This window comes from Trematomus bernacchii, unplaced genomic scaffold (genome assembly GCF_902827165.1).
Source record: "Trematomus bernacchii unplaced genomic scaffold, fTreBer1.1, whole genome shotgun sequence".
NCBI lineage: Eukaryota > Metazoa > Chordata > Actinopteri > Perciformes > Nototheniidae > Trematomus > Trematomus bernacchii.
In genome coordinates this window covers 363,627-435,715 of record NW_022987784.1, presented here as the reverse complement: position 1 = coordinate 435,715, position 72,089 = coordinate 363,627, and the positions used below count along the sequence as shown (strand labels likewise).

General features: G+C 40.8%; 4 protein-coding genes across 7 annotated transcripts; all 4 read right to left on the bottom strand.

Annotated features, from left to right (window-relative positions):
• Positions 1–25,883: 25,883 nt before the first annotated feature.
• On the bottom strand, positions 25,884–37,455 carry LOC117497434. The gene is made up of 3 exons (XM_034149418.1): positions 37,416–37,455; positions 36,277–36,628; positions 25,884–26,994 (listed from the first exon to the last, which is right to left on the bottom strand). Exons 2-3 carry the CDS (start codon positions 36,623–36,625, stop codon positions 26,105–26,107), a joined length of 1,239 nt encoding a protein of 412 aa, XP_034005309.1. The 5' UTR covers positions 36,626–36,628; positions 37,416–37,455; the 3' UTR covers positions 25,884–26,104.
• Positions 29,841–32,689, bottom strand: LOC117497432. Of its 3 annotated transcripts, none has more exons than XM_034149415.1 (2): positions 32,496–32,689; positions 29,841–31,406 (listed from the first exon to the last, which is right to left on the bottom strand). In XM_034149415.1, the coding sequence occupies exon 2, from the start codon at positions 31,386–31,388 to the stop codon at positions 30,129–30,131; it is 1,260 nt and encodes a 419-aa protein (XP_034005306.1). In that variant the 5' UTR covers positions 31,389–31,406; positions 32,496–32,689; the 3' UTR covers positions 29,841–30,128. The 3 variants fall into 3 exon arrangements, with proteins under 3 accessions (XP_034005306.1, XP_034005305.1, XP_034005304.1); XM_034149414.1 differs by having other exon boundaries at positions 32,172–32,688; XM_034149413.1 differs by having other exon boundaries at positions 29,841–31,391; positions 32,172–32,688.
• Positions 37,456–44,585: 7,130 nt separating the features above from the next.
• LOC117497433 lies at positions 44,586–51,229 on the bottom strand. 2 transcript variants are annotated; one of them, XM_034149416.1, is made up of 3 exons: positions 51,110–51,229; positions 46,596–50,024; positions 44,586–45,963 (listed from the first exon to the last, which is right to left on the bottom strand). In XM_034149416.1, the coding sequence occupies exon 3, from the start codon at positions 45,958–45,960 to the stop codon at positions 44,710–44,712; it is 1,251 nt and encodes a 416-aa protein (XP_034005307.1). In that variant the 5' UTR covers positions 45,961–45,963; positions 46,596–50,024; positions 51,110–51,229; the 3' UTR covers positions 44,586–44,709. The 2 variants fall into 2 exon arrangements, 1 of the variants encoding a protein (XP_034005307.1); XR_004557380.1 differs by having other exon boundaries at positions 45,253–45,963; positions 46,597–50,024.
• Positions 51,230–66,807: 15,578 nt separating this feature from the next.
• LOC117497435 lies at positions 66,808–71,021 on the bottom strand. Its single transcript, XM_034149419.1, has 4 exons — positions 70,982–71,021; positions 69,477–70,194; positions 68,329–68,380; positions 66,808–67,558 (listed from the first exon to the last, which is right to left on the bottom strand). Exons 2-3 carry the CDS (start codon positions 70,189–70,191, stop codon positions 68,376–68,378), a joined length of 720 nt encoding a protein of 239 aa, XP_034005310.1. The 5' UTR covers positions 70,192–70,194; positions 70,982–71,021; the 3' UTR covers positions 66,808–67,558; positions 68,329–68,375.
• Positions 71,022–72,089: the final 1,068 nt, after the last annotated feature.

Sequence of the window (72,089 nt, the reverse complement as noted above, 5' to 3'; positions counted from 1 at the left end):
CTACTTAGATTTGATTCTAACAACGACAAAACCAGAAATTATCTCTGTTATCACATTATTGTGAAAGGAAATATTATTACTTTGATATGAAATCACTCCTTTACCCATAGAAATTGATATCATAGGAGAGTTTTTCAATTTCTTCGTAAATAAAACAGTGCCGTAGATGATTTGTTCAAACAAACACAGCCCGGCTGAACCCAATGGGTCTGACTTTCTCGATGAGTCATAGAGATGTTCGAGACTATTTCCTCAGAGGACAGATCCACTTGTCCTGATGTTGGATGCTGTTCTGAGAGAAGGAAAGTCTGATCCTCTTGGGCTTTAATTATCACATTTACAGATTTCTCTTCACCTTAGATCACGTTCTGGTTTCTCATTAATACCTTTTCTCAATGAGTGTTTTTTATACACAATACACAATATTTATGAACTGTATTTTTGTATCCTTCTTTTCCTTTTATAAATACTGCATCCTAACAGTAACGCTTTTTCATTGAAAAAATCTAAATCAGAGTAGTTTATTTAACTATTTGTAAATTGGGTTACATTTAAGGATGACGTAAGATGAAATAAAAAGGAAAAAGATAGAATAAAAAAAGTGTATAAATTCACATTTTTTAAAAGAAAAACGATAAGTAGATCAAATAAAATGAAACACAACATAATACAAGATAAGATACAAATATTTATATAAACATAAAATGTTAGAGTATATTGTGCACCTTATATTACAATGTGAAACATGTCATTTACAATACCGTGTTGTTTTAGATTTAATAAGATATTAGTGCTGAATTGTACAGTTGAACAGTTTCTTAGCTGCTGATGGTGAAGTAAGTCGAAGTGATTTTAAAAGTATGAACAATTCCCTCAGTAAATTGGACGGCAAAGAGCATAAGTCATAATTACAACAAATGCCTCAACTTATTTCACACTCCCACATAATTTACTGTACTTAGAGCTCCATTAAGAAATATATTTTTAGCAATGATTGCAGTGTGACTCGGTCTGAAATGTCAACCTGTTAGTCGCTCTATCTGTCGGTCCTCCACTTTGGTTCAGACGGAAATATCTCAACAACTGTTTGACAGATTGTCATGACATTTTAAAGGACTCCAATGGATGGTCATCACGCCCTGACATAGCATTTTGGTTGAAGTTGGTGCAGAAATTATTGTCCGTTCCAATTATGTTACGCCCAGATCTAGGGGAACCATAGGCGCAGCACAATGTTGCACTCTCCCCACTTTTCCCACTCCCAAGAACATGGACGCCAAGACAGAGAAAGCGTTTGGTAAATTTAATTACCCAAAATTATACACACACAGGAGTAACAAAACCACAAAACAAAGAAACCTTTTATCACAAAAATCTTACCTACTGTAACGAATGAGAAAAATAAACGTACAGGCTTCTTACCTACTCTAACATTAAACAGGAGAAAACAAATTAACCAAAGAAAAAGGGTTTTTCACTCCAGTTTACTGCAATAAATGTGAGGCGCACAATCTCACAGAAGAATACAATTTGTCCAAAGTGACCTGGGGCCTCATTTATAAAGGGATATACGCTCAAAAAATGGCGTACGCCAGTTTCTACGCAATGTTTGCGATTTATAAAATACTAACTTGACGGGAAAATGTGCGGTCCTCCACGCAAACTCTAACCCATGCGTACGCACTAAGCACACAAACGGGAGAGACGAGAAACTGCGACACCGTTGGCAGAAGGAAGAATGGAGAGAAATATGTGGAAATAATACCATAAATAAAATGTTACCTCTCATTTATCAAATATGAAGAATTCATTTTCAAACATTGATTAAAGCCAATCTTTAAATGATTAAACAAACGCCTGTTTGCGACTCCTCAGTGCACACAAAAACATAACTTGGAGAAATAAATAAATACGGATATGTTATTTAAAACCACCTCGAATATGTTGTGTTAATGTTATGAAATGTTTTCTCATAAATGATGCGGTAAGCAGGAGGACAGAATTACGTCTAAACTGACGCCGTTTTGCATTTCTATAGGTTGTAGATACGAGCATGGTTTTATATACTATCATGTTTAATCGTGTTTTATGCCGTTTGCCAAGACTTGATAAGTCGCTCGTAAAACACAGGAGGTATGGAAACTAAGAACACCATATGTGGTAAATTGTACAGCTAATATAACACAATCCATTAGTTGTATTTCCTTTAACTGGTGGATTATGGATATATAGTTGCTGATCGACAGCTGGAACACAAACCACCAAATACAACAAAAATAATTCAGATCCAGTCGTCATGACTCCACTCCGGAGGGATTCCCCGATCATTTCTTACAGTTTCTCATCAAGGGGGGGTCTCCTGTCCCCGGGACAAACACACTGCCTGAGGTTATGTGTATTTGTTTTGTCATTAACTTTTTTCGGACCACTTATTTATTTATTTTGGTGACGATCCGACCTCCATGCTGCTACTCTGGTTCAAACTGCATCCACTAAACAATATGATTTATCTCGACCTCCCCACAATAACCAAAATCTGACACGGTGTGAGATGTCTTTTTTAGCTGTTCTATCGTAATTTCCTGCGATCTTCTTCATGCAGTCAGTCAAAATGAATGAATGAATGGGCGTTTCTTTGACTATGTATAGGCAAATATGGGCGTTACGAGTCGATTGTGATTTATCAAGGGAAACAGGCGTAGGGAGTGCCGTACGCACTTCCCTCGCCGGTACGCAACGTTTTGTGAATCGGAAAATGGCGGAAAATGTATGTACCTATTTTTGTGCTTTGTACTACGTAAGCAACCTTCCTACGTCAATCCTACGCAAGGCGTTATAAATGAGGCCCCTGGTCTTGACTTAGTAGTCTAGCAGGAAGGGCCCTCAGATTTTGAGATACCCCTACCCGAGGTAGAACAAAACACAACAATGATTTTTCTTATCTTTAGGGTCTCCCCATTAATGAAATTGATTGTTGTCAAATTTTATTTTGGGGAAGAACATTTTTTTTTGGTTGTTCTTTAGAACTACGCCAATCCCTGAAAAAGAGCCAAATTAGACCAGGCCGAATATGGGAAAGGTGACAAAAAAGCCCATAACTTGAGAATGATCACTCACTCCTCTTCAGATTTGCTGAGGTATGAACCAGGTGGCTGTCCTACATCACCAAATAGTCAAACAATTATTTACCTAAAAAAATACTGAATTATAGTCCTGTAAACTTAGCTTTAGTTTAGACGGAAATTGTACTTTTTGGTGATAGGAACATAGGACTCCATCACTTTTATCTAATTTATCAGAAAAACAGAAATCCCTAAAAGATACTACTACTACTAGGGTGCTATTGAACACTAACCACTAGTTGTATGGAAATATCTGGTATACAGTTCTATTGCAAATTAGATTTCTTTAGACATAGGCCTACTTCTTCTCTGATACAGTCCAATTCCGAATGGGGGAGAAGTGGCATAATAGCCTATAAGTTAAGAATGCTCACTCTGATGTTCATCATATTTGGAGAGGGAAATACCAGGTGGCTGAAATACATCACCAAATAGTCAGAATAAGAGTAACCCAATAAAATAAAGTGTATTAGTTCTAAATTGCAAGCCACTAAAACATAGGTGTAAATAGCACAGGTTGTATTGAAACTGGAACATTAATTCAAAGTACAGTATACAAATCATCATATCATTCTGTGAGAGGTCAAGTATATAGATACTAGAATAGAATGTTAAATGTCAGGTTCCTCAGAAACGTTAGGGGACACATTTTGACATTCTGCACGGCAGGTGCAGAACTCCGTACAGGGAAGGCCATCAGAGAGGCACTGGCACTGTCCACTCTCTCCACACTTTGCATCTTTGCAATACAAGTGAGTAATGTCTCTCACTTCTGTAGGTGCTGGGGGTTTTGTAAATACTGGTTGAATGGCCCCATCTCTGACAATCCACCCCTTGCCAATAGGACTCCATAACAAGGGTTTGGGTTCGGGCTGTGACACCATATCACTGTCTGAAACATTGCTCTTTGTACATGTGGTTGAAATGCATCCTCTGTTGGCGGCAGATTTTCCGAGGCTGCATCTGTTGTTGATGCAATTATGAACCTCAGTTCCTCCAAGTTTGTGCACATCAGTCCATTTTCCTTTTTCTTTTTTCCATATAGCAGAAGTGCAAATTCTCTTGCGACTGGCAAAGACTCTTCCAAGCTGGCAGAGAGTCCAAAATGGGCCAGATCTTTGAGCTCGCTGAGATGGGTCTTGAGTTTGGTGAATGCTGTTGTCTTTCCTATTCTGTACAAACTACTTGTTGTGCCAGTGAGTGAATGACATGCTGGTAGACAGTCAGACATGTCTTTTCCAATTTTCTCACATATGGTGTTGATGGGGACATATCTCTCTCTCATTCCATGGCCTGCATGCATGTACACTAGAGATGAACCAAACATGTATTTGCTTGCATAATATATGAGCAGTACTTCCACATCTGTGTCATCAGACCTCACAATGATGCGAGACATTACTCACTTGTATTGCAAAGATGCAAAGTGTGGAGAGAGTGGAAAGTGCCAGTGCCTCTCTGTTGGCCTTCCCTGTACGGAGTTCTGCACCTGCCGTGCAGAATGTCAAAATGTGTCCCCTAACGTTTCTGAGGAACCTGACATTTAACATTCTATTCCAGTATCTATATACTTGACCTCTCACATAATTATTTGATGATTTGTATACTGTAATTTGAATTAAGGTTCCAGTTTCAATAAAACCTGTACTATTTACACCTATGTTTTAGAGGCTTGCAATTTAGAACTAATACACTTTATTTTATTGGGTTACTCTTATTCTGACTCTATTTGGTGATGTATTTCAGCCACCTGGTATTTCCCTCTCCAAATATGATGACCATCAGAGTGAGCATTATTAACTTATAGGCTATTATGCCACTTCTCCCCCATTCGGAATTTGACTGTATCAGAGAAGAAGTAGGCCTGTGTCTAAAGAAATCTAATTTGCAATAGAACTGTACCAGATATTTCCATACAACTAGTGGTTAGTGTTCAATAGCACCCTAGATATTCAGTAATGGTATATGTTTTAGGGATTTCTGTTTTTCTGATAAATTAGATAAAAGTGTCCTATGTTCCTATCACCAAAAAGTACAATTTCCGTCTAAACTAAAGCTAAGTTTACGGGACTATAATTCAGTATTTTTTTAGGTAAATAATTGTCTGACTATTTGGTGATGTAGGACAGCCACCTGGTTCATACCTCAGCAAATCTGAAGAGGAAAAGAGTGATCATGGGCTTTTTTGTCACCTTTCCCCTATTCGGCCTGGTCTAAATTGGCTCTTTTTCAGGGATTGGGGTAGTTCTAACCCAAACATTTTCTTGCCCCCAAAATAAAATTTGACAACAATCAATTTCATTAATGGGAGACCCTAAAGATTAGAAAAATCATTGTTGTGTTTTGTTCTACCTCGGGTAGGGGTATCTCGAAAACTAAAGCCTTTGTTGAGGACTTGCTGCTAGACTTAAGGTCCTTACACACCAAACTGACGCCAAAGAACACCAAAGAACACGTCCAGACGGAACGTCGCTTCACGTCTCCTCACGTCTCCTCACGTCACGTCTCCTCACGTCGCCTCATGTCTCCTCACGTCGCTTCACGTCTCCTCACGTCTCCTCACGTCACGTCTCCTCACGTCGCCTCATGTCTCCTCACGTCTCCTGCGTCTTGGCCATGTGTCGCACTGGAACACACCGCAAAGACTTCAGCCGACGGCAATAACTCTCCTTACCAGCAGGCGGCGGTAGTGTGTATTCGTCATTCAAAAGAGGCAACAACCGGAAGACAGACTGCGTGATACACCGAGAGAAGAAGAACAGACTGCGTGATATAAACAAACAACAAATAGCGCGTGCGTTCCATGTTCACTCTACAGCGAGAAGCTCACGGGGCTTTCCCGAACCTGTGTCGAGAGCTGGAGTTAAATGAAATCTCAGATTTGCCTTCTTAATAGTTTGTTTGGGTCCCTCACTTCTGTTTCGCTTCTCATGCACTGATTCGCTAAGCTGAACAGCCAATCAGAGTGATTTCTTTGGCCGACAGCCTTTAGCCGACAGCCTGTTGAATCGGCGGCGGAAGGTGTCGGCACGGCCGAAAAGACACGACGGTGTGGGACACACCAAGACACACCAATCTGAGTAGGGCGACACAACGCTCATCGACGGCCCGACATCTATCGACATCTATCGACGGCCTAAATTGGCTTGGTGTGTAAGGGACTTTAAATGTATAAGACATTTTCTTGTGTAGCCATCCTTTAAGTGCTTCGAAAGAAAAATAACAAACAGATGCTTCCCTATGGGATACAGGGGCTCACTTGATTGATTACAAAGGCTCTTCAAAACCACCATTTTAACACCAAACAACATATTATATTTTGTCATCCCTTCAGTAGACTTTAGATGTCAAGTTGCTGGAAATTAAAGCCAATGCGTAATGCCTTAAACTCTATAGAAGTCTATGAGAAAATTACACTATTTCTAACTTGATTTATTACCTCAGTAAACATTGTAAACAGGATTTTATGTTTTTAAACGATCATTTAAAATATTCTTTAATACAGCATTATGTTCCTTTTGTAAAATATTGCCCCATTTATAGTAACCCTAACCCTAACCCTATGCTGCCAATGTTGTCCCATCTGGGTGTTTTCTTTTTTCTTGTCTTAAAACTTTAACCCTTTCATAGTGTTTTTTTTGTCTCCTAAAAATAACTGCTACTGTAGGTCAGACAATTTGGTATTTGTCAAAAACCTAGGTTTTAACAAAAGTGCCCAGACATCAAAAACAGCAGTTCACAAACCAATGTGTGACATTACAATGACTACGTCTATTTCTTATAGCCTATGCTCAGTAAAACAATCCAAAAGCACGACTCAGAGACCAGGCAGGTAAAATATCAAAACATTTCACTTAAGGCCAAAAGTCCGAACTAGGCAGAAAATGTATCCAATATGGGATTAGGCAAGCCAGTGAATGTGAGTCCAAAAGACATACAGGGGGTCATGGGAGGTAAAACTCAGGCAGGAAGAGGAAATGAGTGGAGCACAAAGGCCAATCATCAAAAGGCAAGGAATGAATGGAAGTGGGATGTATATGCGATTTATTTGATTAGGTACAGGTGTGCTTGTGAACGGGGGCACGTCAGGGGATGAGGAATGGCTGAAATACAGGTGTTACTGTTAGTAGAAAATCAACCCTTTAAACATTAACAACTGATTCCTGCAACTGTACACAACAAGATGAGACTGACATGACAACTGACTTATTCTAACTTGGGAACTTTGATATTTTAGCCTTTGCAGACCATTTACATGCGCAAAAACCTGTATTATACACTGCAGGAAATGTAAACCCCCACAAATAACAGGGCCTGTTAAAATTACTTCGGAAACAAAGATCAATTTAACAACGCAATATTACCAAACTGTACATTGTGTACAGTATATCAAATGTATATATTTCAGCCATCTCTCTGAAAGGTTTATCTAATGTCAGATGGGCTGTTGATCACAAACATACAGTAAATACTTAATCTGATTTACTGTTACAAGAAATATACCTAAATAGATTGACTGGACTTTCATGTGTCTAATAAATTGCACTTGACCCACTGCCACAGCTTAAACATCAGACAAGAAAGCGATATCCTTTTCTTAGTAGCTGTAGCTGGTCAAGTTAGTTGTGCTTTTATAGTTTATTGATCTGTTTTGAGGTATGATTAAGTGGTTCTCTGTGTAAATTGAAATGCAATATTATATCCCTGGAAAGGGCTTTGAAACCACTTTGAGTCAAGAAGTCAAGGCTGTTTGAAGATTGAGAGGTTTTTTGACGCACAAAGCCAGTCTTGCATTATCCAAAGAAGAATAGACCGAACCTTTTGTATTTTCTCACACATACAAGCCATGCTAGAAAATCCTGCATCAAAGAGTCAATGTGAGACATTTGAAAAGGATATAGATGCAGCACTGAAGAGTTACATCCAATACAAACAGTGATATTTAGTTATTTACATGAGGATCGATCATCTGAGAGGACATTTTAAAGCCATGGGTTATTTGTACGTGCAGATGTGACTGCATGGTGGTTCCTGTGTGTGCATGTGTGTCCTACAATCAGAGCTTATGGGAAACTCAGAGGCAACGACACGACTTGTCATCCGGCAGGAGAGTATGCAATGTTCTTTCTTTGAATCCACATATGACCGAATAACATCAACCCTCTGGGGGAGCATCTTGGCCTCACTCTGACCTCTTCTATTCATTTGGTGTGGAGGCAACTGGACCGTTGAATAGATTTATGTATTTAAAAAAAAAAGGCCTTACAACAAAGTGCTTTGTTTGACTACTTGAATATTCTACAGTAGTTGTTTCCTTCTTTATTTTTTCCTCTCTACCCTCTTATTTGTGTGCTTTTCTGAGACTCAGTCAAATGTTGGTGGGGGGACTGCAGTCTGTGATTATGTAAATGTATTGAGCATACATTTTTGGCCACTCTTTTACAATTCCTGAATAAAAGGTAGATAAATCATCCATATTACATATGGGTGTATGTTTGATACTCAAAAATAGACTTTAAATGGAGCAGTGCTAAACATTCCTGTCTTTGTTTACATTCTCACAATCACAAGGGAAACAGATGGGTACAGACACACACACACACACACACACACACACACACACACACACACACACACACACACACACACACACACACACACACACACACACACACACACACACACACACACACACACACACACACACACTATCATGTGCATAGACCAATCAGGATTCCAATTCATTTTTAGTTCAACAGATGGATGCCAGAAGGGACGTCCTGTAACATGGGAAAATGTAAATTAATTAGGAATGCAAGTTCCTGTTATCCTGTCTTTATTTTGGCCAGCCTCCACAGGAACAACAGATGTTGTCATCAAGTGAATTTCAGCTTTAATTTACATTTTCAGCTGATAGGTATAAACCGGATATTGTGTCCCATCTCTCTGTGGAGAAATAAAGTAGCTTCTTGTCATGAACCATGAAAAATAACACTGGCAAAGGTAAGGATGAAACAAACAGTTGAATTAATTTTTTTCTATATAATAATTTTTAAGGTAATGTTACTCTTAATACATTTGGGTATTTAAATTAGCAAATAAACCTTTATTTTAGAAAATGATAAAAAAGAAACATACATAGAGCAAAAAACTTGAATTTTTCCTGTAAATCTAAAACAAAGGCTGTTTTTGTGTCTACAATGAGTAAGTGACAATGAACAGGTTAACGATAGTTGAACATGTACAGTACTTACATAATGTTCATACTTTAAATTCCTGCCTCATTTTTCATTGGTTGGTTTCCTTGCTTGTCAAGAGAGTTGAAGGGCAAACAGAAATAGATGTGTCTGAGTTTGGGGCCACCTTGCTGATAATGGCACCAGAGCACTCTAGCTTGGCCTTTTACCCAATTACAGTCCTCCTTCTCTTTCCATCTACTCTTATTCTGTGGGATTGACTCACTTTGTTGTCTCCTTCTACAAGCCATCAACGCTAGCTGAAGTAAATATTGGACCTGCTTGGCGTACCAACAGAAAGTCTCAGCGTTTATTCCCAACGTACATATGTGAGCATTTATATAAATGAGGTTCAGAACCGTTCAGCTCATATGGAAACGATCCAGATTGGGATACAGTGAAGGATGTTGTCAGAAGCTTGAGATCTATATGGAGATGTAGACGTTTAGAAATGTTTACTGGACTGTTGTACCAGTCAGGTCTTCAGGCATGATTGTGTCATTGTGGTCAGAGAGGTAACCACAGAGAAGACATCAAATGAGAACATAAATATTGAATGAGTTCGCAAAGCCTCAGAATAATAAAAATGCTTTTTGACGTCCCATGCAAATATTTTATAAATTCACAAACTTGGTCAAATTGGTTGCTTTTTTTGTAAGTGCTAAAAGTCAAAGTCAACTTTGTTGTCAATAATAATTGTGTGTACAGAGAGATCGGAATACCCACAATCTAGAATACAAAAATAAAAATATGTATAAAATATGTATATCACAATTAGGGATGCTCTGATCGCCGGAATCAGTATCGGCCGATACCGATCGCCGATCCGATCGAGTGGGCAGGGCCTATGGGGATCTTCCATTTAAAGTGATGTTTAAAACTCAGTTAATGGGGCTCATTCACTGGCGCTTCCACAAACAACAACCAACATAATTATTACATTCAAATGAAGTACATTATTCAAGTTTACATTAACTTTGGATAATAACACGGGAGAAATGAGCGGAAGCGCTCTCTTTTCCTCTCTCTCTCTCTCTCCTGACAGCCTGTCAGTATCGTCTCATGCAGCTCACTGATCCAGTAATGAGTGACCCGACAGTGAAGAATAAATATATTTATAACTAGTTTAGCTTGTTCCAGAGGTAGATAAAATAGCTAAGTGTGTTAGGTCTAACTCTTAGTGTGTGTTTTGATTCCGCTCACCGGTCCATCACAGCAGTGTTAATTTCGTCAACGAAAACTATGACGAAAAATGTTCGTCAACGACCTTTTTTACATGACTAAAGACGAGACGATAACGAGCTAAAAATAGATTCTTGATAACGAAAATTTGACGAAATGTATATTTAGTTTTCGTTGACGAGACGAGACGGGACTAAGGTGTTAATGGTGGACTAGCGGACATTCAAAATGCAGCATATTTTCCCCCAATTGCCCGTCTTGTCTGTCAAAATGCATCTTACATTTCTAACTTGCAATATCATTATTTCCGCTCTCTTCACTCCAGAAGAGCGATCTCCCTCTCTCTCTCTGTGTGTGTGGGGGGCGGGGCCTAACAGACACGCTGCAGCGGCACACAGAGATCTGCCGGGGACGGAGCGTTCAGAAGTATAGAGTGGCGAAGTCCCTCCCCTTCCGGTTGAGCCCCATGGGACCTTATTTCGGAAAAGTTATGCATTGAAGTCAATGGAGAGAGAAAGATTATCTTTCGATCCCGTTTGAATTGTGCCACGAATTACACATATGATGTTTGTCAATTTAAAAGATAATTTTGCAAGTAAAAAAAAAAAAAATGTGTCGTAAAACTGTGAAGTAACACATTTGTTTGTGTGAAACGCTAAATGAACTACATCTCTGGTCAACCACACACGTCACCAAGATGGCCGTCACTACTGTCTTGTCAACAAACGATTGACTATCACCACAATGAAACACGTCCTGAAGAATGTCATGCAAAGCTGCCTGCCTGCCTTCCTTTGATTCTCTCTGAACTGCCTGGTCGTTTTAATGTTTAATGTCAACCATTTGTGCAGATAGCATGAAGTAGAGAAGATCGCCGATGCTAACGTTAGCGTTAGCATTTCTCCCCCGGAATTAAATGGTGTATTATAGAATGATCACACCGGTGACAGTACTATTCAAAAGGTTCACGAAATATGACTACTACTCTTACTGTTTAACATTTTGGGTTACTTAATGTTACTTCATGTTAAGGCTAATAAAAATGACAAGGCTGTAATGCTAACTAACGTGCTATCTACTAGCTAGGTAGCTAACTTGATCAAGCCACTCCTGGTCGTTTCATCAGACGGGAAGCAAAAGAACGAGCAAGACCCATTGCTGGTATAATAACAACCTGGTACTAAGCACACAGGCATCTTGTTAAAGTTATCTTATCTTAGCCAGCGCCATATAGATAGATTATATCTATATTGCGCTGATCTTAGGTATCTGAATGGTGGAGGTAAACAATTGTGACATCACTTACGCGACTCTGGGATTTGTAGTCTTTCTAGTTACGTATTTTTCATAGTCTTATATTTCAACAGTTTTACGACAAACTGTGACCTTTTTGACATGGAAATGATTTTTTAAGATTGACAAACATCATATGTGTAATTCATGGCACAATTCAAACGGGATCGAAAGATAAGTTTTCTCTCCCCATTGACTTCAATGCATAATTTTTCCGAAATAAGGTCCCATACCCCGGAAGTAAGTGGGAGGGACTTCGCCACTCTATAGAGACACTACAAGGCTCGATGTGGACAAAGCTCGTTTGCCATGTTTTCGCGTTAGCGCGTTGACACGAGTAGAGTAGTCTGTCCAAACAGCCGGCCAAAAGGCGTCATATTCAGTCGGAGAAATGCACAATTTTCGACTTCCTTAACTCGTAGCTCTGTTGCCCCAATTACGAGTAACGTTATCACATCAGGTGTGCAGAGGTGGGAGAAGTACTCAGATCTTGTCGTTAAGTAAAAAAATACCATAGTGTAGGAAGAGTTCCTCAAGTCAAAGTATGATCATCAAAATATATTTAAAGTAGCGACAGTACAAGTAGTGATTGTGCAGATTGTTCCATTTCAGAATAATATATATGATATGTTTTATAATGATTGATCATTAAAGTGTTCTCAAAGCTGGTAAAGGTGCAGCTAGTTTGAATGATATATGATATATCTGTATACTGCAGGGTAGCTTGTGAATTTACTAAAGTCTGAGTTAACACTTGATTATATTTCACATCATTCATCCACATCTGTAAAGTAACTAAAGGTATTAAATACATGTAGTGGAGTAGAAGTACACCATTTAACTATGAACTGTAGTGGAGTAGAAGTACACAGTAGCAAAACATTTAAATACTCCAGTAAAGTACAAGTACCTCAACATTTTACTCAAGTACAGTACAATATTTTAACATAATTATATATATTTAATTTATTTCACATTTTAAATAAAGCAATTAATTCGGTTAACAATTTGTTAGTTTTTTCCTTTAAAAAATAACAAAAAGTAAATACAAGAATACCGTTAAAGTACCGGATCGATAAGCAGTATTGATAAGACTAGCAGTACCGTAGAAAACCTTAATGATACCCATCCCTAGATATTACACAAGTAAAGTGTTAAGAGAGTGAAATGTTGCTTTACGAATTTCAACACTTGATGCTGTCACCTTGATTACAATTTCAGATACCTGTATTTGCCTAACTGAATTGGTTTAAAGAGAGAAAACATTTTGACTAAAAGTTGACTAAAATGTAATTTTTCATCGACTAAAAGTAGACTAAAACGTTTTGAGTTTTCGTCGACTAAAACTAGACTAACACGTTTTGAGTTTTCGTCGACTAAAACTAGACTAAAACTATGAAGGATAGAAATGACTAAAATGTGACTAAAACTAATTACCATTTTCGTCTAAAGACTAAGACTAAGACTAAATCAAAAACAGCTGCCAAAATTAACACTGCATCACAGCGGGCGGAGCTGCAGGATTTCTGCTTCACACATGTTGCATACCGCTAATTTATTGTCATTTTCGGACACCTTAAAATACTGCCAGACTGGTGAAGCCATTTTGGCGAGCTTGTTTTGCCGCAGAGAGAAAAGTGTCATGTATTTTACGTCATAATTTTACGTCATGCGATCGGCTCTCGCGATCGGCATTTTTAGAGAGCGCCGATCGATCGGCAGAGAGTGAGTATCGGCCGATATCGATCGGCGGTCGATCGATCGGAGCATCCTTAATCACAATCAACAGACACTTTTATACATATGCACACATTAAGACATAAATAAAAGCACAACAATCAATATATACAAAATAACAGTCACTTCAATATCTTTGGGAAATGTACATTAGTGCAAGATTGCTGTGTGCTGAAGTGTGTTGTCAAGTTGGTCAAGATGTTTTGTCTTTTGAATTGTTGTCTTTTGGCACATTTGTGTATTTTATTTCACTGTATTTCACTGTTTCTGAAGTTACAACCCTATTGAAAATGTTTTGGGCGGTTACAGTGCGTTTGCACCTGTCAGCCACTGTATTATTGCCATATGCACAATAGCTACTGCGTAATTCTTGCCAGTGAAATTCTTAGGTCCCAGGGTCATTTACCAACCCAAAATACTGTATACTGTTTAAGACATGAATAAATAAATAAAATAAAAATGCAGCACAATAATCAATAATGTATGTCAAATATGGTAATTGAGGTCAAGGATTGATTGTAGTTTAATCAAATCGATTATATTTTTGGTTTCGTCAAAAACGTTGTTAAGTCAGTGGAAATAATTTGCTATAGGAGTGGATGTAAATGTGAGCATGGACTGAGGGTCCGTCCGTGCATGAGGTGACGTCAGTTGCCATATGAAAGCCAGATGGACTCAACCTCCTCATACAACACCACCATATAAGACACTTTATATAAAACACTTTGCCTCCCGGATGGTTGGTGATGGAAATAAATTGTGAGGTACAGATTGCAAGGTGCAAGGACACCAGGCTGAAAAGGTCTCATACTGTAGAAAGGCTCCGTCCCTTCAACCAGTTTTAATGTGTTCACTTACAAACGACAGTCTTGCTAAAAAATGTCACCTCCCTTCAAAGCACCTCCACTATATGCAGGTGTCTCTCCATATGTCTAAAGTTGGATTTTTATATAGTGACTACTTCAATTTAACAAAGTTGTTTGCCAACTGTTTCAAAGTCTCACTTTTTGAATCCTGCTGTACGGTGGCACAAAACACTTCCATGAGGAGAAACACGCTGCAGCTCCACAAACAATGCTAATATAAAAAAAAACATGCCAACACATGCACAGCATTTAGAAAACATTCTCCAACTTGACAAAACATGCATATCATTTACAAAAATCACTGCGTAAAGGAAACACTGCAAACACAAAACGCTGCAAATAAAAAACGCTGCAAGAAGCTCAAAACACAACGGGAACGGAGACACTAAAAAGTGATGCACACAGCTGGGACCGAAGAGCTTGTTGACGTTTGGGGATTATAAAGTTGGCCAACTGTTGCTGTTGATATACAGTTAGCCCGTAATAATGGTGTTTTGTCAGTATATTTGAAATGAATCGGTTTGTAGATTACAGCAGATCTGCAATAATGTCGAAAGGAATCATGTGATCACATTGTTAAACTAAGCCAATAAATCTTACACTTACGGTAAGTTTCCAGTGACAGTTGACCAATTTTATTATTCCCAACGTCAACAAGCCCACAGATCCCAGCTGTGTGCATCACTGTTTTGAGCTTCTTGCAGTGATTTGTGTTGGCAGTGTTTCGTTTATGCAGCGCTTTCAGTAAGCAATACACACGTGTTGTCAAGTTGGTAAAGAGGTTTCTTCATTTGCATGTGTTTTGGCACATTTGTGCTTTTTTATTTGCACCGTTTTTGAAACTGCAGCTTCTCCTAATGTAAACGTTTTGTGCAGTTGTAATGCGTTTGCACCTGTCGACCACCGTACTGCATGTGTTGTTGACCGAGAAAGTGTTTATGTTTTACCAGAGTCCTTGGTGTTTCTCTCTAACCCTCCTATTGTCTTCATTTCCCCCCCCTTACTTTGGTGTTCGTGGTCAAATTTGACCGGTCCTGTTTTAAATGCTATTACATTAACACAAAAAACATTAATCATCACCAAATTTAATGTAACACCCTTTCAAACTGTAAATATTGTATCAGACTACTGGTATACATGAAAAACTGCAGTAAATATACAAAGAATAGACACTGGACATGTATTGCGTGTGCCAGGTGTGATCCATGTGGGGGGATGGGCACATAAGAGCGAGAAATGTGTCAAATTGTTCTGTGTGTGTTTGTGAGTGCCAGGTGTGATTCACATGGGGGGATTGGGCACATAAGGGGGGGGGGGGACACATCTAGAGTATGTGTGTGTGTGTGTGTGTGTGTGTGTGTGTGTGTGTGTGTGTGTGTGTGTGTGTGTGTGTGTGGTGTGTGTGTGTGTGTGTGTGTGTGTGTGTGTGTGTGTGTGTGTGTGTGTGTGTGTGTGTGTGTGTGTGTGTGTGTGTGTGTGTGTGTGTGTGTGTGTGTGTGTGTGTGTGTGTGTGTTTTATCTGATCCGGATGGTAACTAATTCCTTTTCTTTATGGTGGTCATTTTTGACCGGGAACACCATGGGTGTTACAAAGTTGACTAAATCATCTAAAATTCAATGAACGTGGTGATCAGCAATTGTATATGTTCAAATGTCTACTGTGAAGGATATCATAAAGCCTTAATGTAATCAAATGTAAAACAAAAAAGTTATGATTGATGAAAGTAGTAAATCGGTCAGATTTGACCCGAAGACAACAGGGGGGTTAAGGCAAAAATAAAAACACCCAGAGAGGAAGTGGGTTTCTTTGTACATCTGTTAAACATGTGTGACAAGTCATAAAGCATTCAGTGGACCTTTGGTGACTTTGTTAGAGTGTTTTTAAATCACCAGATTAACTGTTAACCTATTTTCTTTCCCCCAATTTGCTGTTTTTCCATGAGTGTCACAGGATCTTTCCCTTATTGACCTCGCTGCATTTTCCACTGTCCCATAATAATCGTGTCCCTGACCATCTTCAGCGATTAATGTTCCGGACCTACCACTTTATCACGGCATCCCTTTTCTACTGCCAGTGAACACAAGACTAATCAATGTAAAACACTACTGATTAATGTACGGACATGCTTTCTAATACATAAATCAGAGCAGAGCAGGGGTTTGTGTGAAATTGTAAACATGCTGGTCAGAGGTTTATTGCACCCAGGCTGGTCACAGTGAATGGAAAAGCAGACTCTGCTTTCCGTCCAGGATGACCCAGAGGTCCGGTTCACAGGAAACTGATTCACACCCAACATTGTCCTCAGAGTAGAATAACCCCCTTTTTAAATAGGATTTAGCTATGGGAAACATGTCTGCAGTCACGCTAGCCCCTCTTTGAGACTGTACTTCAGCACATCCGTGATATTTTGGTGGAAAAAAAACACTTGGAAGAACATAATATTTTGACCTGATGATAAAGCTACAATAGGATCACAAGCTGGACATGAATATCTGACATTTCCTTGCAATCCATCCAATAGTTTTTACATATACTGTATTGCCTACAGTCACCTGATCAATAGTTTTGCATTAAACATACTAAACCTTTCTTTGGTGTCATTATTTAAAGTAAATAAAACCATTCGAGGCAGCTAATTCAAACTAAACTCTTTGTGAACAACTCAAATTGATATCTCTCCAAAGCAAGAGTACAGAATGATCCCAAAAGTGTTACATCCAATCTGATTGGTTTGTTAAAAAACAAATGCATGTTTATTTTTAGAACTTTCACATCCTTATTTTCTGCCAGCAGCAGGCACGGCTTGCCACAGTCAGATGAAAAGCAAGAAGTGCATTTTTTTCTGTTTCCACCGCAGCTCTTTCATTTCTCCACCCAAGTGTTTTCTACAATATTTGTTCAGTTGCACAGTGTTGAAATGAAATATGAGGCACATTTTAGCTCTCTGAGTCTGGATGGAAAATTGTGATTTTCCCGGTAACCACACAAAAGACCTGCCTTGAGCAGACACGACAGCCCAGCAGCTCCACCATTATAGCTTTGTCTCACACTACAAGACTCGGCTATCACCAAGCGGGATATGTGATCACTGATCAAGATGTTCCTTTGTAGTGTCTGCCATTAAGGTCTGCAGCAGATTGGCTCGCTCCTGGATCAGAAGCCATTTCAGAGATAGCCAGGCCAGTTTGACAATTTTTCTTTCACTCTGTCAAACCACATCGATTTGGACTGTAATCATAGTCAAAACGATTCCTGCAGAATGTAGCTTGTGAGCCATGGCGGCCATTCAGTCTCTTGATATTGCATGCCTGTATAGTTCCCCCCAAAAAATAATGAAAACCATGATGAGATGCATGTCATGCCAAGCTAGTCTGTGGGATCGTGCAAAGACTTGATATTGTGCGAGCGCTCCCTAACCAAAAATATACCAAAGGAAAAACAAGCTCCAATGAATTTTTGATTAATTCATGTCTGGAGTACTTTTTAAAATAATGGATAATTATTATTGCTCTGACCTTATCTTTCCATCTGGCTTCTGTTCTTCCTGATTTATTTCTTTGAGTGGCAGACATTTCTATATCTGTGAATAAGCCCTCTTAAGACTCTTCTCTGAGGGCACGTTAAACAGACCCATATCCTCTGAAATAATAAAACCTGAGATTCTGTGGGATTTACTCGGTTTATTTCAGGACTGCCAGATTAGATGCTGATAAATCTACGTGACCGATAAAAACTGAATTGTTAGGACTCATATACTGTCAACTGATATACTGTCAGCTTACATAACAAGTGTCTGTAAGTGGTTTAAGAGTTGAAAATGGTGTGCCTTTCATCTCAGCGTCTATACAATTCAATCAGTGCATTAAGGAGTTTCACATTTTTAAACAATGGTTAATTCATTTGAAACACTTTGAGATAGAAGAAGTGATGTTATTATTATTATCTCATGTAATCATGAATGTTTATATAATCTCTCTTAAAGTATCTTACTTTCGAATTTGTCGATTATTTTTCTATTTTATGCAATCAACGTCTATTTTTCACATAAAAAAACAGAGTCTGTTTTCGTTTTTTTGCGCCAACTGAGCTGGCAACATGTTCTTTTTCTGGCTTGGGTGTTTGGCACGTGCAACATCGATAACTGGCAAGTGCTTCAAGGCTTTTCTTTCAGATAAAAGTCCCACTATCTGAGCGCTGCAGAGAGAGAGGCCCCTAAGGTCACTGCCAGCGTGGAATAGATCTGTCACTGCAGGGACTGAAGTGTTAACTGAAGGGGACTGGACTCAGAGCTGCCGTCCTTCTCTTTCTCTTTTATCTGTGGTTTTCTTCCAGGGTCTTGCAGACAGTGTCACAAGGTTTTCTGCTGATAAGAGATTTATTTTTTTAATGGGGGTTGCGTTTGCCCAGTAAGATTGTATCTGCGAAAACCTCTGCTCAGTGATATATGATGTTGGTTTAACCTCAGCTTATTGACCCAAGTGTCACAGTACACGTTATATATGATAATGAAGATGTATGTAATGCAGATAGCCATGCTATAGATACATTTAAGCATACAAAGCACACAGCCTGAACTGAGAACCTTCACACATGGATGCACACACTTTGTCAATACGCTACCCTCAGTGGCCTCTTTACACCCAGGCAAGATCGTGAGCATTGATGAAGCGTGTAAAATGTTCCTTACAGCTTTAATAAAAAGTCTGGTTAACTTATTCCACTATTAGTAGTTCAATACGAGCATGCCAAATTAAAATTCATAAAATCAAGACAAACACTGTTGGCGTTAATCCCCCTCCCCTTTCATGTCAACACAGGCGGCTGAAGACAACAGAGAGGCTCCTATTCTTGTCTCAGCTGAAGGGACGTGTTTCCTCAGGAGGACATTTATCATGTTTGCCATGACATTTCAGACACAAACAATATGGCAGGGAGGAAGGAATAAGCACGTTGTAGGGAAGTGTGTCGCTGCACCTGTATTTACTGGCAGATATGATGATTTAACATAAAGTGTTGATTTGATTTATTTGAAAACCTGGCTTAAAGGTTTGCTTTATTAAAGACTCAAATAAAAAAATATATTAAATGTCCTTCTTTCTACATTTCTTTTTTTAATTCCAATTGTATGGCACATTTATCATTATTTTGTTATTTATTTTATGAATAAATCTCAAGCCTTGCTGAGTATTTTGGCCAAGGATATATTTTAAAATGAATAATTAATCTAAAAAAGTAGAAAAGTACAACTAAAGTATATCACACATTATATTTATTCTTGTCAGGCTGTGATGGTGTTTGGACTTATTATTCTAGCAGCTTGCACGGCTCATTACAAAGTTAATAAAACATCTGCCTTCTGGCACTAGAAAATCCACTAAATAACTCATTATGTTTTAGTTCTACCATTAAAAAAAAGTTTTGATTATTTAAAGGGGACCTATCATGCAAAATGCACTTTTGTACGTCTTTTATACATGAATATGTGTCCCCGGTGTTCCAGGGAACTCACCAAGTGTCAGAAAACACAACCCTCTCTATTTTCCTCCATACCCAAATCTCTAAAAAAGGGGCTGCAACGGATCTGATAAAAACTGATCCAGATTTGAACACTGTCCTGACGTCAGGACAGTGGCGCTACGGCTATTGGGCCAACTCCACCAATCAGGAGGAGACAGCCACGGCCATTGCCGTTCGAAAGCGCTGGAGACGCTGTAGTACATATGCCAGGCCTGTAGGTGGTGCTGTTCTCACTGAATCTGCCCTTACAAACACAGAGCTAAAAAATGTCAAATTGAGCAAAATGAGGCATGGCTAAAATGCATTATCTGTTTGGTATTTTGAAAAAAAAAAAGTATAAATATGCCTTATATATGTATGGTCCTACACTATATTATTCAAATATAGCATGATAGGTCCAGGAAGTGACTCTCTTTCTCTGTATACCTGTATACTCTCATGTCCCAAATCCGCACACTTTACTTCTTCCTTGACGGCACCCGGAGGATTGTTGACATCCACCTGGATCCATCTTCATCTTCTTCTTATATACAGTATAGACACATTATCTTTTCTAGCATTTTGACTGTCTATGTTATAAATACATTATATTTTAATTTACACACAACATCTATTGCACTTCTGTCCGTCCTGGGAGAGGGATCCGTCCTCTGTGGTTCTCCCCGAGGTTTATCCGTTTTCCCCCATTAATCGTGGGGAGTTTTTCCTTGACGGACATGAGGGTCTAAGGGCTGAGGGTGTTGTGTTCTCTGAATTAATTGATTTACTTTTTCTCAGCTTGGAGCAGTGACCTTCTTCTTCCTTTTAACACTCATCTGCCCCTCATTTTAAAAAGTGTTATCATTCGTAAAACTCCATTTAGATGATTTTGATGTCAAAGACTGAAAATCGTATCTATCTTTTGAACGTTCTGTTCACCATTTCTTGTCAGTGGCCAATTTAATAGAGTGAAACACAATGAAGACTTGAGATAGCACCCAGACGGCATTATGCTTCAGTGGATGAGAGTGTGGCGATCACACCTCCATGCAGCGAGCCAGAGCAGCTCCATCGCAAATAAGGTTTAAGTGCCTTTTTAAAGGGCATGCCAGTGATTCATCACAACTCTAAAGGCTGTGGATGAACTGACTTCAAGCTGAGCACAGCTTCTGTTCTCTGTGGGGGAGGAATCTGTTGATGTTTAGATCCTACATTCAAACAATTCATTTAAACCTAATTGGATTAAGTATTACTCTAAGAATTAAAGCTGACTGTTCTCTTTGAAGGAGGGAAATGCAAGCCTTCACTAGCAGTCTTTCTAATCCACACTTAAGACAATATTTGATAGTAAAAAGAATATCAACACAATAATAACAAACCAAGTAATTTGCTCATGTCAATCATTCCTATGTTCAACATTTTCATTTCCCATCTGCTGTTTTTCTATCATCTCTCCATACCACACCTCGCAGCAGAGGAATATTTTTAATTAACTCCATTGAAATTCAAAACATGCCATAGTGTAACAGAAGCTTGTGTCAGGCGGTTTTGAGAACTCATTTAGAAAACTATACAATTTTCAGTAGCCAGGGCTTGAGAACAGAAGCATTTACATTGACAGCAATTTGAATACAGAAATAGCTGTTGTGGATCAGAAAATAACTCATAGGAACAAGCACACCTGTACATGTACATACACATGGGCGCATATACACACTGTTTCGTGGAAGAAAAAAAAGGTTCAACAGATGAGACAGAAGCGGAGATGATTGAGCTTAATCAGCATGAAAGTCATTGCTGAGGATGAGATTGTTCTCGTCATGAGCGCCGCTTCGGAGAGCAATTATCCTGCCACACCACACTTTCAACATGCGTGCACAACATGATAACATGGCAGCAAGGCAATTTGTTTTAAAGCTGAGGCATGTACAGGTTATTTATCATGATTCAGTTTTAATTGAACTGCAGCAGTAAGAGGACATGTCTCATCAGGCACAGTGGGTATTGAACGTACTCACTGTGACCCAGGCATCACCCCGCTGACATGCAATCCTTGTGTCTTTTTACTGCTTGTTAGGATTTGTTGCTACAGACCCCTCAAACATCAGTGTCATCTATCTTGTCTCATATCCTGAATCCCGTCACCGAATGTCATAAAGGACAACAAATATTGATCCTTCTTCGTTGTTATATGGCGGCGCTCACATCTCAAACAAGTCTTCGCTTCTGATAAGGTGGCATCACTTGGAAAGGTCAACAATATTTCGTCAAAAGAATAACAGATAAGAGCATCTTTTACCTCAGGCTGTCTTAAGCCCCATACATGACTTATATTAAAACATTATATAACTAGTTTGATTTATGATGCTTTTGACGCAGTAAAGAAAACTGTTTTTAATGAGGACTATGCACTCATCCACTCTTTCTTGCTGAAAGTAAAGCCAGAGGCAACTGAGTGAATTATGTTAATAAACTTTAAAAATTAATTCAATTTGGCACCTTTCATTTCTCTAAAAGGTTTTAAAATTCCTAAAAGACAATTAAAAAAGGTTTGATGATTCTCTGTGTGACAAATGATGGCAACCCTTTATAATAAACATATGATTAAGTTATGCATAATGATTTAATCACAAGCCATTATCCACTGCGTTATTATATCTGTTTAACATACAGTAATCATTTTCAAATGAGAATCACGACTTACTTAACTAGTTTGATTTATGATGCTTTTGACGCAGTAAAGAAAACTGTTTTTAATGAGGACTATGCACTTATCCACTCTTTCTTGCTGAAAGTAAAGCCAGAGGCAACTGAGTGAATTATGTTAATAAACTTTAAAAATTAATTCAATTTGGCACCTTTCATTTCTCTAAAAGGTTTTAAAATTCCTAAAAGACAATTAAAAAAGGTTTGATGATTCTCTGTTGCCCCTTTCACACCGGCGCTTTTTCCTGTTCACACCGCAGCGGCGACGCGTCATAGCTCCGGAATGCGGTTCACTTCCAGCTCCAAAAAATTGTCGGTCCAGAGGCAAGAGCTTCGGAGCTATGACGCGGCGTCGCTTACGTCTCTTACGTCGAGGCGTGCAGGAAACCTTACTTTGACCATCCGTTCGCTGTTATTGATCATTGTGGAGATACATGGGCTGTACAGGTTGTCATGTCCGACTATCACAAGTAGAATCATAATGAAAAATACGCCGGTAAAATGTGCCTGTAGAAAACGGCTTAGCAAGTAGTCAGTTTAGCTTCGGTTGCTATGCTAACATCACCCATGTTATACCAGAGAAACTTTCATAACAGCGTTGTGATGCCAAACAGCGTCAATTCAGACTGACACACATTCACTTAAGGGGAACTGGGGATATGTATCAGCTGCTTGTGTGACAGTCAGACAGTGAATACTTTAGAGCCGTGTGAGCTAACCCGGAGCTAACGGGAGAATAAACTCCCGTGGAAGAGCAGCCAGCACTGCAGCGGTCGGTACATGCCGCTGAAACACATTAATAAACAATGAACCACGGCACTCTGGAGAAAAGTATAAGGTTGGAGAAGTCGTTATTTAATTTAATCTGGCTTCGTATGATTAAAAGCAACACGATCATCGAACCAACGCAGTCCCCGGCCCGTTGTTGTTGTGGGAGAAAATCAGCGACGTAAACTGTGACGTCATGACGCAGCAGCGGCAGCTCTGGGCAGTGTGAACAGAGCGGGAGCTGAAAAGGGAAACCGGAGCTGAACCAGAAAAGCTCTCGCTAGGAGCTAGAAAGGGAAAAGCGCTGGTGTGAAAGCCGCATGTGTGACAAATGATGGCAACCCTTTATAATAAACATATGATTAAGTTATGCATAATGATTTAATCACAAGCCATTATCCACTGCGTTATTATATCTGTTTAACATACAGTAATCATTTTCAAATGAGAAATACGACTTACTTGAGGGGACATAAATCAAGTAAGTATAACTTATGTAGAGTAATGATTAAAGGGGCCCTACTATGTTCATTTTCATGTTCATATTTGTATCTTACTGCTTTTACTGTGACATGTTTACATGCTTTAATGTTCAAGATGGTCTTTATTTCTTTGGTTTGGGAGAGAAACTCCCGCTGAGGGGACATTTTGGAGTTTAGCCTTTGCAGACCATTTACATGCACACAAATAATACACTACTACAGAAACTACTACCCCAAAAAGAAGGATAGGGCCGATTAAAGTTGTGATGAACACTTGATGCATCTTACAATCATTTTACATTTACATATCACATCATACATAAACATATCTGACATTCTGTACATACAGTATACAAAGAATGGGTGCTTCTATTCAGCATACACCTGATATTCTCATGCAATTCTCATCTGCTGGATGATTTTGGTTTTCGTGCACCATGTTTGATTTACTCCTGCTTCTTTTTTTAAATAGCACAAAACAAGTTTGAGAAAAAAAACAAGTGATATCTTGTTGTGCATCGGCAACTGTGTTAAATGTTTTTTGTTAGTTTAGTTATTTATGTTCCACTTCCTGTTTTATTTTGTATTCACCTTGTCTCGTTCCAGGTTCCTTTACTTCCTGCCTTGGTTGTTTTCCCGCCATCGTTAGTGGGTGTTTCTCAATCGCGAGTAAAGCTGCTCCAGAGCCACTATTTCAAGCATACTACGTCATCGAGTGCCGCCGAAGTACTGTTCCAATCTCCAGCATACTTGGAAATCTACCGAGCCCGGCGTACTCCGTTTGGAGAAATATCGAGGCTGCACATGAGTAGACTCCGCGGTCTTAAAATCCCCACAATGCTTTGCGCACGGACCAATTTCCCCAAATCTGTGGCGGAAGATGTAAGGCGGGGCCTCTCATATGACGCACACCTGCACACTTGCTAGCCTGTTCCACTCTTTGTTTTCCGAATGCCAGGAAGTATTCTTGCCTCGCTTCTGAAGCAAGATGCTCGGCAGACATGTGCTACCAAGCAAGCGTACTCGCGATTGAGAAACACCCCTTGTCTTGTTCCAGGTTCCTTTACTTCCTGCCTTGGTTGTTTTCCCGCCATCGTCAGTGTCTGCCTCGCCCCTGATTGTTTCCACCTGTGCCCACTTACCTCTTGTATATATTGTCCTGTCTCCCCTTGTCTCCCCTTGTCTGTTGCCAGATTGTCTTGTGTCTTATGCCGAGCGCTCCAACGGTTTCCTATTGCATCTAGTTATCGTTACAGTCATTGTCCGCTTCTATAGTTATAGTATAAGGTAAGATCAGGTAGTAGTATTTTTCTAGTATTTTGTTAGGTAAGCATTAGTGTAGATTATTTATTGTATGTATTTTTCTGGATCTGCTGATCCTGTGAATTTGGTATTCTTCATATTTTTGTACTGAAACTGCTTTTCAAGTAAAGACTATTTGTGTACTTGAATCCTGTGTCTGCCTTCATGCTTTTGGGTCCACTCCTTGTACACCCGTGACATATCTGAAGATTTGTTGTTGTTTGGTCATGCAAGAACATGTAGATGTTTGTATATGACGACCAGTTAAGTTTTCATTCATTTATTATTAAGAGCTTATTCTCATTCTGAACAGTACCTATTTTCATAGAAGTTGACAAATGCATGAGCCTGAAATCAACTTTACCTTACATTTGACTTAATATTCTTAATGAATAAACATTGAGTCATATAGTGACTTGATTATTAATTGATGATGATCAACAGAAATTAATGGTATATTCTGCATTTATGAGTGATTCAATAATTAACATATTTTAAGTTTATTTTTTGAACCACCATCATGTGTGTTTTTGCTTTAGAAAATATTATATGTTATGGATCAGGTGTTTATTTTCTTGATATAATAATGAGTGCTCTCCAACCGTGACCTTGCACCCTCAATTATTCTGTGTTTTTAGCAACTTTTCTTTCAAAATAGTATAGAATTAAGGAAATAATCACTGTGCTTTTGATATAAAACATTTATTGAATTAATTAACACTTGAAATGTGAAATGATAAAACAAAAAATATGAAGCTGTTGCAAAATCAGTCAATATACACGTGTGTCACCTACATATATAGCGTTGTATTGCATTTAATATGAAAGGGAACTAAATGATAACACATTTTGCAACAAAAAGGGAATGTTATGCTTTGTAATCTCTATAACATGTTGGGATCTGTGGACACTGCTACTCCCATTGGTCCACACTCAGCTGCTGGGACACATACTGACAGAAACACACCCCTCCCTCCAGGTGACCGGTGGAGCTGGGCTGAGGAAAGGGGAAGTGTCTTTGAGCAAGGCAGCAGGCGTAACCTGATGAGAAGTACAGCAGAGCTCTTTGAAACAAATCTTCAGCACAAACCTGATCAGAAAACGTTTCTGCAAACTCATGTTTGCAGCGGTCCAGAGAAACATACACCAGAGAGATTTTTGAGTTGGAACGACGACCCATTAACACTTTCTCCTCAGAGAGGATGATGTTTACCTGGCCAATAGCTTTTTTCATTTGCCTCACTATGTACTTTTCATCATCATTCTTCCAGAGACAGATATGAATCAACAATCCCAATGTAACCAAGGAAAAGCTAGCAATTAAGAGCACATTTGCTACCTTTGAAAGGTCTCCAAATATAATAATTGAAAATACATTTAATGCAACCACCAATAAAAGCAATAGTATGCCAATAATGTGAATTAATACTCTAACCCAAACGGGGCGGAACCAAACTTTATTTTCCGACACACTGTTGATCATCCTCACAGCCATTCTGTACTTCTCTTGGTCCTCAATGATCAGGCGCAGTTGGTCTGGTACCTCCATGTCACTGAACCGACCACAATCCCATTTACTGAGACTGTCTTCATTTACAGCATCCAGCGGCTGCAGGGCCTTCCCGTTGTAGATGGAGGGAGGATGGAAGGGCAGCACAGTGGACCCTTGAAGCTGCTGGTTGGGGGTGCAGAGCACCTTGAGCAGCTTATTCTTGAAGTCGGGGTCGTTGGCCTCGAGGTAGGTGAGGTGGCAGAGGTGGAGAGGAACAGAGACTCCTGGCTCCAGCAGCACTGGGACGATGGGTTTCCTCTCCAGGCAGTCTCTGAACAAAGACATGTTGGCCTCCAGGAGACACCAGCGGCTCCTCACAAACTCTGGGCTGAGAACCAGCAGGACCTTCTGGCTCTCCTGGATGCAGTCGGACATGTTTTCCAACACGGTGCGGCCGGGAGTGAAGTCTCGCTCATGGTAGCAGATCTGCAGGCCGCAGGCCTCCAGTTGGTCGATGAGGCAGTGGGTCCACTGGTAGTCAGTGCTGCTGTAGCTAATGAAGACATGGTAACACTCTCCATCTCTCAGGGTGGGAGGAACAGGAACAGAGGGAGACAGTGGCTGAATGTCGGCAGTCTCAAGTGAATTAATTGGCTCCATTATCTAAAGAGAAGGCAGAGGTGAGAATATCGCCAGAATTATTAATGCCCTACAAGGATACTCTTCGAGGTTATTGTAAAGCTGCAAAACGAAGTATACACAGATACAGCTTTGCACGAAAATATAGTTATTAGCAACATTGTAAAAGAGACGGGGTCTCCAGAAAATTGGGTTTAGAGATGGCACGGTGTGGATGGGTGTGTCCCAGTAAAAGAACACGGAGAACAGACTTTCCCAGTTTAGTGGTCTTTAATTATACTTGTTCTTGCTGTTAGCCATGTGTGTGTGTGTGTGTGTGTGTGTGTGTGTGTGTGTGTGTGTGTGTGTGTGTGTGTGTGGTCTGTAACGATAATACAAACAAGGAATAGCATTAATAATTATCACAATATATCTATAATAAACAACTATAGAATCAATACAACTGAACCACACAAGCGAGTGAAACACACAAATACAAAGAAGTTAGCAACTAAGCTACCACTAGCATCCAGCACCACTAACAAACTAGAGACATTACTGTATTACTGCCTACTAAGATATCAACATACATGACTATTTACCACATATAAACACAGACAAGTTCACATTGCACAAACAGATACTCAACTCTATGCATTTACGCACGACACCCAACAGCACAAAAGCAAAGACAATGCCGAGGAAAAAACGGGAGGAAAAGATACTGTCGTCTCAGAAACGAAACCGAAAGTAAACATCACCGGCACACAGGCACGGCAACTCCGATGACGCCACACGCATGCAACAGCTCAACACACCGGGAACACCAAAGGAAAGACACCCACAACATAACATCAAACAAACCCACCATATACATAACATGTGTGGGCTTTCTTACAAACATGGTTTGGTTCTCATTTCCCATCATTTCCAGTTTGTTAACTACACATAAATATGAATAAGCACAAGGTCTTGCAAACAGACCTACTTTCCTCAAGGTTATAATGTTCAGTTTGTTTAGGGTTTAACCATATTGCTGTGACGGCTGCCTCAGTTGTTTAAATAAACTAAATTAATTCAGTTGAACTCTTCTGTCCCTTTCTCAAGCCACTTTTCACTTCCTCCATCCAAATGCATTGTACCTGTATGGAACTCTCCATACTTGTCTATCCATCCATCAGATCCCCCCAGAAATAAACACCGGTCCCTGTGATCTGACCAAGGACTATTCCACCTACTCACAGTTTCTTAACTGTTACTGGTGTCCACATAAATAATAACTTATAGTTAATACATTTCAGTTGTCATAAAGCATTTATAACTACCAATGTAACATCATTTTGACAAATGTCCCTTTCTCAGAGCTGGATTAGACTCAGTCAAATGAAAAGTCAATTATTAATTTGTAAATCCACAGTGAAAGCAAAAAATAACTTGCACATGTTTTCAACCTTGAGTAGTACAACTGTATTTGGGTTGGATTCCTCATTTGCAAATAAAGACAATTTCAATACATATATACCACGATCAACCATAACATTATCACCACTGACAGGTGAAGTGAAGAACATTGATTATCTCTTTACAATGGCACCTGTCAGTGGGTGGGATATGTGAAGCAGCAAGGGAACGCTTCGTCCTCAAAGTTGATGTGTTGGAAGTAGGGAAAATGGGCAAGCAAAAAATGTTGAGCGACTTTGACAAGAGCCAAATTGTGATGACGAGGCGTCTCGGTCAGAGCATCTCCAAAACTGCAGCTCTTGTGGGGTGTTCCCGTTCTGAAGTGGTCAGTAGCTATCAAAAGTGGTCCAAGGAAGGAAAACCGGTGAGGCAGCAACTTGCAGGACTTAAAGGATCTACTGCAAACGTCTTGGTGCCAGATACCACAGCACACCTTCAGAGGTCTAGTAGAGGCCATGCCCCGACGGGTAGGAGCTGTTTTGGCTGCAAAAGGGGGACCTACACAATATTAGGCAGGTGATCATAATGTTATGGATGATCTGTGTACATTTCTCCAAGTCATCCTGATACTCACATGTAATATAAAACAAAAGATTCGTAAACAAATGTAGGTTTGTGGAAAACTTGAGATATGTTATTCAAATAAGGATTAAATAAAATAACACAATACACTGTAAAATGAAGAAGGCAAGGATTTTCAGTTGATTTTCAGTAAAACTAAATCCAAGTCTAAACATGTTGATCTACCTTCACTCACTGCATAATAATCAGTATTCAATAAGCTTTCTGCTGCATCAAAATAAATCGTAATTAGACTACAGTATGTGTAAATAAGTAATTAAACAAGCTTAAGTAAAGAGTTTCTTAGAGTTGTAAACCTTTAAGATATAAAGAAACAATACAATCGTAAATTACAGAAGAAAATGTTAATCAGGAAGGTGATTCATGAATAAAATAGCTTGTAGACACAGAAGCTTTCATACCTCGATTGATGTTTCTAAAAACAAAGAAATGATGAAGTTCAATTTAAGTATCTAAACTAAATTCACACAATAACAACAACATTCACAAAACAATGCATGTTCGTACCTGATTTAGACAACATTAAATCCAACAAATACAATGAAGAGTGATCGATGAACTGAAAATAAAGTCAGGAAGTAAGAGATGAGAAAAATCTTCCTCACAGTTCATGCTTTTGTGAAGCAGAAGGTGAAGGTTTGTGAAAGAGACTCATTCTGATATCTGAGGGCTAACATGAATAAAGTCGCTGTGCCTTCAGTGGAACTAAGTGTCTTATAATAATGCAGACATTTCATGATGATCCAGTTATTATTAAATAGTTAGGTCACACATGTGGACACTGCTACTCCCATTGGTCCACACTCAGCTGCTGGGACACATACTGACAGAAACACACCCCTCCCTCCAGGTGACCGGTGGAGCTGGGCTGAGGAAAGGGGAAGTGTCTTTGAGCAAGGCAGCAGGCGTAACCTGATGAGAAGTACAGCAGAGCTTTTTGAAACATTTCTTCAGCACAAACCTGATCGGAAAACGTTTCTGAAAACTCATGTTTGCAACCGTTCAGAGAAACATACACCAGAGAGATTTTTGAGTTGGACCGACGGCCCATTAACACTTTCTCCTCAGAGAGGATGATGTTTGCTTGGCCAATAGCTTTTTTCATTTCCCTCACTATGTACTTTTCATCATCATTCTTCCAGAGACAGATATGAATAAACAATCCCAATGGAACCAAGAAAAAGCTCAAAAGAAAAAGCACAGATGCTACAACAGAGTCTCTGAATACCTTTGAAACGACTTGGAAAAATATAGCCGTTGAAAATGTATTGAATGAAGCCATCAGGAAAATAAATATTAGGCCAAAAAGGTAAATTAAAACTCTAACCCAGACGGGGCGGAACCAAACTTTATTTTGAGACACACTGTTGACCATCCTCACAGCCTTTCTGTACTTCTCTTGGTCCTCAATGATCAGGCGCAGCTGGTCTGGTACCTCCATGTCACTGAACTGACCACAATCCCATTTACTGAGACTGTCTTCATTTACAGCATCCAACGGCTGCAAGGCCTTCCCGTTGTAGATGGAGGGAGGATGAAAGGGCAGCACAGTGGACCCTTGAAGCTGCTGGTTGGGTGTGCAGAGCACCTTGAGCAGCTTATTCTTGAAGTCGGGGTCGTTGGCCTCGAGGTAGGTGAGGTGGCAGAGGTGGAGAGGAACGGAGACTCCTGGCTCCAGCAGCACTGGGACGATGGGCTTCCTCTCCAGGCAGTCTCTGAACAAAGACATGTTGGCCTCCAGGAGACACCAGCGGCTCCTCACAAACTCTGGGCTGAGAACCAGCAGGACCTTCTGGCTCTCCTGGATGCAGTCGGACATGTTTTCCAACACGGTGCGGCCGGGAGTGAAGTCTCGCTCATGGTAGCAGACCTGCAGGCCGCAGGCCTCCAGCTGGTCGATGAGGCAGTGGGTCCACTGGTAGTCAGTGCTGCTGTAGCTAATGAAGACATGGTAACTCTCTCCATCTCTCAGGGTGGGAGGAACAGGAACAGAGGGAGAGAGTGGCTGAATGTCGGCAGTCTCAAGTGAATTAATTGGCTCCATTATCTATACAAAAAAAAACTAAAGTAAAAAGAAAATATGATTTAGAGATATACTGTAGGCATGATTTTTTCAACAATTCTAGGCATTTGTTTTTTATGATAATATATCTCCACCTTTTAAACCACCTTTGAAAGTCCCACTGAGACTCAGTGAATGAAGTTCAGTGATTTAAGTTGTCTTTAAATAATTGTATTGTTGTTTTCCGAACTCTGTGTTTTGGAGTGTGATATTGGCAGAACATAGATGCCACACATTTACAGTACTTACTAATAATACCTTCAGAAGAAATAAAACACATATTTTATTTTGTATCAACAAGGCTAACGAGATGCTCTGTCAGCATACTTCTAGAAAAGGAATTTTTTTTTAAGTTTTCAATCACCCAAAAGCGGCCATCTTAGAAAAGCACATCATTCTCATTAGACTCAGAATAATGAAAAGTAAATATATTTTTTTTTTATCCACAGTGAAAGCAAACGATAATATGTTCATTTTTTTCAACCTTGAGTATTACATTTGTATTTGGTTCGGATCCAATGTTTGAAAATAAAGTCATTATCAATACACGTAGAAGTTCCTCCAAGTCATCATGATACTCCCACGTGTAATATAAAATAAAAGGCTCTCAAACAAGTTTAGGTTTGCAGAAAAGTTCAGTTCTGTTAGTAATATTATGATTACAAATTACACAATACACTGTAAAAAGTAGAAGGCAAGGATTTTCAGTTGATTATAAGTAATACAAAATCACACATTTTAAAGCTTTCTTCTACAGTCACTCACTGCATAACAATCCGTATTCAAGAAGCTCTCTGCTGCTTCCATCATAATTAGCCTATTTGTATAAAAAACATTAATTAAACAAGATTACTTACAGAGTTTGTCAGAGTTTTAAACATTCAAGATATAAAGAAACATACACATTGGAAATAACAGAAGAACAAGTCAATCAGGAAGGTGATTCACCCAAAAGATAGCTTGAGGACACAGAAGCTTTCATACCTCGATTGATGTTTCTAAAAACAACAGAATGATGAAGCTCAGTTTACGTATCAAAACTAAATTCACACAAAACTAAAATATTCGCAAAACAATGCATGTTCGTACCTGATTTAGACAACATTAATTCCAGTAATTACAATGAAGAGTGATCGCATGGTGCGGATGGAAAGGAACTGAAAGTAAAGTCAGGAAGTAAGAGTTGAGAAACATCCTCCTCACAGTTCTGCTTTTGTGAAGCAGGTGAAGATTTGTGAAAGAGACTCATTAGGGGCGTTCACACCAAGTACTTTTCCCACAGTAATTCATGAGAACTTTAGTTCATGAGAGCTCTTTAGTTCTGATGAACTAAAGCAGATCGCGTTCACACCAAAATGAGTTCCTGGGGGTGGATTAGGCAAATGAGCCGCTGACGTCACTTCTTTTTCTTCTGCTTTGGGTTTCCTGGCAGGCCGCAAACAACTTCACGGCGAGTACAGTAGGTGGCGGTATGCACCTTAAAGTTGCAATTCGCCAAAAAACCGAGAGAAGAAGAAGAAAAAAAACTTCCGCTTCCGCTGTATGCTTCTGTTTACCTTCCGACCTCAGGCACGGTATGGAGTTGACGTTTTGGTGGTCGTGTTATACAGCTTCGTAACTGAGTTATTTAAGCCAATAACCACAAATACAAATAGACCATTCAAATGCAATAGAAATGCTGAGTCGGAGGCGGTTAAGAAGCCTTAATAAAAGGATTGGACCACGAAAAGCACACGCTATGGACATGTTTCGCCGTAGGAGAGCTGAGCATGATGATCGTTATCACGCCCAAAGAACAGCAATGGTACGTTCATTAAATTACATTAATACTATCTAATGTTGGATTTATGGAGTTATGTAGGGCTAATTTGTGTCTTTGTATGTGTTTCCAGATATGCGAATACTACGGAACGCGTCGTGTCCCGCGCTCTCTCTGGGTGAACAATAGAACATCGGCTTGGTGGGAGGTGGTGCCAACGTGCAGTGGATCTAAGATTTCCGAATGTCCAAGGGCTCTTTTCAACTCCAGCATGGAAATTGTAAATTGACAATAAAGCTGATCTTTTGTAGTGCATTTGGTTCTCTCTTTTATTTACCAGTCAACAGACACAATTACAATAGTGCAGACACACCTTAGTGCAAAGATTAAATGTCAGTATCAAAACAGTACTCATACTGTATATTTGTATATTAATGAGTATATTATTATGTTAAATGTGTGTTAAAGACAATGGGATGAGGTTAAAAACTGTTGTATACCATCTTTACTGTGATAAATACATACATGTTAAGCATACACACCTGAAAAACTACGTTACACACACACAGGTTAGTCTGTGCACTGCTGCTGGTTTAAACAAAGACAGTCATGATGCTAGTGCTGTGCATGTAGGTTCTCTTTTATTTATCAGCAGCAGATCAATAAGTGTCAGTAGTATCAACACAATATAATAACAGTGGCAATATATATATATATATATAATAACAATAGGTAGGCTCAGCAGCAGACACACCTTAGTGCAAAGTTAGGTGTCAGTATTAATAACAGTGGCATATATATATATATATATATATATATAATCACAATAATACAAAATTAACTGTCCCAGGTGTAGGCAATTTGGGGTGAAGTGTCTTGCCCAGGGACACAACGACATCCTGACTGCAGTGGGGTTTGAACCTGTGCTCCCCTGATCCGAACACCAACGCACCAGACCACTGCACCACACGCCTCCCAACAAGTCATTGTACAGTTTATCAACGACAAGTTTTTCTTAATTTTTGTATTGAAGGCCTGTTGGATTTAATCAGCTCGCTTAGCACTGCCAGAAGCCCAGCCTGAAAGGTATTTTGTTGCTCCACCTCGATTCCTGGGCCTTGTGTGAATGCAGCAGCCGTTCGTCGTGCATCTCCTTGGCACGCAGGTCCTCATTCTCCTTGCTGACCATGGCACGGCGGTCCATCGCCATGATGGTGTCAAGGAAGCTGTCATCGTGTGCCCACTTTCCTAAGGTGAAATATGCAAGATACAAGATCAGTTTAATAGCAACAACGAGACAACATTGTCCAAATACCGGAAGGGGAGCAGCCCATAACAGAGAGCCCCCCCACGTCAGAGTCATCACTGTGGGCGATCTCCACCTCTGAGTCTGTCTCTGCAGGCACACAACAGGAGGAACACGGGGAACACCTTTGATTTGACTATTAACATTGTAAATGGTGAAGGCACTAACAATTGGGGGATGGAGGGCTCTCAGGACATGATAGGGAGGCGTGTGGCGCAGTGGATAAGTGCATTGGTGTTCGGATCAGGGGAGCACAGGTTCAAACCCCACTGCAGTCAGCATGTTGTTGTGTCCCTGAGACACTTCACCCCAAAGTGCTCCTGTGGGGATTGCCCACAGTATTGAGTATGTAAGCTTTGGATAAAAGCGTCTAACAAGTGACATGTAATGATTCAAAAAGCTTTTGAATATTGAATAACAAACCAATGTGGTTTACTTGTTATCCACAGTTTAGCTGCTAAATGTTTTTTAGCAATGCTTTTCTTTGTGCTCCACATATCTAAATGTATAAAGTGTGTTTTCACCTCCGTTCCCTCCTGTTTGCTGCAGTATGGCAGCAGCGGTCAGGATGGGATCCTCTGTGATCAGATAGTAGTCCTGATGGTGTCCGCTGACCGGGCGCAGGGTGTGGAGCTGCCTACTCTCAGCGGGGGGGAACTGAACGTGGAAACTGTGTTTCTCTGAGGGATCCTCCATGTAGTCTGAGAAGCCTTCTGAGGAAACAAGGTCAAACTATTTAGGATAATACTATGACAAGGAACAATGTTTAGGCAGTAAATAGAATTTCAATTACATTTCTACTTAAATGTGCAAAAATATTAGAACATCAGTCTTTGTGGCATGCAGGTAATCAACTGTTTAAGCTTTTACCATTAACATGTAGAATGAATGTTGCAAACTACTTGAAATTATAGCAACTACAATGTATTGTTAGAGGTAACAATACAGAGGTAGCATTATGTCCAGCTATCATGCTAATTGCTAACGTTATATTATCGTTTTATCCCGGAGGGGAAAACTAGTTTCTAATCCTGAGAGAAACACCTCGCCTGAAACACACGATTAGTGCCATGAGTTAGTGAAGCAAATTACAGAACATTGCACACTTATTCACAAGTCAAAACGTGTTCATAGCAGGCACGGCTGAGAATAGCTAGCTAGCTAGATGTTGTTAGCCACTTGGACCTAACGTTAGCAAGTTCTAGCATGGCTAGCTCGATCTACTGAGCAAATAAAAGTACATCTAAGACCAGTATTGTGCAGATTAAAACAGTGCAGTGCATGTATTTTATTTTACCTTCGTAGTCGTCACGACATGACTTTGCCAGGTCTGCTAACTTTGCTGATCCACAGAAACTGCATTCAGTAGAAGCTTCTGAATGCCGCACTTCGCGTCCTCCGAGTAAATCGCCAGAAGCGCCGAGACATCCTCATCAATTCCACCGCTCCGATGATTTATTTAGTGTTGCTATAATAACTGCTTTCACAAAAGTAATCTCTTCGGGTAAGCGAGCAAATACAATGGCCGCTTCCAAAAAAAAATTCAGAGTCAAACGGGCGTGGTTTGCATTCCGCACAGCCAATCAGACGTACAAACTATTTTCTCCCACAACAGTCCCTGCTCTCTAGCAGGGACTGAAAAGCGGGTCGGACGAACTCATTTGAGCTACTTTAGTTCCTGGGGCTTTTTGGTGTGAACGCAAATATATCGTAGTTCTGATGAACTATTGTGGGAAAAGTACACCAAAGTACTCCGGTGTGGAGAGGAACAGAGACTCCTGGCTCCAGCAGCACTGGGACGATGGGCTTCCTCTCCAGGCAGTCTCTGAACAAGGACATGTTGGCCTCCAGGAGACACCAGCGGCTCCTCACAAACTCTGGGCTGAGAACCAGCAGGACCTTCTGGCTCTCCTGGATGCAGTCGGACATGTTTTCCAACACGGTGCGGCCGGGAGTGAAGTCTCGCTCATGGTAGCAGACCTGCAGGCCGCAGGCCTCCAGCTGGTCGATGAGGCAGTGGGTCCACTGGCAGTCAGTGCTGCTGTAGCTAATGAAGACATGGTAACACTCTCCATCTCTCAGGGTGGGAGGAACAGGAACAGAGGGAGAGAGTGGCTGAATGTCTGCAGTTTCAGGTGATTGAATCGGCTCCATTATCTAAAGAGAAGGCAGAGGTGAGAATATCGCCAGAATTATTAATGCCCTTCAAGGATACTCTTCGAGGGTACCTATAGCTTTGAACAGTGTGCAAGTAATACAGTTTTTAGCAACATTGTTTTATTAGATATTTATCCCCTAAAAGTATTGAACAGACATTCATTTGAAATCGTAATCACATGGGTTGGACGCAACATCACCACTCGTAAATGATATCTGAACATGTGTCAGAAAGTGTATAATTCGACCTAAAGATATTTTTAAGTGTTTCGAGTTTTGTAGTGAAAAACTATTCAGTAAATTACTTTAGTTTTTTCTTTGATAAACAGGATCACAGAAAATGCTTTTACATGTTATGAGTGTTTGTATTGGTCTGACACATTATAGATCACAAGTACTGACCAGCCATTTCTAATTTTCCAGTATGTCCAGTTTGAAACATCCTGAAAACAATCCTACCACTACAAATACCCCCTTTGTCTATAATCCATTGTTTGAGTTTACCATAAGATTACTTAAACTGATCATGACTGTCTCGTCCATGCACCTTGTGACACAAGTCACAAAGTCAACGAGGGAAGACAAACACAAACACAGTTAAATTCAGTAGTACCATCAACAGCCTCAAAAACGGCATATATGAAACTATGCCTATTTAAAACAGTTTCAACAACATTTTAATATCAGGATTTAGACATGAATTTACTCTTCTTTCTTAATGTTGCATTCTATCAGAACAGCGCTGGTTTCACTAAGGAGAGCTTAAAAAACTAAAGTATTCTCTTACCTGTAGATGACAAACTCCTAAAGCACGGCAGCAATGAGTCACCAACTCCTACTGGATGAGGAAGTTGCGTGACAAAAATACAATGCTCTGTTATTAAAGGCATTTACTATATCTTCAGGTAGCAATGGCTTTATAACATGGTTGCTGTTGGGTCAGTTACTGTACCTTTAATTCAAATCAAACCCATGTGTTTACGTCACCCTCACACTGCATGCTTCAACAGGATTGGTTGGCAATGTTTTACTCAGCTGCCTGAAGTACACAATACAACACACTGGTGGTAAGGCTTTCTGATATGCACATTCGTTTTCAATCTTATATTGGTTACATTTGTTCACTTTAAATGGAAAAAAAGTGATTTAGCTCTCTGCAGATATTAGGCTTGTTTGAGACAAGCGAGACCTGCGCAGACTTGCGCAATTGCGATCAACGTCTTGCTAGTGCGTTGCATGATGGTTAGTCATTTTGTCCGACTTGCTCTGGAGGCTCGCCTACATGAGACGTTGAAATCTCGCGGGACAAAGACGCCCGCAGACTTGAGAGCGAGGCGCGGCGAGGCGGCGCAGTTTCTCTCCCCGGGCTGCGGAAGCAAAATGCTTGATGGGAAACGACTTGCTGGTATCTCGAGCTGAGCGCTCATTGGAGGTTTTTACCCCGTGCTGGTGATGAAACTCTCCATTGGCTCGGCAAAAGTGTGTTGTTGTTTTGTGTCAGTTTTACGTCGCCACTTCCATTCACATTTTTCATCATCATCAATGTTTGTCATCATGAAATTAATATCTATATATTTGTATACTATACTTGCACTGCTTACCGTTGTCATACTTTATATATCTTAGCATATTCATACAACACACTGTTAATACTAGGCTAGGCTACTGTGTATATAGTGTATTCATCATACCACTCACTGTTTATTCATCATTCAATTCATTCTATATTTTATTCTGTAGATTGTGTACATTACTTTTCACTTTACTGCTTTATGCACTCCTGGTTAGAAGCTAAACTGCATTTCGTTGTCTTAGGCCCCGGCTCCACGAGGACAAATACGGCAAAACGCATCGGAGTAACGCAAACGCAACCGCAAAAAACCTTCCGACCACACGCAATATACACCGGATTGTGTCAAGCTCCACGAGACGGCTCCGTTTACATCCAACCGCTGGAAAAGCTGCAGTACATATGCCGAACCTGTACGTGGCGCTGTAACTTCCTCCACAAAAGCAGCAACTTCCTCCACAAAAGCAGCGAAGAAGAATGGTTGTCATGGCTGCACTTCTGTTTATTCTCCGCGGTGGGGGCGGAGGGAACCGCGCAGAGTTTTTCGCCGGTCAATGTGTGTTAAAGTTTAAATCTTCATGCTTCCTCATGCAGCAGCTGATCCAGTAAGTAAACCCGACAGTAAAAATAAACATATTTATAACTAGTTTAGGTAGTTTGAGAGGTAATTAAAATAGCTAAGGGTGGTGATCTGACTTGAAGTGTGTGGCTGCTTCACAGCCGGAGGAGCTGCGTGTCTCCGTCCTGTCAGATTAGACTTCACTCGCGTTTATGTTCATATCGAGATAAAGATAAATAATCTGAATTCAGTGTGCAGTGTACTTTTGCGGGGGTGAGCAGCAGAGGTGGGGAGAGGCGGGGAGAGGCGGGGCTATGAAACGCATGACCGTATAGGCGACCCCACGGCCCCGTTGGACCCCCCAGAGCGCTCCGTTCCCAGATCTATCCACCTTTGGACCCGTTGTCGTTTGCGGGGTCTGTTTCTACGTTTCTGTTACGGCGTCGTCGAGCTTAAAGGGCTATACGCATGAGAAATATGCGGATTCAACCCGTTTTCGTCCTCGTGGAGCCTACGCCTCAGTACCTGTAATCTGTGCAATAACAATAAAGTTGAATCTAATCTTGAGCAGGAACAAATGTATTTACTTAGTACATATCTGACATTAACGATTAAACACATTTGTCCATTCTTTATCAATCAATCAATCAATGTTTATTTATATAGCCCAATATCACAAATGTTACATTTGTCTCAGTGGACTTCACAGTTTGTACAGAATATCAGTATGACAATACGACACCCTCTGTCCTTACGTTTCACATCATACAAGGAAAAACTTCCAGAGAAAAACCGACAGTTTAAAGGGGAAATGGGAGAAACCTCAGGGAGAGCAACAGAGGAGGGATCCCTCTCCCAGGACGGACAGACGTGCAATAGATGCCGTGTGCATTTATAAATGCAAACCGAGTCAAGCCGACTCCGGAGGTGGCGGTATGCACCTTAAAGTTGTTTAAAATCCGCCAAAAAACCGAGAGAAGAAGAAGAAGAAGAAGAAGCCGACTCCGAGCTGTCCGACTTCAGGCGAGTTTTTTGAGACCTCCCCCGGCTGCGATCGGCTATTCTCGTCTACTTTCGAGGCGAGCCGCAGCTCGTCTCAAACAAGCCTTGTGTAGTGATCACTGATTCATACACTGGGGTTACATAATTCAATCCGGGAACTACAGGTTGGGGGTATTGTTTCCGCCCGGACATATATGTTGACGGTACCTCCGGGGTACCTACAGTGTGTGTGTCCCTTTCACTTTCTCTTCTCTTCTGCGGCTTCGACCCGATAGCATGTCAGTTTCTGCTCCCCAATAAAGAGAGATTTGCACCTCCGATACACCGCCTCCGTCTCCCTTCTCTCGGCACTACATTGGTGACCCTGACATAAGTCTCGCGAAGGATCCGGGACTGACTCGAACACGGCAAAAAGACTCTTGTTTTTTCTCGAAATGCCGGGGATTTTTGGAGACCTCCGTAGCTGCCACGTGCGCTCGGACTGTGGCTCGGTGCGCCCCACGGAATGGACGCGGACGACGCTCGCCATTTCCACGGCTTTTCGGCTCTGGGGGACGGCAAGCCTTCCATGGGGCCGGTACGCGACCGTGCCGGGTTGGTTCGGGACATGCGGCTGCATGTCCGGCCAGAGACTAACGGCCGCCGAGATCAGCTAGCCATGACTGCTATCGGCTAGCAGCTGGCAACAGCTAACAACGGCTAGCCACAGCAGCTAGCGGCTGACATCCGACTGTTTTTTTTATTTTTATTTTAGTTTTTTTTGTGGTGCCGGAGAGGAGGTTCGATCAAGTCTGGTCGGCCTCGCGTGGATCCTCTCGCTATTTCGCCCACCTGTTTTTGTTCGTGGACGGGACGACCATTTTTGAGCTTTTTCTGGTGTCTGAGAGGAGGTTCGACCATGTCTGGTCGGCCTCGTGTGGACCCTCTCGCTATTATCACCACCTCGACGGCGGTTTCGGACGTCACACGCGGCTGCTTCGGCCCGTGGGTGACGCGCTTCTGGACCCCGTCTCACCTCTTCCCTCGCCTCGGCGGTTTCGAACGTCACCCGTGCCTTCATCGGCCCGCGGGTGGCGCGCTTCGGGACCCTGCCTGGCCTCTCCTCTAACCGCGGCTCACGGTTCGCCTCGACGGCGCCCCGTCTGGCCTCTCCCCTGTCCACGTCTCCCTCCTCCCGGGGACACGGCTCCTTCCTCCCGAGGACTTCGTGCCCGCCGCCGCTGTGCCTTCGCCTGCGGCCGGGCAGCGCTCCTCCCTGCTGGGGACCTCCGGGTGTTTCACGCCTGTCCCCACGACGCGACCCTCTCCTGCGGCCCCCCTGACGACGGCCCGTTCCATGGCCCGCCCTCCTCGGCCCCTGTGGTGCTTCCTCCCGGACGCGAGGATTGTGTCCATGGTTGAATTCTGGGGGGGCTTGTGTAGTGATCACTGATTCATACACTGGGGTTACATAATTCAATCCGGGAACTACAGGTTGGGGGTATTGTTTCCGCCCGGACATATATGTTGACGGTACCTCCGGGGTACCTACAGTGTGTGTGTCCCTTTCACTTTCTCTTCTCTTCTGCGGCTTCGACCCGATAGCATGTCAGTTTCTGCTCCTCAATAAAGAGAGATTTGCACCTCCGATACACCGCCTCCGTCTCCCTTCTCTCGGCACTACACTATTTTGTTTTAAGGCCGCATTAAAGGAAGACAGCACAACACAGTTTACCTCAACTTTGCAAGTGATGGACTTTCATTCCATTTCATTGTGTCGAAATGTTGTTAATCATCACTTATTTTGTTTTAAGAACTAGGCTAATTTGTCATTTGAGCTAATGATACACCTGTACATGTATACGTAATCATGCAGTATATGTCACAATCGGTCAGTGTTTTCTGTTTCATTTTGAAAAGTGTTCACCCCTGTGTTATGTCTGTTTTCACTTCCTGTCTCTGTGTTTTCCTTCCTGTTCCATTACCTGATTCTTTTCACCTGGTGCCCTTGTGATTTTCCAGCCCTGCCCAGCTGTGTCTTGTCCTTGAGATAGTTCTGCATGTATTTAAGTTCTGGTTTTCTTTTGGTGTTTCTCAATCATGTAAGAGTTCTGTTCAGTAAATACTGTTATATTTTTACTATAGTTGTTATTATTTTAAATATTTTTCTAGTTCTCTATCTGTGTTTTACATTTTTGTTTTACTTTTATGTATGCACCACGACATCAAGTCAAATTCCTCGTACGTGTAAACCTACCTGGTAATAAACCTGTTTCTGCTTCTGTTTTTGCCTTGCCCTGCCCTGTTCTGTCTGAATTGTCTAGGAGGTATTTGTGTGTCCTGCATTTGTGTCCTCCCTGCTCCCTGTGTCTGTACCTGAAAGAATATTTAATATAAAATATTTAGTTTATTTATATAATGTGTTGTATATGACCCACTCTACCCTCTGAGGCATAATATAGTTGGCATGTCACAGTGTGTTGTTTTCTTTCAGAGTGCTCCAGCTAGCATATGTTGGTTTCTCAAAACCAAGATAAGGACTTCCTCATGTTTCTCTAACCAGTTACTGAGGGTTACATGCACAAGCAATAACCAGAGAAACTCATGTTTCTTAACTGTTACTGGTGTCCACATACATAATAACTTATAGTTAATACATTTCAGTTGCCATAAAGCATTTATAACTACCAATGTAACATCATTTTGACAAATGTCCCTTCCTCAGAGCTGGATTAGACTCAGTCAAATGAAAAGTCAATCATTAGTTTGTAAATCCACAGTGAAAGCAAAAAATAACTTGCACATGTTTTCAACCTTGAGTAGTACAACTGTATTTGGGTTGGATTCCTCATTTGCAAATAAACACAATTTCAATACATATATAAACCGATCAACCATAACACTATGACCACTGACAGGTGAAGTGAAGAACATTGATTATCTCTTTACAATGGCACCTGTCAGTGGGTGGGATATGTGAAGCAGCAAGGGAACGCTTCGTCCTCAAAGTTGATGTGTTGGAAGTAGGGAAAATGGGCAAGTGAAAGGTTTTGAGCGACTTTGACAAGAGCCAAATTGTGATGACGAGGCGACTCGGTCAGAGCATCTCCAAAACTGCAGCTCTTGTGGGGTGTTCCCGTTCTGAAGTGGTCAGTTCCTATCAAAAGTGGTCCAAGGAAGGAAAACCGGTGAACCAGCAACTTGCAGGACAGAAAGGATCTACTGCAAACGTCTTGGTGCCAGATACCACAGCACACCTTCAGAGGTCTAGTAGAGGCCATGCCCCGACGGGTAGGAGCTGTTTTGGCTGCAAAAGGGGGACCTACACAATATTAGGCAGGTGGTCATAATGTTATGGATGATCTGTGTACATTTCTCCAAGTCATCCTGATACTCCCACATGTAATATAAAACAAAAGGTTCGTAAACGAATGTAGGTTTGTGGAAAACTTGAGATATGTTATTCAAATTAGGATTACATAAAATAACACAATACACTGTAAAATGAAGAAGGCAAGGATTTTCAGTTGATTTTATGTAAAACTAAATCCAAGTCTAAAAATGTTGATCTACCTTCACTCACTGCATAATAATCAGTATTCAATAAGCTTTCTGCTGCATCAAAATAAATCGTAATTAGACTACAGTATGTGTAAATAAGTAATTAAACAAGCTTAAGTAAAGAGTTTCTTAGAGTTGTAAACCTTTAAGATATAAAGAAACAATACAATCGTAAATTACAGAAGAAAATGTTAATCAGGAAGGTGATTCATGAATAAAATAGCTTGTAGACACAGAAGCTTTCATACCTCGATTGATGTTTCTAAAAACAAAGGAATGATGAAGTTCAGTTTAAGTATCTAAACTAAATTCACACAATAACAACATCATTCACAAAACAATGCATGTTCGTACCTGATTTAGACAACCTTAAATCCAACAAATACAATGAAGAGTGATCGATGGTGCGGATGGCAAAGAACTGAGTCAAGTCAGGAAGTAAGAGATGATAAACATCCTGCTCACCGTTCATGCTTTTGTGAAGCAGAAGGTGAAGGTTTGTGAAAGAGACTCAATCTGATATCTGAGGGCTAACATGAATAAAGTCGCTGTGCCTTCAGTGGGACTAATGGCGCGTTTCCACTACAGCCCGCAGCCCGGTTTAAGAGGGCTGTGACGTCAGCGGCCCGTCTTTGGTTGCGTTTCCACTTGGCCTAGTACCGGCCGGCGGGTCCTAATTCACAGTTTTTCTGGCCTCATAAAATCGTGGGGCCAGGGCCAGAGACAACGAGGCTGAGTCGGGCTGAGTATGCTAAACTAGAGAGAGCGTCGCTGGCAAGGGGGCAACAACTACAACAAGATGGACATATTTGACCGTGATTTAATTGTAATACACGTTTCAAAATGATGCCGAAGTAACAACATACTGATACCGATTAGTAAAAACCATGAATTAATGCTTTGTCAAGTCTGCAGACAGACGGCAGGGGAAAAACCTTTTAAAATGCTTGTTTTCTAAATGGAGATTGGCTAAGCTAACGCAGTATATGCCCCGACCGTCCATACTCACAACAACGGCCTATACAGACATAAATAAAGCAGCGACTGTATTCACCATGACACAGGCAGTCTGTGGTTTGTACTTGTTTAACTTTTGTCTAGTTTCTGAACATATATGAGGAGCTGTGAGCTCTGAGTGCTAACAGCTAACGGCTGTGTTGTTTTTCTGGGGTCCTCTGAAGATCACGTCACGGCTCCGCCTACACTGCGTTACTATAGATACTGCCCCAGTTCCTAAACTGTAATGGAAATGCGCCATAAAGTGAGCCAGTCCTAACGAGGCCCAGCCATACCGAGCGGGGCCGAGCGAGGCCGTGTAGTGGAAACGCGGCATAAGTGTCTTATAATAATGCAGACATTTCATGATGATCCAGTTATTATTAAATAGTTAGGTCACACATGTGGACACTGCTACTCCCATTGGTCCACACTCAGCTGCTGGGACACATATTGACAGAAACACACCCCTCCCTCCAGGTGACCGGTGGAGCTGGGCTGAGGAAAGGGGAAGTGTCTTTGAGCAAGGCAGCAGGCGTAACCTGATGAGAAGTACAGCAGAGCTCTTTGATACAAATCTTCAGCACAAACCTGATCGGAAAACGTTTCTGAAAACTCATGTTTGCAGCGGTCCAGAGAAACATACACCAGAGAGATTTTTGAGTTGGACCGACGGCCCATTAACACTTTCTCCTCAGAGAGGATGATGTTTGCTTGGCCAATAGCTTTTTTCATTTCCCTCACTATGTACTTTTCATCATCATTCTTCCAGAGACAGATATGAATCAACAATCCCAATGGAACCAAGTACAGGCTAGCAATTATGAGCACACTTTCTACAACAGATTTGTGTATAAAGAATTCTAGAAATGTAGTCGTTAAAAATATATTAAATATAGCCACAGAGAAAAAAGATATTATGCCAATAATGTAAATTAATACTCTAACCCAGACGGGGCGGAACCAAACTTTATTTTGAGACACACTGTTGATCATCCTCACAGCCTTTCTGTACTTCTCTTGGTCTTCAATGATCAGGCGCAGCTGGTCTGGTACCTCCATGTCACTGAACTGACCACAATCCCATTTACTGAGACTGTCTTCATTTACAGCATCTAGCGGCTGCAGGGCCTTCCCGTTGTAGATGGAGGGAGGATGGAAGGGCAGCACAGTGGACCCTTGAAGCTGCTGGTTGGGGGTGCAGAGCACCTTGAGCAGCTTATTCTTGAAGTTGGGGTCGTTGGCCTCGAGGTAGGTGAGGTGGCAGAGGTGGAGAGGAACGGAGACTCCCGGCTCCAGCAGCACTGGGACGATGGGCTTCCTCTCCAGGCAGTCTCTGAACAAAGACATGTTGGCCTCCAGGAGACACCAGCGGCTCCTCACAAACTCTGGGCTGAGAACCAGCAGGACCTTCTGGCTCTCCTGGATGCAGTCGGACATGTTTTCCAACACGGTGCGGCCGGGAGTGAAGTCTCGCTCATGGTAGCAGATCTGCAGGCCGCAGGCCTCCAGTTGGTCGATGAGGCAGTGGGTCCACTGGTAGTCAGTGCTGCTGTAGCTAATGAAGACATGGTAACACTCTCCATCTCTCAGGGTGGGAGGAACAGGAACAGAGGGAGACAGTGGCTGAATGTCGGCAGTCTCAAGTGAATTAATTGGCTCCATTATCTAAAGAGAAGGCAGAGGTGAGAATATCGCCAGAATTATTAATGCCCTACAAGGATACTCTTCGAGGTTATTGTAAAGCTGCAAAACGAAGTATACACAGATACAGCTTTGCACGAAAATATAGTTATTAGCAACATTGTAAAAGAGACGGGGTCTCCAGAAAATTGGGTTTAGAGATGGCACGGTGTGGATGGGTGTGTCCCAGTAAAAGAACACGGAGAACAGACTTTCCCAGTTTAGTGGTCTTTAATTATACTTGTTCTTGCTGTTAGCCATGTGTGTGTGTGTGTGTGTGTGTGTGTGTGTGTGTGTGTGTGTGTGTGTGTGTGTGTGTGTGTGTGTGTGTGTGTGTGTGTGTGGTCTGTAACGATAATACAAACAAGGAATAGCATTAATAATTATCACAATATATCTATAATAAACAACTATAGAATCAATACAACTGAACCACACAAGCGAGTGAAACACACAAATACAAAGAAGTTACAGTAGCAACTAAGCTACCACTAGCATCCAGCACCACTAACAAACTAGAGACATTACTGTATTACTGCCTACTAAGATATCAACATACATGACTATTTACCACATATAAACACAGACAAGTTCACATTGCACAAACAGATACTCAACTCTATGCATTTACGCACGACACCCAACAGCACAAAAGCAAAGACAATGCCGAGGAAAAAACGGGAGGAAAAGATACTGTCGTCTCAGAAACGAAACCGAAAGTAAACATCACCGGCACACAGGCACGGCAACTCCGATGACGCCACGCGCATGCAACAGCTCAACACACCGGGAACACCAAAGGAAAGACACCCACAACATAACATCAAACAAACCCACCATATACATAACATGTGTGGGCTTTCTTACAAACATGGTTTGGTTCTCATTTCCCATCATTTCCAGTTTGTTAACTACACATAAATATGAATAAGCACAAGGTCTTGCAAACAGACCTACTTTCCTCAAGGTTATAATGTTCAGTTTGTTTAGGGTTTAACCATATTGCTGTGACGGCTGCCTCAGTTGTTTAAATAAACTAAATTAATTCAGTTGAACTCTTCTGTCCGTTTCTCAAGCCACTTTTCACTTCCTCCATCCAAATGCATTGTACCTGTATGGAACTCTCCATACTTGTCTATCCATCCATCAGATCCCCCCAGAAATAAACACCGGTCCCTGTGATCTGACCAAGGACTATTCCACCTACTCACACTTTCTTAACTGTTACTGGTGTCCACATAAATAATAACTTATAGTTAATACATTTCAGTTGTCATAAAGCATTTATAACTACCAATGTAACATCATTTTGACAAATGTCCCTTTCTCAGAGCTGGATTAGACTCAGTTAAATGAAAAGTCAATTATTAATTTGTAAATCCACAGTGAAAGCAAAAAATAACTTGCACATGTTTTCAACCTTGAGTAGTACAACTGTATTTGGGTTGGATTCCTCATTTGCAAATAAAGACAATTTCAATACATATATACCACGATCAACCATAACATTATCACCACTGACAGGTGAAGTGAAGAACATTGATTATCTCTTTACAATGGCACCTGTCAGTGGGTGGGATATGTGAAGCAGCAAGGGAACGCTTCGTCCTCAAAGTTGATGTGTTGGAAGTAGGGAAAATGGGCAAGCAAAAAATTTTGAGCGACTTTGACAAGAGCCAAATTGTGATGACGAGGCGTCTCGGTCAGAGCATCTCCAAAACTGCAGCTCTTGTGGGGTGTTCCCGTTCTGAAGTGGTCAGTAGCTATCAAAAGTGGTCCAAGGAAGGAAAACCGGTGAGGCAGCAACTTGCAGGACTTAAAGGATCTACTGCAAACGTCTTGGTGCCAGATACCACAGCACACCTTCAGAGGTCTAGTAGAGGCCATGCCCCGACGGGTAGGGGCTGTTTTGGCTGCAAAAGGGGGACCTACACAATATTAGGCAGGTGGTCATAATGTTATGGATGATCTGTGTACATTTCTCCAAGTCATCCTGATACTCCCACATGTAATATAAAACAAAAGATTCGTAAACAAATGTAGGTTTGTGGAAAACTTGAGATATGTTATTCAAATTAGGATTACATAAAATAACACAATACACTGTAAAATGAAGAAGGCAAGGATTTTCAGTTGATTTTATGTAAAACTAAATCCAAGTCTAAACATGTTGATCTACCTTCACTCACTACATAATAATCAGTATTCAATAAGCTTTCTGCTGCATCAAAATAAATTGTAATTAGACTACAGTATGTGTAAATAAGTAATTGAAAAAACTTAAGTAAAGAGTTTCTTAGAGTTGTAAACCTTTAAGATATAAAGAAACAATACAATCGTAAATAACAGAAGAAAATGTTAATCAGGAAGGTGATTCACGAATAAAATAGCTTGTAGACACAGAAACTTTCATACCTCGATTGATGTTTCTAAAAACAAAGGAATGTTGAAGTTCAGTTTAAGTATCTAAACTAAATTCACACAATAACAACAACATTCACAAAACAATGCATGTTCGTACCTGATTTAGACAACATTAAATCCAACAAATACAATGAAGAGTGATCGATGAACTGAAAATAAAGTCAGGAAGTAAGAGATGAGAAAAATCTTCCTCACAGTTCATGCTTTTGTGAAGCAGAAGGTGAAGGTTTGTGAAAGAGACTCATTCTGATATCTGAGGGCTAACATGAATAAAGTCGCTGTGCCTTCAGTGGGACTAAGTGTCTTATAATAATGCAGACATTTCATGATGATCCAGTTATTATTAAATAGTTAGGTCACACATGTGGACACTGCTACTCCCATTGGTCCACACTCAGCTGCTGGGACACATACTGACAGAAACACACCCCTCCCTCCAGGTGACCGGTGGAGCAGGGCTGAGGAAAGGGGAAGTGTCTTTGAGCAAGGCAGCAGGCGTAACCTGATGAGAAGTACAGCAGAGCTTTTTGAAACATTTCTTCAGCACAAACCTGATCGGAAAACGTTTCTGAAAACTCATGTTTGCAACCGTTCAGAGAAACATACACCAGAGAGATTTTTGAGTTGGACCGACGGCCCATTAACACTTTCTCCTCAGAGAGGATGATGTTTGCTTGGCCAATAGCTTTTTTCATTTCCCTCACTATGTACTTTTCATCATCATTCTTCCAGAGACAGATATGAATAAACAATCCCAATGGAACCAAGAAAAAGCTCAAAAGAAAAAGCACAGATACGACTTGGAAAAATATAGCCATTGTAAATGTATTGAATGAAGCCATCAGGAAAATAAATATTAGGCCAAAAAGGTAAATTAAAACTCTAACCCAGACGGGGCGGAACCAAACTTTATTTTGAGACACACTGTTGACCATCCTCACAGCCTTTCTGTACTTCTCTTGGTCCTGAATGATCAGGCGCAGCTGGTCTGGTACCTCCATGTCACTGAACTGACCACAATCCCATTTACTGAGACTGTCTTCATTTACAGCATCCAACGGCTGCAAGGCCTTCCCGTTGTAGATGGAGGGAGGATGAAAGGGCAGCACAGTGGACCCTTGAAGCTGCTGGTTGGGTGTGCAGAGCACCTTGAGCAGCTTATTCTTGAAGTCGGGGTCGTTGGCCTCGAGGTAGGTGAGGTGGCAGAGGTGGAGAGGAACGGAGACTCCTGGCTCCAGCAGCACTGGGACGATGGGCTTCCTCTCCAGGCAGTCTCTGAACAAAGACATGTTGGCCTCCAGGAGACACCAGCGGCTCCTCACAAACTCTGGGCTGAGAACCAGCAGGACCTTCTGGCTCTCCTGGATGCAGTCGGACATGTTTTCCAACACGGTGCGGCCGGGAGTGAAGTCTCGCTCATGGTAGCAGACCTGCAGGCCGCAGGCCTCCAGCTGGTCGATGAGGCAGTGGGTCCACTGGTAGTCAGTGCTGCTGTAGCTAATGAAGACATGGTAACTCTCTCCATCTCTCAGGGTGGGAGGAACAGGAACAGAGGGAGAGAGTGGCTGAATGTCGGCAGTCTCAAGTGATTTAATTGGCTCCATTATCTATACAAAAAAAAACTAAAGTAAAAAGAAAATATGATTTAGAGATATACTGTAGGCATGATTTTTTCAACAATTCTAGGCATTTGTTTTTTATGATAATATATCTCCACCTTTTAAACCACCTTTGAAAGTCCCACTGAGACTCAGTGAATGAAGTTCAGTGATTTAAGTTGTCTTTAAATAATTGTATTGTTGTTTTCCGAACTCTGTGTTTTGGAGTGTGATATTGGCAGAACATAGATGCCACACATTTACTTACTAATAATACCTTCAGAAGAAATAAAACACATATTTTATTTTGTATCAACAAGGCTAACGAGATGCTCTGTCAGCATACTTCTAGAAAAGGAATTTTTTTTTAAGTTTTCAATCACCCAAAAGCGGCCATCTTAGAAAAGCACATCATTCTCATTAGACTCAGAATAATGAAAAGTAAATATTTTTTTTTTTTATCCACAGTGAAAGCAAACGATAATATGTTCATTTTTTTCAACCTTGAGTATTACATTTGTATTTGGTTCGGATCCAATGTTTGAAAATAAAGTCATTATCAATACACGTAGAAGTTCCTCCAAGTCATCATGATACTCCCACGTGTAATATAAAATAAAAGGCTCTCAAACAAGTTTAGGTTTGCAGAAAAGTTCAGTTCTGTTAGTAATATTATGATTACAAATTACACAATACACTGTAAAAAGTAGAAGGCAAGGATTTTCAGTTGATTATAAGTAATACAAAATCACACATTTTAAAGCTTTCTTCTACAGTCACTCACTGCATAACAATCCGTATTCAAGAAGCTCTCTCCTGCTTCCATCATAATTAGCCTATTTGTATAAAAAAACATTAATTAAACAAGATTACTTACAGAGTTTGTCAGAGTTTTAAACATTCAAGATATAAAGAAACATACACATTGGAAATAACAGAAGAACAAGTCAATCAGGAAGGTGATTCACCCAAAAGATAGCTTGAGGACACAGAAGCTTTCATACCTCGATTGATGTTTCTAAAAACAACAGAATGATGAAGCTCAGTTTACGTATCAAAACTAAATTCACACAAAACTAAAATATTCGCAAAACAATGCATGTTCGTACCTGATTTAGACAACATTAATTCCAGTAATTACAATGAAGAGTGATCGCATGGTGCGGATGGAAAGGAACTGAAAGTAAAGTCAGGAAGTAAGAGTTGAGAAACATCCTCCTCACAGTTCTGCTTTTGTGAAGCAGGTGAAGATTTGTGGAAAGAGACTCATTAGGGGCGTTCACACCAAGTACTTTTCCCACAGTAGTTCATGAGAACTTTAGTTCATGAGAGCTCTTTAGTTCTGATGAACTAAAGCAGATCGCGTTCACACCAAAATGAGTTCCTGGGGGTGGATTAGGCAAATGAGCCGCTGACGTCACTTCTTTTTCTTCTGCTTTGGGTTTACTGGCAGGCCGCAAACAACTTCACGGCGAGTACAGTAGGTGGCGGTATGCACCTTAAAGTTGCAATTCGCCAAAAAACCGAGAGAAGAAGAAGAAAAAAAACTTCCGCTTCCGCTGTATGCTTCTGTTTACCTTCCGACCTCAGGCACGGTATGGAGTTGACGTTTTGGTGGTCGTGTTATACAGCTTCGTAACTGAGTTATTTAAGCCAATAACCACAAATACAAATAGACCATTCAAATGCAATAGAAATGCTGAGTCGGAGGCGGTTAAGAAGCCTTAATAAAAGGATTGGACCACGAAAAGCACACGCTATGGACATGTTTCGCCGTAGGAGAGCTGAGCATGATGATCGTTATCACGCCCAAAGAACAGCAATGGTACGTTCATTAAATTACATTAATACTATCTAATGTTGGATTTATGGAGTTATGTAGGGCTAATTTGTGTCTTTGTATGTGTTTCCAGATATGCGAATACTACGGAACGCGTCGTGTCCCGCGCTCTCTCTGGGTGAACAATAGAACATCGGCTTGGTGGGAGGTGGTGCCAACGTGCAGTGGATCTAAGATTTCCGAATGTCCAAGGGCTCTTTTCAACTCCAGCATGGAAATTGTAAATTGACAATAAGCTGATCTTTTGTAGTGCATTTGGTTCTCTCTTTTATTTACCAGTCAACAGACACAATTACAATAGTGCAGACACACCTTAGTGCAAAGATTAAATGTCAGTATCAAAACAGTACTCATACTGTATATTTGTATATTAATGAGTATATTATTATGTTAAATGTGTGTTAAAGACAATGGGATGAGGTTAAAAACTGTTGTATACCATCTTTACTGTGATAAATACATACATGTTAAGCATACACACCTGAAGAACTACGTTACACACACACAGGTTAGTCTGTGCACTGCTGCTGGTTTAAAGAAAGACAGTCATGATGCTAGTGCTGTGCATGTAGGTTCTCTTTTATTTATCAGCAGCAGATCAATAAGTGTCAGTAGTATCAACACAATATAATAACAGTGGCAATATATATATATATATATATAATAACAATAGGTAGGCTCAGCAGCAGACACACCTTAGTGCAAAGTTAGGTGTCAGTATTAATAACAGTGGCATATATATATATATATATATATAATCACAATAATACAAAATTAACTGTCCCAGGTGTAGGCAATTTGGGGTGAAGTGTCTTGCCCAGGGACACAACGACATCCTGACTGCAGTGGGGTTTGAACCTGTGCTCCCCTGATCCGAACACCAACGCACCAGACCACTGCACCACACACCTCCCAACAAGTCATTGTACAGTTTATCAACGACAAGTTTTTCTTAATTTTTGTATTGAAGGCCTGTTGGATTTAATCAGCTCGCTTAGCACTGCCAGAAGCCCAGCCTGAAAGGTATTTTGTTGCTCCACCTCGATTCCTGGGCCTTGTGTGAATGCAGCAGCCGTTCGTCGTGCATCTCCTTGGCACGCAGGTCCTCATTCTCCTTGCTGACCATGGCACGGCGGTCCATCGCCATGATGGTGTCAAGGAAGCTGTCATCGTGTGCCCACTTTCCTAAGGTGAAATATGCAAGATACAAGATCAGTTTAATAGCAACAACGAGAGAACATTGTCCAAATACCGGAAGGGGAGCAGCCCATAACAGAGAGCCCCCCCACGTCAGAGTCATCACTGTGGGCGATCTCCACCTCTGAGTCTGTCTCTGCAGGCACACAACAGGAGGAACACGGGGAACACCTTTGATTTGACTATTAACATTTTAAATGGTGAAGGCACTAACAATTGGGGGATGGAGGGCTCTCAGGACATGATAGGGAGGCGTGTGGCGCAGTGGATAAGTGCATTGGTGTTCGGATCAGGGGAGCACAGGTTCAAACCCCACTGCAGTCAGCATGTTGTTGTGTCCCTGAGACACTTCACCCCAAAGTGCTCCTGTGGGGATTGCCCACAGTATTGAGTATGTAAGCTTTGGATAAAAGCGTCTAACAAGTGACATGTAATGATTCAAAAAGCTTTTGAATATTGAATAACAAACCAATGTGGTTTACTTGTTATCCACAGTTTAGCTGCTAAATGTTTTTTAGCAATGCTTTTCTTTGTGCTCCACATATCTAAATGTATAAAGTGTGTTTTCACCTCCATTCCCTCCTGTTTGCTGCAGTATGACAGCAGCGGTCAGGATGGGATCCTCTGTGATCAGATAGTAGTCCTGATGGTGTCCGCTGACCGGGCGCAGGGTGTGGAGCTGCCTACTCTCAGCGGGGGGGAACTGAACGTGGAAACTGTGTTTCTCTGAGGGATCCTCCATGTAGTCTGAGAAGCCTTCTGAGGAAACAAGGTCAAACTATTTAGGATAATACTATGACAAGGAACAATGTTTAGGCAGTAAATAGAATTTCAATTACATTTCTACTTAAATGTGCAAAAATATTAGAACATCAGTCTTTGTGGCATGCAGGTAATCAACTGTTTAAGCTTTTACCATTAACATGTAGAATGAATGTTGCAAACTACTTGAAATTATAGCAACTACAATGTATTGTTAGAGGTAACAATACAGAGGTAGCATTATGTCCAGCTAGCATGCTAATTGCTAACGTTATATTATCGTTTTATCCCGGAGGGGAAAACTAGTTTCTAATCCTGAGAGAAACACCTCGCCTGAAACACACGATTAGTGCCATGAGTTAGTGAAGCAAATTACAGAACATTGCACACTTATTCACAAGTCAAAACGTGTTCATAGCGGGCACGGCTGAGAATAGCTAGCTAGCTAGATGTTGTTAGCCAGCTTGGACCTAACGTTAGCAAGTTCTAGCATGGCTAGCTCGATCTACTGAGCAAATAAAAGTACATCTAAGACCAGTATTGTGCAGATTAAAACAGTGCAGTGCATGTATTTTATTTTACCTTCGTAGTCGTCACGACATGACTTTGCCAGGTCTGCTAACTTTGCTGATCCACAGAAACTGCATTCAGTAGAAGCTTCTGAATGCCGCACTTCGCGTCCTCCGAGTAAATCGCCAGAAGCGCCGAGACATCCTCATCAATTCCACCGCTCCGATGATTTATTTAGTGTTGCTATAATAACTGCTTTCACAAAAGTAATCTCTTCGGGTAAGCGAGCAAATACAATGGCCGCTTCCAAAAAAAAATTCAGAGTCAAACGGGTGTGGTTTGCATTCCGCACAGCCAATCAGACGTACAAACTATTTTCTCCCACAACAGTCCCTGCTCTCTAGCAGGGACTGAAAAGCGGGTCGGACGAACTCATTTGAGCTACTTTAGTTCCTGGGGCTTTTTGGTGTGAACGCAAATATATCGTAGTTCTGATGAACTATTGTGGGAAAAGTACACCAAAGTACTCCGGTGTGAACCAAGCGGCAAACTCTGGGGAAGAGCCGGGACGCCAATGCGGAAGTGCCACAAACTGCAGTTCATATATTGGCCGATAGGCGCTGACTGCAGAAAGGAGCAATTTCCATAGACCCCAATGTTAAAATGCCCAATTTCACAGCCTAAAAAAACATGTTTCTACCCATGGATCCAATAAATATTATTATGAATATAGTTAGATTCCACCTTCATGATTATGAATCTGTGAGTGAATTGTTTTCTAACACAACCCTTTTATTTATATTAGGTCTTAAAGTTTTTGCATAAATTAGGGCGTGGTCACATTGAGTGACAGGTACGTGCCTCACTGTCAGCTAACAGCAACTTGTCCACTCTGCTAGGCTACAACCATAGAGGCTACAACGTTAGTTAGTTGTAGTTACTGTACTTGACCGTGTTCGTGGTGATTGTGCCTTTTAGGGAATATTGTTACAAATACCAGACAATTAAAAAGTCGTGCTGTGCGCTTGAATGTACTAACAGAAGTTCCAAGAAGTCTACTCTCAGCTTTTTTCGGTGAGTAAAATTATAATATTATACATGTTAACCCTGTTAGCAGGTGTTTGTGTGCTTGTTAGCTTAGCTTGTTATGTAGCTTATTAGCCAGCTAAGGACGTAACCCTTTATACATGTATGTATATATAAACGGGAGCAAATGTTAAAAGGGGACCCAATTATCCCAGTGGTGGCCGCCGGAGTCCGCGCCGCCGAAGCTAACGGAACCGCCGGGACGCGCTAGTCCCTGCGGCTCCGTTAGCTTCGGCCAGCAGGGGAGTCCGGCGTTATAACTGGAGATCAAGGAATGCAGCGAAACGCGGACTTGGTTCGCCTGCAGCCCGCTGTAGTATTAGCTAAATAAATGATGTTGAACAAGGCTTATTAAGCTGAACATCGCCACAATTGTTCTGCTATGTATCGGTACTTATTTTATTTTCTTAACGTGTGAATGACAAGCATTAAGAATAACAACAAATAGCTATTTATCTTGCAGATTGTCTCGTTTGATTATGAATGTAACGTTTATATAGTGGAACTACACTGTTTTATCAAAACCAAAGTGCCACGCAGTAACTTGGTAGGCCCATGCATGTATTTCAGCAGGAAATGTGCAACCTAGATGACATTTACCAACACAGACTATATAGAAAATATTTGTAAAAGTTGTTCATGCGTTATTAAGTGAATATGGCATTAACCCTTGTGTTGTCTTTGGGTCAAATCTGACCGATTTACTACTTTCATCAATCATAACTTTTTTGTTTTACATTCGATTGCATTAAGGCTTTATGATATCCTTCACAGTAGACAGTTGAACATATACTGATCACCACTTTCATTGAATTTTGGATGATTTAGTCAACTTTGTAACACCCATGGTGTTCCCGGTCCAAAATGACCGCCATAAAGAAAAGGAATTGGTAACCATCCGGATCAGATAAAACCATAGACTGTGTATATAAAGGATAAAACACACACACACACACACGCACACGCACACGCACACGCATACGCACACACACACACACACACACACACACACACACACACACACACACACACACACACACACACACACACTAGATGTGTTTCCCCCCCCCCCATTATGTGCCCATCCCCCCATGTGAATCACACTTGCCACACACAAACACACACAGAACAATTTGATACATTTCCCGCTCTTATGTGCCCATCCCCCCACAGTTTGAAAGAGTGTTAAATGAAATGTGGTGATGATTAATGGTTTTTGTGTTAATGTAATAGCAGTTAAAACAGGACCGGTCAAATTTGACCGCGAACACCAAAGTAAGGGGGGGAAAACTAAGACAATAGGATGGTTAAAACACCTATGTTTTCACATTTTTACATTTCAGCATTGCATCACTAATTTAAGTTCTATGTTTTGCTTGTTAAGCAGTCTGTAACCCTACACACCTAGCATATAACTTTTCATGTATTTTTGTATAAAGGTTTCCTTTAGGTGATCCAGACAGGCTGGACCAGTGGGTGCTGAACATCCGGAGAAATAAATGGACCCCCACATTTTCTTCTCGCCTGTGCAGTGAACACTTTGAGAGTCATCACTTCAGCACTGACTCATTGGTACAGATCCTTTTTATAAAAAAAAAAAACTTTTATGGTTCAATTTGTAGGTGTAAATTGTTGTTACTAATTAAATACATTTTATACATCATACAATGCAAAATAATTGTTATGGCACAGCTTGCACATCAGTGATGAGTAATGTTCTTTTGATTAAAGGCCAAATTAAGATTTTGTCAGTATAGAAACATAGAAATCGAATTGTTTTGCAAACCATCACATTTCTCTTCAATTTATGCAAAGACTCTTTATCATAGATAGAGAATTGCCATTTCCCCCCACATACTCTATGTTAAAAACAGATGAATTATATTACCTTTTTTTATATTATTTTAATAGCATCATTCATTCATCTGTTGTCATCTTATAACTTATTTATCTTAATAGCTATCACTGTAAAAAAAAAAAGGATTTAATTTCATCTTACTATACAATATTTATCTTTACATTTTGTTCTTGTTTACGTCTTATTATATTTACGTGTATATAGATTTCTGCCTGCACTAATTTATTATTCTTAATTTAATTTTGAATTTCTTTTGTTTTATGTCTTATATAACTATGTTGCATTGTTGGAGGAACTCGGGACAGAAGATTTTCATTGCCATTCCTACACTGTAGCTTATGTGCATATGACATAAAACCTTTGAATCTGAATCTTGGAAACACGTAATTGTTGAATGGATTAACTGCATAGTTAACATGTTGGCCCTCTATTGTCTTTTATAATGCACTCTTAAATTTAAAACAACATTATTCAAAAGAAAGTTGAATATCTACAGACCTCAAAAAGTTATTTTATGTGTTTTTGTTTATTATTTTTATTAGGGAAGGAGATGCCTGAAAAACACTGCAGTGCCCACCATTTTCTATTTCACCAATGGCAAAGAACAACAGCCTAGAAGGAAAAGCAGGGTGAGTAATAATGACGAGGTAAGTGACACTCCTAGTTCTACTGTCAATAGCAATGAGGAGGTTGCAGATGTAGACCATGGTAGTGGTGAAAACAGTCTTGCTGCTGATCAGAGCAATATCATTATGATACAAGACACACCTGAAGAAGCCGTTGTTCAACATCTCGAGCATAATGACATTCCAACAGTCAATGCTTGTGAGGATGTTGGTTTGGGTAGCAGCAGCCAACAAACAAAACAAATTGGAAAACAGGCAGACTCAGCCTCTGTTCACTCTTACACCATTACAACACAGCTGGCTAGCGGCTCTCTGAGTGATCACTGCTACATTATTTCTGAGTCTCCAAAAACACTAAAAAGAATACATTCCCAAGTTGAGGTTAAGCTATGCGCAGCTCGCAAAAAACTGAGGTTGAAGGCCCAGCAGACAAGGAGACTGAAGGCACGAGTTTCTTCCTTGGCAGGTGTAATAAAAGTACTTCAGAAGAAACTCCTTATTTCAACTGACTGTGCCTCTCTTCTTGATGGTCTTGATGAGGTTCCCCGAGAGGTCTTTGAGAGAATACAAAAAAAGAAGAAGTCAGTGTTTTCTGAAAACATGAAGCAATTTGCCACCACATTGCACTTCTACTCTCCAAAGGCCTATGACTATGTCAGAGAGAAGTTTCACTTGTCTTTGCCTCATCCTCAGACCATTCGAAAATGGTACAGTAGCATCTCGGCAGATCCTGGATTTACTGTTGCTGCATTCACAGCTTTAAAAAGTCATGTTGCTGAAAGGAAAGAAGCAGGGAAAGACACAGTTTGCTCATTAATGATGGATGAAATGTACATCCATAAGCAAACTGAGTTTGGGGGGGACCAAATTCATGGGTATGTTGACATTGGCTCTGGAGAAATTGAAAATGTGATTGCAACCCAAGCATTGGTCCTTATGGTTGTTGCAATCAACGAGTCTTGGAAGATCCCCATTGCTTACTTCCTCATAAATAGCATGACTGGAACCGAGAGAGCAAACCTCATCCGAGAGAGCCTTGTTAGGCTTCATGCAATTGGAGTAAGGGTTATCTCTTTGACATGCGATGGACCCTCCCAAAACTTTGCCATGATCAGGGAGCTTGGTGCCAAATTGGACATTTTTTACATGAGATCATTTTTTCTCCATCCTGAGGATCACACACAAAAGATCTATGTGATCCTGGATCCATGTCATATGCTCAAGCTTCTTCGAAATGTCTTCTCAACAGTTGGGGTTCTGGTAAGAGAAGATGGCCAGCAGATAATGTGGAAGTACATTGAGGAGCTCCACAAGCTGCAGGAGAAGGAGGGCTTGCGTCTTGGCAACAAGCTAAAAATGGCGCACATCCAGTGGAGAAATCAGAAAATGAAGGTCAATCTTGCAGCCCAACTATTTAGCAGCAGTGTGGCAGATGCCCTTGAATATTCCGAAAAGGAGCTTAAGTATCCTCAGTTTACTGGAAGTGCAGCCACAGTTCAGTTCCTGCGCACAATTCATGCAGCCTTTGACGTCCTTAACAGCCGAAACCCACTCGGAAGAGGACACAAAGCACCCATCAAGCCAGCAACTAAACACCGTGCCATCGGTATTCTAGAAGAAGCTGAGTCCCTTCTCTGTGGGCTTAAAGTGAAAGGAAAGGACAACAAACTTGTTCCTTTACATGCCACACAGAAGAAAACACCCATCTGTGGTTTCATTGCTTGTGGGAGAAGTGTTATTGGCATCTACGAAGACCTGGTAGAGCAGCCAGCTGCCCCCTGTCGATACCTTCTGACCTACAAGCTAAGTCAGGATCATTTGGAGCTGTTTTTCTCTGCAATCAGAGCGCGTGGAGGTTACAACAACAACCCCAATGTCAGGCAGTTCCGAGGGGCGTACAAGTGTCTCCTTGTAAGGCACCAGGTGAAAAAAGGCACAGGTAACTGTCTTCTTCGTGACAACACAACCATCCTTGACTCAACACCGGCAAATATCAACATAGCACGCAGGTTGGGTATTGAGCCGGTGGAAGAGATTGTGACTGAGGATGACACCCTTGCTAACCTTCCTGATGTTAACCATCTATCTGAGTACAAAGAAGCAGCGATCTCATACATCGCAGGCTTCATTGTCAAAAAGATAGAACAGAAGGTCACCTGCATGCCTTGCTCACATGCACTGACATCAGCTGACTCTGTGCATCCATTTGTAACTTTGAAGAACAGAGGTGGCCTACAGAAACCATCACCAGGCATCACTTCAGTGTGTCAAGTTACCGAAAGATGTTTTCAGCGGCTTCTGAATGCCAATGAAGGAAAGGCTCCACAGGGAAGAGGAACAACAGCAGCAATTGTCCACCAGGTGCTTTCTGAGTGTTCTGAGAAAAATCTCTTCCCACAGCTGCACAACCACATGTTTGACATGTGTGTTGAAGCTAACCATGTCCATGTTCTGGTAAAGATGGCTTCTGCCTTGTACTGCAAAGTCAGATTAAATCATATAGCAAGGCGGCAGACGGATAAGATTAAAGAAGGCAAAGTAGTCCGTAGAAAACTGACCAAATTAATCCATTTTTACGGAGACTAAAAAAAAGGTTGTTGGCCATTTCTGTGTTTTGCAGGTGTACGTTTATTATCTGTGTTTGTCAAAAATTGTGTATGCATATTTGTAAATATATGTAAATATATGTATATATCTATATCATATATATTAAGTTATTGGTTTGTGTTTTACGTGTCATGGCCAATTAATACCTTTTTTGTAATTTACGGACCTAGAACAAGGAACATGGAACATGGCTAGTGACAAGCCTTACTCTCTTTGGAAAACATTGTATATGTTGCTTGGAGCCCGCATGAAAGGGGCCTGAGTAACTTTCAATGTCTGCTGTTAAATATTCTGGGTATTTTTAACGTATTTGTGGCACTGCAGTGTGGGTATTGTGTGAACCTGATTATTAGTTGGAGTCTGCATGAACGGGGCCCAACTGTTTATTATCTGTGTTTGTCTATACTTGTGTGTGCATATTTGTAAATATCTGTAAATATATTTATACATCTATATAATATATATTAAATTATTGGTTTGTTGTTTTCAGTGTTTATTGTGATATCAGTTGGAGTCTGCATGAACGGGGCCCCAACTGTAAAATACTCTCAAAAATCCAAGCCGGGATGCTACTCAAAGACAAAACATTGGAATGTAACATACTAAATGTTCAAAGAGCCTTAACATATTGCCTACCTCAACTGTTCAGTATATCTTAGAGTCTGCATGAACGGGGCCTAAGTTTATATTGATCTGTTATCCATAAACCACATTTGCAACCTCCATATTCATGTTTTTGTAGATAGTTTCATAAGTTGTGTGTCAAAGTTAAGCAACTGTTCATTGCCAAACGAGTAAGCATATGGAAAACTGTTCAATATGTCTTAGAGTCTGCATGAACGGGGCCTAATCTCATATTGATTTGTTAAACATATGCTTATTCAAATACATGTATAAGCTCACATATTCATTTGTATGCTATGGTTTCTTGATGTGTTTGTCCAAGTTAAGGACCAGTTCAATGCAAATTAAAAAAAATATATATATATCTATAAAATGTAAAACTTTTATAAAAAACATACTTTTGTAATGTATCAGTGTTCTTTTGTTCATTGTTTACCTCTTTTTGATTGTTCATCAAATTCACGTTCCTATTACATTTTTATCGAACATTTATCTCAGCTCTATCTTTCAAGAGTTTGACAACTGCCTTAACCTGTGTTTTCTTCTTGACCCTTATGCACTAGTTTTTAGCATTGTGTGCAGACTTTGTTGTGTGTGTTTGTCTAATTTTTATTTTTTGTTTGTCCATGTCCTGTGTCCATGCTTTTTAGTTTCTTTTGCATTTTTGTCCCGTCTTATATGTTCCCATTCCTGACCTACACCTTGTCGTGGTGAGTGGGCTTTAAACTAAGACGGGTCATACTGAATAGTTTGTGCACACATTTTTAACATGTGATCTTTCTTTCATGTAGGACGCTTGAGGGAAGTTGCAACGCCTCGGCCAATGTGATGTCTTCCCCACGTGAAAGAGATTGAAGGCATAATTTATAACTTGAGACAATTTTCCAAAAGTTATGACTTTTATTGGCTTAGGTAGTAATGGATTACATCCAACACGAATCAAGATCGTATAGAAAAAAAGGAAAGTGTAATCCTTAGTTACATAGGAAAAGATGTAATCGGATTAGTTTGACTTTTTTTAATAATAGGGAAACTCAGGATTACAATCTTATTCAAAACCTGAAAAGAGCATATAGTGTTTGTTGTAAAATGATCAGATGTTCTCTCTTCTCTGGAAGCGGTACTGTTCTGTAGGCTAATACTTTAATTGTGAATCTATACACCTACTGCCTGAATCAGCTTTATGTATATTATACATTTAAGTAAAAAAATCATATTAATATTTCTTCTCTCCTGTGTTTATTTGCATTGCATTTGATATTGAGGTAATCCAAAAGAAAAATAAAGTTATCAGGTTACAGTACATTACTTTTATATCTTGATACTCACATTAAGTTACTGGTTGCATTTTGGCAAGTAGCCCTCCCAACCCTGTACATAAGTTATATCATTTGAATTACTGATACAGTTGTTGCACATCTTTCATTTATTTTCTAGTGTACTTAAGTCGTACATTTTCAATGAGAAATAGATCTGATTAAATAAAGAGTAAAAGCACAATCTTAAATTATACATTTATAATTTTCCTATGCTTATTGTTAATGTAGTGGTGTTATAAACAAAATGTTGTCGTAAAGGAAATTAAGATGTTTTTTATTTGATGACAAAAGATTTAAAGTTGATGCTCACAACATGTGGGAACATTTATTGAGAAAAATGTTTCTTTTGTAAAACAAATAATTATCTGCATACTGAACAATTTAGAAACTCTCTAAAAGGTATTATTTTCTGTGATGTTACGACCCTGTAGGGATTGTGGGTATTGCACTTCATAATTACATTCTATGGTATGCTTATGAAATATTTGATGCTAAAATACATGGGATTAGGGAAGACCTTCTTGGTGTTTGCATTGTCACTGATAAATGACAAGGTAGTATTCATTGTCAAGATTTTGTGTTTTTAAACTTGGGACTCTTTTCAGACTGCTACGGCTTGGGAAAAGATTTGAGCCTTAATGTGTAATGTTTTCTGTATTGTATGGTTAGCTTATCCTTTCATTTGATAGTCAGATTTGGATGTGATAGCTAACATCTTCAGTAAGCAGTAGACAAAAGAAGTGAAAATATGAATGTGATTTATTTAAAATATTTACAGAATTATTTTAACAAATAAAATAACAAAAAACATAATAACAAATAATAAAAAAAAAGGTTTGACAGACAGCCATGCCCAGCATGGGCCTGGAGAGCTACAGAGTCCATTGGGGGGAAGAGGGGGGGTGGGGTGGGATGTGGGGAGGGGGAAGAGGGGGGGTGGGATGTGGGGAAGAGGAAGAGCAGCCATGTTAACAGTGTTATGGCTACAGATGTAATATCTAACTCAACATTAGCCATGACAGTCTGGGCTTAGCAAGGGCCTTAGAAAACATACTCTAAAGGCCAAATCCAAAAACAGTGATACTGACATTTTAGCAGTTCACAGTCTTTGGAGATGGTCTTTCAGGCAATTGGCTAGTGACTTTAAAAAAATATAATTTCCCCTAGGGGTGAAATGAACTCTACAGTATCTCGCAAAAAAAGCCCAGGACTGTCATGTCTAATGTTGGAGTGGTCAACAATGGCACCATTTAGGCTATGAACAAAAGTAGCCATAACACTGTTAACAAACTTCCGCGCCTTGTCAATTTTGACAGGATTTGCACCAGCCCTCCATCGGCACCTCTGGTTGATCTGGGAGATCATGATCTTCATGCCAGGGTGCCGATGGTGAAGCTGGTGCAGGTCCTCCTTCATCTGATTCACCAAGTGAACACTGGGCACATCCCCCAAGTCGTTGCCGCCACAGTGGATGAGGAGGACATCCGGGGCTGCTCTTCCTCGCAGGGAGTTGGAAAAGAAGGGGAGGAGACCTCTCCAGTGCAGTCCACCCCAACCGAACCAGCAGGCGCGAAGGTCGAGGCCAAGGTTGCTGCCGATGGTCTCTGTAGCTCTCTGGGCTCCACGCCGGACATAGCTGTCTCCGATTATCCATACAGTCACTATGGGAGGAAAATAAATGAGAGTAACAAATGCTTCAGATAATGAGGAATATCAAATTAAGTATAAAGGGTTGCTCATTTTGTTCCTTTGACAATAACATACAACATAACTATGAAATCACACCTGACGTATATATATATATATATATATATATATATATATATATGTATATAGATATAGTATGTTTGTGTGTAATGTCAACCATCTGAAGTCATGTAAAGTAAGCCAGGACCATCAACTTACAGGTTGTGGAGGAGGTTCCCATCTTTTTTTCTTAATTCTGAAAGAAATAAAAATGGTTTAATCAATATAAAAGCGCCTTTCTTTTTCTACAGTCATATTTAATTTATACTCTCACAGCGCTGTTGAAACAGTAACGTTGGATTAAATGTATATACAATTGATGGTCAAAAAGTATAAATATGCACATTTTGCATTTGTTAGCCCATGCATATTACACTGTTTATATTTGAATCATGAAGAAGCGTTTTTAAACTTGTATAGTGTAATATCAAGAACAGTTAAGTCATAGGGAAAAGCTTTGTTTAATTCACAATACGCTAATTCCTTTACATACTGTATAGGCCACAGTTTATGGCTAATTCCATAGGCTAATTCACGCAACACTGGCCATATCTGCTAGTTTACAAAGTTGTTACAAATGACATTTATATTTGAAAAACGGTGAAGCACTTAAAAAACAATTATTATAATTATTATTAATTATACAATTGTATAGTGTAGGTTCAAGAACATTTAAATCAAAAGGACAAGTTATGTAAAGTTACAGGGGATCTTACCTTCAGAATATGCCGGGAACGAGGAGCAGTGACCGCAAGCTGGGTTGTTAGCTTAATACTGGGAGCATGTTAGCTTAGCTTCTTAGCCTGAGCTAGGTCTGGAACTTCACGCCCGTTGGCAGAAGGTCCCGCCTCTTTGCCCTTATTTGGATCAGGCTGTAGCAGGCGGGAGTCTGACTCTGACGCCACTGTCGAGCCGTTAGTGGCCGACTCCGCCTACTAAGGGCTTCTCGGCAACTCTGCAGAATCCTATGGGTGACGTCACGGACCCTACGTCCATTTATATATACAGTCTATGGTGTGAACGCACCTATTCTGATATCTGAGGGCTAACATGAATAAAGTCGCTGTGCCTTCAGTGGGACTAAGTGGCTTATACTAATGCAGACATTCCATGATGATCCAGTTATTATTAAATAGTTAGGTCACACATGTGGACACTAGGGGTTTCACCAACTAATCGACTAGTCGACTAGTCGACTACCTCTACCACTAGTTGGCGCTGTAGGCCCAAGTCAACTAGTCGTGAACAAAATGGAGACAAATGTGGGAGATGAGGATGCCGACATTGGCGCTGAGGTGCTGCAAAATGCTCCAGCAAAACACGTCTGACATTCAGGGTTCCTCATTTTATGCGCAAATGCGCCGCAATTATGCGCTCTACAGTTTCAGTTTTAGCTCCGGCACTAAAAGTTCACGAGCGTGCTCCACTAACACCCCCCCCTTTGAACAGCTGTTTGGACCTCATTTCGAGAGCAACAAGAAAAAACGGGTCAACAGTGGCGCGGATGAGCTACGGGATTACTGCCAGCAGACACCCCATATCCCCACAATGGATAACCCTCTGAAGTGGTGGGCACAAAACGCAAACCGCTTTCCCCGTTTAGCCAAGCTTTCCAGGAGCTACCTGGCTACACCAGCACCCCAAGTGAACGGATGTTTTCCCTGGCAGGCACCACTGTCACCCGACAGCGGTCAAGCCTCTTTCCCTCACATGTTGATGCTTTTGTCTTCCTTAACGCAAAACAAAAAACCTGGAAGGGTGGACATCGTTATCGAGGAGGACAGTGACAGTCAGCGAGTAAAGTGTTGCGCAATGCGCAGTGGATTTACGTTGCATTTATGTTCTTAACAGAGTTTTTGCAGAAGATTTGGTGAGTCCAGTTACTGTTTTTTATTTAATCAGCCATGTAACAGCATGTAACACAAATTAAAATGCTGCTTTGTTACAGTGTTTAACGTAACTGTATGAATTACAATACAAAATACAGTTTTACACCTCTCTTTGTGTGTCTTTATTATTACGTAACAACTAGTCGGCTAGTCGACTACTATTTTGAAAAACTTGTCGACTAGTAAATATAGGTAGTTGTGAAACCCCTAGTGGACAATGCTACTCCCATTGGTCCACACTCAGCTGCTGGGACACATATTGACAGAAACACACCCCTCCCTCCAGGTGACCGGTGGAGCTGGGCTGAGGAAAGGGGAAGTGTCTTTGAGCAAGGCAGCAGGCGTAACCTGATGAGAAGTACAGCAGAGCTCTTTGAAACAAATCTTCAGCACAAACCTGATCAGAAAACGTTTCTGAAAACTCATGTTTGCAGCGGTCCAGAGAAACATACACCAGAGAGATTTTTGAGTTGGACCGACGGCCCATTAACACTTTCTCCTCAGAGAGGATGATGTTTGCCTGGCCAATAGCTTTTTTCATTTCCCTCACTATGTACTTTTCATCATCATTCTTCCAGAGACAGATATGAATCAACAATCCCAATGGAACCAAGTACAGGCTAGCACTAGAGAGAACAAGTGCTACAACAGAGTCTCTGATTACCTTTGAATACTCTCCTAATTTAATCATTGAAAATACATTGAATGCAACCACCAAGAAAAGCAATATTATGCCAATAATGTGAATTAATACTCTAACCCAAACGGGGCGGAACCAAACTTTATTTTGAGACACACTGTTGATCGTCCTCACAGCCTTTCTGTACTTCTCTTGGTCCTCGATGATCAGGCGCAGCTGGTCTGGTACCTCCATGTCACTGAACTGACCACAATCCCATTTACTGAGACTGTCTTCATTAACAGCATCCAACGGCTGCAGGGCCTTCCCGTTGTAGATGGAGGGAGGATGGAAGGGCAGCACGGTGGACCCTTGAAGCTGCTGGTTGGGGGTGCAGAGCACCTTGAGCAGCTTATTCTTGAAGTCGGGGTCGTTGGCCTCGAGGTAGGTGAGGTGGCAGAGGTGGAGAGGAACGGAGACTCCTGGCTCCAGCAGCACTGGGACGATGGGCTTCCTCTCCAGGCAGTCTCTGAACAAAGACATGTTGGCCTCCAGGAGACACCAGCGGCTCCTCACAAACTCTGGGCTGAGAACCAGCAGGACCTTCTGGCTCTCCTGGATGCAGTCGGACATGTTTTCCAACACGGTGCGGCCGGGAGTGAAGTCTCGATCATGGTAGCAGACCTGCAGGCCGCAGGCCTCCAGCTGGTCGATGAGGCAGTGGGTCCACTGGTAGTCAGTGCTGCTGTAGCTAATGAAGACATGGTAACTCTCTCCATCTCTCAGGGTGGGAGGAACAGGAACAGAGGGAGAGAGTGGCTGAATGTCGGCAGTCTCAAGTGAATTAATTGGCTCCATTATCTATACAAAAAAAACTAAAGTAAAAAGAAAATATGATTTAGAGATATACTGTAGGCATGATTTTTTCAACAATTCTAGGCATTTGTTTTTTATGATAATATATCTCCACCTTATCTCCACCTTTTAAACCACCTTTGAAAGTCCCACTGAGACTCAGTGAATGAAGTTCAGTGATTTAAGTTGTCTTTAAATAATTGTATTGTTGTTTTTCGAACTCTGTGTTTTGGAGTGTGATATTGGCAGAACATAGATGCCACACATTTACTTACTAATAATACCTTCAGAAGAAATAAAACACATATTTTATTTTGTATCAACAAGGCTAACGAGATGCTCTGTCAGCATACTTCTAGAAAAGGATTTTTTTTTTAAGTTTTCAATCACCCAAAAGCGGCCATCTTAGAAAAGCACATCTTTCTCATTAGATTCAGAATAATGAAAAGTAAATCTTTTTTTTTTTATCCACAGTGAAAGCAAACGATAATATGTTCATTTTTTTCAACCTTGAGTATTACATTTGTATTTGGTTCGGATCCAATGTTTGAAAATAAAGTCATTATCAATACACGTAGAAGTTCCTCCAAGTCATCATGATACTCCCACATGTAATGTAAAATAAAAGGCTCTCAAACAAGTTTAGGTTTGCAGAAAAGTTCAGTTCTGTTAGTAATATTATGATTACAAATTACACAATACACTGTAAAAAGTAGAAGGCAAGGATTTTCAGTTGATTATAAGTAATACAAAATCACACATTTTAAAGCTTTCTTCTACAGTCACTCACTGCATAACAATCCGTATTCAAGAAGCTCTCTGCTGCTTCCATCATAATTAGCCTATTTGTATAAAAAAACATTAATTAAACAAGATTACTTACAGAGTTTGTCAGAGTTTTAAACATTCAAGATATAAAGAAACATACACATTGGAAATAACAGAAGAACAAGTCAATCAGGAAGGTGATTCACCCAAAAGATAGCTTGAGGACACAGAAGCTTTCATACCTCGATTGATGTTTCTAAAAACAACAGAATGATGAAGCTCAGTCTACGTATCAAAACTAAATTCACACAAAACAAAAATATTCGCAAAACAATGCATGTTCGTACCTGATTTAGACAACATTAATTCCAGCAATTACAATGAACAGTGATCGCATGGTGCGGATGGCAAATAACTGAAAGTAAAGTCAGGATGTAAGAGATGAGAAACATCCTGCTCACAGTTCATGCTTTTGTGAAGCAGAAGGTGAAGGTTTGTGAAAGAGACTCATTCTGATATCTGAGGGCTAACATGAATAAAGTCGCTGTGCCTTCAGTGGGACTAAGTGGCTTATAATAATGCAGACATTTCATGATGATCCAGTTATTATTCAATAGTTAGGTCACACATGTGGACACTGCTACTCCCATTGGTCCACACTCAGCTGCTGGGACACATACTGACAGAAACACACCCCTCCCTCCAGGTGAGCTGTGGAGCTGGGCAGGGGAAAGGGGAAGTGTCTTTTAGCAAGGCAGCAGGCGTAACCTGATGAGAAGTACAGCAGAGCTTTTTGAAACATTTCTTCAGGACAAACCTGATCAGAAAACGTTTCTGCAAACTCATGTTTGCAACCGTTCAGAGAAACATACACCAGATAGATTTTTGAATTTGACTGAGAGCCCATTAACACCTTCTCATCACACAGAATGATGTTTGCCTGGCCCAAAGCTTTCTGCATCTCCCGGACTATGTACTTCGCTTGGTCCTTTTTCGAGAGAGACAACTGAATTACCGTCGCAAAGAATAAACAATACAAACTACAACAAACGATCACCCAAAGAGTTTTGTTCACATGTATGTTATCATCAGCAAACAACATGACTACCATATAAGTTGATAGAGCGAGCAAAGACAAACACATTATCCCAGCAGCAATTAACATCATACCTGTAACCCAGAGTGGTCGCTTATTTTGAGACACACTGTTGATCATCCTCACAGCCTTTCTGTACTTCTCTTGGTCCTCAATGATCAGGCGCAGCTGGTCTGGTACCTCCATGTCACTGAACTGACCACAATCCCATTTACTGAGACTGTCTTCATTTACAGCAACCAACGGCTGCAGGGCCTTCCCGTTGTAGATGGAGGGGGGATGGAAGGGCAGCACGGTGGACCCTTGAAGCTGCTGGTTGGGGGTGCAGAGCACCTTGAGCAGCTTATTCTTGAAGTCGGGGTCGTTGGCCTCGAGGTAGGTGAGGTGGCAGAGGTGGAGAGGAACAGAGACTCCTGGCTCCAGCAGCACTGGGACGATGGGCTTCCTCTCCAGGCAGTCTCTGAACAAAGACATGTTGGCCTCCAGGAGACACCAGCGGCTCCTCACAAACTCTGGGCTGAGAACCAGCAGGACCTTCTGGCTCTCCTGGATGCAGTCGGACATGTTTTCCAACACGGTGCGGCCGGGGGTGAAGTCTCGCTCATGGTAGCAGACCTGCAGGCCGCAGGCCTCCAGCTGGTCGATGAGGCAGTGGGTCCACTGGCAGTCAGTGCTGCTGTAGCTAATGAAGACATGGTAACACTCTCCATCTCTCAGTGTGGGAGGAACAGGAACAGAGGGAGAGAGTGGCTGAATGTCTGCAGTTTCAGGTGATTGAATCGGCTCCATTATCTAAAGAGAAGGCAGAGGTGAGAATATCGCCAGAATTATTAATGCCCTTCAAGGATACTCTTCGAGGGTACCTATAGCTTTGAACAGTGTGCAAGTAATACAGTTTTTAGCAACATGGTTTTATTAGATATTTATCCCCTAAAAGTATTGAACAGACATTCATTTGAAATCGTAATCACATGGGTTGGACGCAACATCACCACTCGTAAATGATATCTGAACATGTGTCAGAAAGTGTATAATTCGACCTAAAGATATTTTTAAGTGTTTCGAGTTTTGTAGTGAAAAACTATTCAGTAAATTACTTTAGTTTTTTCTTTGATAAACAGGATCACAGAAAATGCTTTTACATGTTATGAGTGTTTGTATTGGTCTGACACATTATAGATCACAAGTACTGACCAGCCATTTCTAATTTTCCAGTATGTCCAGTTTGAAACATCCTGAAAACAATCCTACCACTTCAAATACCCCCTTTGTCTATAATCCATTGTTTGAGTTTACCATAAGATTACTTAAACTGATCATGACTGTCTCGTCCAAGCACCTTGTGACACAAGTCACAATGTCAACGAGGGAAGACAAACACAAACACAGTTAAATTCAGTAGTACCATCAACAGCCTTAAAAACGGCATATATGAAACTATGCCTATTTAAAACAGTTTCAACAACATTTTAATATCAGGATTTAGACATGAATTTACTCTTCTTTCTTAATGTTGCATTCTATCAGAACAGCGCTGGTTTCACTAAGGAGACCTTAAAAAACTAAAGTATTCTCTTACCTGTAGATGACAAACTCCTAAAGCACGGCAGCAATGAGTCACCAACTCCTACTGGATGAGGAAGTTGCGTGACAAAAATACAATGCTCTGTTATTAAAGGCATTTACTATATCTTCAGGTAGCAATGGCTTTATAACATGGTTGCTGTTGGGTCAGTTACTGTACCTTTAATTCAAATCAAACCCATGTGTTTACGTCACCCTCACACTGCATGCTTCAACAGGATTGGTTGGCAATGTTTTACTCAGCTGCCTGAAGTACACAATACAACACACTGGTGGTAAGGCTTTCTGATATGCACATTCGTTTTCAATCTTATATTGGTTACATTTGTTCACTTTAAATGGAAAAAAAGTGATTTAGCTCTCTGCAGATATTAGGCTTGTTTGAGACAAGCGAGACCTGCGCAGACCTGCGCAATTGCGATCAACGTCTTGCTAGTGCGTTGCATGATGGTTAGTCATTTTGTCCGACTTGCTCTGGAGGCTCGCCTACATGAGACGTTGAAATCTCGCGGGACAAAGACGCCCGCAGACTTGAGAGCGAGGCGCGGCGAGGCGGCGCAGTTTCTCTCCCCGGGCTGCGGAAGCAAAATGCTTGATGGGAAACGACTTGCTGGTATCTCGAGCTGAGCGCTCATTGGAGGTTTTTACCCCGTGCTGGTGATGAAACTCTCCATTGGCTCGGCAAAAGTGTGTTGTTGTTTTGTGTCAGTTTTACGTCGCCACTTCCATTCACATTTTTCATCATCATCAATGTTTGTCATCATGAAATTAATATCTATATATTTGTATACTATACTTGCACTGCTTACCGTTGTCATACTTTATATATCTTAGCATATTCATACAACACACTGTTAATACTAGGCTAGGCTACTGTGTATATAGTGTATTCATACCCCTCACTGTTTATTCATCATTCAATTCATTCTATATTTTATTCTGTAGATTGTGTACATTACTTTTCACTTTACTGCTTTATGCACTCCTGGTTAGAAGCTAAACTGCATTTTGTTGTCTTAGGCCCCGGCTCCACGAGGACAAATACGGCAAAACGCATCGGAGTAACGCAAACGCAACCGCAAAAAACCTTCCGACCACACGCA

Excerpts from the sequence above, each read along its gene's own strand:
- LOC117497432 (XM_034149413.1), bottom strand. The coding sequence starts at position 32,216 with ATGATGGAAGCAGCAGAGAGCTTCTTGAATACGGATTGTTATGCA. Across the intron at positions 31,392-32,171 it reads TGAATACGGATTGTTATGCA|ATAATGGAGCCAATTAATTC; the intron begins GTGAGTGACTGT and ends TTTTTTGTATAG.
- LOC117497434 (XM_034149418.1), bottom strand. The coding sequence starts at position 36,625 with ATGGAGCCGATTCAATCACCTGAAACTGCAGACATTCAGCCACTCTCT. Across the intron at positions 26,995-36,276 it reads AGACTGCCTGGAGAGGAAGC|CCATCGTCCCAGTGCTGCTG; the intron begins CCATCGTCCCAG and ends TGGAGAGGAAAC.
- LOC117497433 (XM_034149416.1), bottom strand. The coding sequence starts at position 45,960 with ATGGAGCCAATTAATTCACTTGAGACTGCCGACATTCAGCCACTGTCT.
- LOC117497435 (XM_034149419.1), bottom strand. The coding sequence starts at position 70,191 with ATGGAGCCGATTCAATCACCTGAAACTGCAGACATTCAGCCACTCTCT.